The 70972-nt window shown below is 40.8% G+C and overlaps 4 protein-coding genes across 14 annotated transcripts in view; 1 reads left to right on the top strand and 3 right to left on the bottom strand.

Annotated features, from left to right (window-relative positions):
• The window catches only part of LOC106081073 (spondin-1), an 8784-nt gene extending 958 nt beyond the window's left edge, over nucleotides 1-7826 (bottom strand). The window contains exons 1-7 of the mRNA XM_013242787.2: nucleotides 7545-7826; nucleotides 6886-7274; nucleotides 6612-6824; nucleotides 1361-1618; nucleotides 588-753; nucleotides 142-527; nucleotides 1-82 (exon numbers count right to left, since the gene is read on the bottom strand). The exon at nucleotides 1-82 is cut by the window's left edge and continues 958 nt beyond it. Coding sequence (XP_013098241.2) covers nucleotides 1-82; nucleotides 142-527; nucleotides 588-753; nucleotides 1361-1618; nucleotides 6612-6824; nucleotides 6886-7274; nucleotides 7545-7725 — 1675 coding nt within the window. The 5' untranslated portion in view covers nucleotides 7726-7826. The remainder of the gene's footprint in view (nucleotides 83-141; nucleotides 528-587; nucleotides 754-1360; nucleotides 1619-6611; nucleotides 6825-6885; nucleotides 7275-7544) is intronic.
• A 6909-nt stretch (nucleotides 7827-14735) lies between these two features.
• LOC131998033 (spondin-1-like) lies at nucleotides 14736-27159 on the bottom strand. 2 transcript variants are annotated; one of them, XM_059369997.1, is made up of 7 exons: nucleotides 27036-27159; nucleotides 20172-20395; nucleotides 19513-20105; nucleotides 19197-19451; nucleotides 18929-19100; nucleotides 18513-18862; nucleotides 14736-15966 (listed from the first exon to the last, which is right to left on the bottom strand). In XM_059369997.1, exons 2-7 carry the CDS (start codon nucleotides 20338-20340, stop codon nucleotides 14866-14868), a joined length of 2640 nt encoding a protein of 879 aa, XP_059225980.1. In that variant the 5' UTR covers nucleotides 20341-20395; nucleotides 27036-27159; the 3' UTR covers nucleotides 14736-14865. The 2 variants fall into 2 exon arrangements, with proteins under 2 accessions (XP_059225980.1, XP_059225981.1); XM_059369998.1 differs by having other exon boundaries at nucleotides 27049-27154.
• A 4054-nt stretch (nucleotides 27160-31213) lies between these two features.
• Nucleotides 31214-62761, top strand: LOC106081054 (interaptin). Of its 4 annotated transcripts, XM_059369605.1 has the most exons (19): nucleotides 31214-31358; nucleotides 31417-31577; nucleotides 42880-42927; nucleotides 42994-43246; nucleotides 47378-47668; nucleotides 47726-47853; nucleotides 47925-48035; nucleotides 52610-52753; nucleotides 52820-52947; nucleotides 53015-53261; nucleotides 53390-53533; nucleotides 55173-55276; nucleotides 55344-55611; nucleotides 59239-59297; nucleotides 59371-59434; nucleotides 61564-61803; nucleotides 61862-62085; nucleotides 62153-62256; nucleotides 62412-62500. In XM_059369605.1, exons 1-18 carry the CDS (start codon nucleotides 31331-31333, stop codon nucleotides 62226-62228), a joined length of 2718 nt encoding a protein of 905 aa, XP_059225588.1. In that variant the 5' UTR covers nucleotides 31214-31330; the 3' UTR covers nucleotides 62229-62256; nucleotides 62412-62500. The 4 variants fall into 4 exon arrangements, with proteins under 4 accessions (XP_059225588.1, XP_059225587.1, XP_059225586.1 ...); XM_059369604.1 differs by lacking the exon at nucleotides 62153-62256 and having other exon boundaries at nucleotides 61913-62085; nucleotides 62412-62761; XM_059369603.1 differs by lacking the exon at nucleotides 62153-62256 and having other exon boundaries at nucleotides 61883-62085; nucleotides 62412-62761.
• On the bottom strand, nucleotides 33499-42791 carry LOC131997838 (uncharacterized). 7 transcript variants are annotated; one of them, XM_059369607.1, is made up of 4 exons: nucleotides 41821-41987; nucleotides 41429-41550; nucleotides 40763-40882; nucleotides 33499-34906 (listed from the first exon to the last, which is right to left on the bottom strand). In XM_059369607.1, the coding sequence occupies exons 2-4, from the start codon at nucleotides 41465-41467 to the stop codon at nucleotides 33965-33967; spliced, it is 1101 nt and encodes a 366-aa protein (XP_059225590.1). In that variant the 5' UTR covers nucleotides 41468-41550; nucleotides 41821-41987; the 3' UTR covers nucleotides 33499-33964. The 7 variants fall into 7 exon arrangements, with proteins under 7 accessions (XP_059225590.1, XP_059225592.1, XP_059225593.1 ...); XM_059369609.1 differs by lacking the exons at nucleotides 41429-41550; nucleotides 41821-41987 and adding an exon at nucleotides 42498-42791; XM_059369610.1 differs by lacking the exons at nucleotides 41429-41550; nucleotides 41821-41987 and adding an exon at nucleotides 42518-42791.
• Nucleotides 62762-70972: the final 8211 nt, after the last annotated feature.

Genomic DNA, 70972 nt, shown 5'->3' with positions numbered 1-70972 from the left:
AGGGGGAACCTGGAATATTACCCCCACAGTAGGTGCCTTCACAGGGTTCGGTGTGGGTCAGTTCATAGGGCAGACCAGCGCTCTAAATACATAGCTGGTCAAAATTTAAAATTCTCTATATCTGCTGCCAAAAAAACCTACCTGACATTTCTCTCGGTTATAGGGATTCACATAGTTTCTGGTCTTTGTTTTAACACCTGCCCCACATCTGTTGGAACATTCAGAAAATGCCGACCATTGGCTTAGCTCACATTCAGCACCGCCATAACGTGTTGTGGGTTGTGGTCCCAAAGACGGAACGAAAGACGGTACGAAAGGCGGAGCTATAGCAGCAACGGTATCAGAACAAGGGCCATTGCATTCTTGATTTTGCCTTAGAGGTTCTTGGCAATTCTTTTTCTTGGCCACCTCGGGATCTTTGTAATCTCTGAGGCGATATTGGGTTCCGGGGCCACATTTTACATTGCATTCACTCCACTCCGTCCAGGGATGAGTGTCACACTCTAGGGGTAACTCGTTTTGGGAATCTGCAAATCAAAAAGGTTTTAAAAATCATGAACGTCCCGTTTTTTTGGAATCCCAAATACCTTCATCAAAGCATCGGCCATAGGTGCGTTTTCTAGTTACACGCAAAGTTCCCAAAGGTTTCATGGGAGCACCCGTTTTGTCATAGAATGGCGAATGATCATCACTGGGAAATGAGGAGGTTATACGTCTCACTACATCCGGTGGTATTTGGGGTTGATCGGGGGACTTTGAGAAGAAGCGAAAAATAAAATATAAAAATTTTAATTCAAATAAAAAACAACGGGACATTTTTGGTTTGACAGAGTTGGTCACATGCCCTAATCCGAGTCACCCGAATAAGTGTATTACTCACTTTAATGACAGTTTTCCCATCATGGAATCAAATGATTTTTAACACACAAACGAACGAAACTCCTTATTTTACGTGACACAGATTGAGAGTAAAGGCTGTTCTTACTCTAGAAGTACGCGAACAGACTTTTGAATCAAAATAATAGAAGGAAAACAGCTGATTTGGTTGAATCATGCGAACGACACCTGCACGTTCGAGTGACACAGCCTTAGTGGATTTGGCTGTAAGCGAAGCATCATATGCCAACACAAGGTAGCGGATGTTAACAGCTGACAAAAATTGTTTGGCAGTATACGCCATTAATGTAGTCTACTTGTGCTTGGTTTACGTTCATTATATTTGTTTACGTTTTCTCTTAGATATGACAATTCTTATAGGCATAATTGGGCAAAGTGTTCATGGGTATTTTCCATTTTTGTTTTCAATAAGCTTTGCTACCTTTTATTGAGGGACTCTGTGAGCTAATGTTTCTTTACATACCATATATGACGCTCCCGAATCTGTTCCCACATCCCAGGGATATAAATTAAGGACTTTGCCTTCAATCCAGCGGCAGTTTTCCGTGCATAGTTCCATAGAAGCCACACCCAATATCCAATCGGGTGAGGGATTTATTTTCGAAACTAACGATATCATATGATGTTTGGGTCCAACACGCACTGTAGCTAAGGTCTTGCCTTGGAAATTGGATCGGTATTTGATACCAGGAGCTTTGATGATAGTCCGAATGCTGCCACTCTGAAAGAAAAAAGTGAATTTGTTAGTGTAAAATATAAGAAAAATCCAACATCTGTTTATTGACTCTTGGGAACCTTTACACTTTGTGATTTACGAATTCTATTGGATCACATTTCTATACATATAGGTCAGTGCTGAGCACTTTGAGACATGAGCTCACTCTTTCCAAGCTCATGGGCTTATGTTTTTATAAACGTACATAGTAAAACCACGTTACACTTATCATTAAAACTTTTTAATGATTCAATCACCTGTTTTCCCTTTATAAAATCAGCTGACAAGAGCCTTAAATCGGGTTTTAAAGAGCAGTGTAAACTGTGTTTAATGTGGAATACATAGTATTTATGTGTTTATTTTGTCACCACTGATGTAGGGGTATATACTAACTGCCAAGGGGGTTGAAAGTCGGCAAGAGGGTTTACAAGGTCTCTTTTCAAACTCCATTTTGTATTTATCAGATAATGTGCAGACTTTTAGGGCCCCAGAAAGCTTACGGGTCTGTTGGTAAGCCCTCAGTTGGTCATGTCGGCCTCTGACCGGATAATCAAACTACTGCACCATTTGTGCCATATTTCAAGGTGGATTACTGTCAAGCGTAATATCGTTGTTCTGTTTTATTTGTCTTGTACAACTGCAGCATCTTGGAGGATGCCATTGAGGAATTCGTAGAACTCCTCTGGTTTTCCGCTTTCACCTATCACAAGGAGTACTGTGTCCGTTTTCGACTTTTGGATAGATTAAAGCACTTCTACGCAGCCATGCTCTACCGTCCGCTTAATGATCACGGCATTCGGTTGGTGCGTCTTAGGTACCTTCCAAGCTTGCTCTTTACTCTCGGAAGCTTTCCTGCATCTTACCGCATTTACATTCTTTTTTTACTAGTCGTCAAATTAGTTCGGTGAACGGAGGATATCCTGGGTGATTAATTCGTTTCAGCACTAACGGACCGGTTGGGATATTACCTGCCATGCTGCAAAGGGTGGGCCGCATGAGGCTTCTGGTAGGTGTTTTTTAGGGCTTGCGTGTTGCTTGTCTTTGTGCCGACTGCGTGGAGGGAGGTTAGGGTCGTTTTCATTCATTTTTCATCATTGGGGAAAACGGGTTACTTCCATCCCAAGGACTTAAGGCCTATCAGCTTGTCATCTTAAAGGCACTTGAGAGACTGTTGGATGCGTACATCAGGGATCTTCTTGAGCCTCCGCTTGTGGCTCTGAAATTCTCAGCTCCTTAGAGGAGGAAGGAGTGAAAGTGGTTGCCAATGCTTATGACGTCCTTATATTGAGTGGCGGTCGCTTTCTCTCTACTGTGACGGATATCCTTCAGGACGCGCTGAGGAAGCTGTCCAGATGGGCGAGGCCCAATCGGCTTGGCATTAACTCCAGGAAGACGAAGCTGGTGTTGTTCACGAGAAGAAGTATATACGGCGAGTTCATGATGAAGTGAAGCTGCCGCTTTCGCCGGAAGCTTAATACATGGACGTTATTCTTGACCAGAAATTCAACTGGAGAAGGAACGCTGAGAAGAGAATCAAACGGGGGCTGAATGAGTTCTTGTCATGTCGCAACTCGGTGGGCAGGAGTTAGGGACTCAGGCCGAGTACGGTCCATCGAATTTAGACAGCTGTGGTTCGGAAGATCCTCACCTATGGGTGACTGGTGTGGTACCGGGCTCACGAGAGGGTAAAGTTGTCTTCCCTGGTAGGAAGCATTGGACTGGGGATGTCACACCCTTATTGGGTCTTTCTCTCTACACCGACGGGTCCAAGCTGGATAGGGATACCGGAGTAGTGGTTTTTGCTGAATTCCTTGCGATTAGGGTCACAAAGACTTTTGGATGGGTGCTGTGTCTTTCAGACAGAGATTTTCGCGATTCTCAATGTCTGCGAGTGAATGGGTTGAAGGAAGGACCAGATCGTAAAATCATCGAATTAAATCTAGGGAAACTGCAGAAGTTTTGGAATGAATATCTGAGACGACAATTGAAGACATGTTTGAAACACGAGTGTCCATTTTACAGGAATGGGCAGAAGGATCCCTAGCACAAATGCCATCAGTTAGCTGCTGCTACATGAATGTGTCGAACTGGAGGGATAAAACGGGTAGGAGTAATGATAAGTAAAGGGCTTTGCTTAAGGTTCCCTAAAACCTGCACTCTTTCCCTCTCTCAATCTTTGGCGACAACTCAACGACGATCTCCAGGCGGAGTTTCGATGGACTAATGAAAGCTGAAACTTTGTAACAACTGAATTCGGGCTAAGAACATGGAAATGGCAGATGAAAGTGACACGTCCGAACGTAGAGGCTGTCGGAAGAACATCAAAAACCTAATGGGAAATCCTGGCTAGAATAAGAAGAGGTAGATACTGAGGAAGAAGAGGAAGGAGATCTGTATGACTTTCGGTGTTTACACTGGTCACATTGGACTACACCTATACATGATAGATGGCTGTGTGCAAGACATGTCGAAAGAAAGGCAAGATATTGCAGCATATTCTATACATAGCTTTCACTAGGCAAAGGTTTCACTATTTGGGATCGGATGTTATACCAGACTTGAATCAATTCTGGTGCATAGTTAGTTTGGAGGGCAAGCGAATAGCAACCTCGATTACTTGCCGCTTGACTTGGGAACCTTAGGTCCATTGAGTTTCCCCTAGGAAAGGTAGGAGAAAAAAAGACGGAGAAAAGCAGATTGAGATACGCAATATCAGAAATTAAAACAAGAATAAAAACAATTAAAAAGCATTAAATTTGGCCGGGCGGAACTTTGGATACCCACCTCTTCGGGTATATATGTAAACCACCGTTCGTCATAAAAATGTAAAATTTATGCTCCCATAAACATTGGGTGGTCTAATAAATACAAATCACTGTTCAATTTTGTAGAACAAAATATTGGTCTTTTTAGGAGCTATCTCCAAATATACACCGATCTGAACCATATAGGACACAGATGTCGAAAAGCCTAACGTAAGTCACTGTGTCAAATTTCCGTGAAATCGGATAATAAATGCACCTTTTATGGGCCCAAGATCTTAAATCGGCAGATTGTTATATATTGCAGCTATATCCAAATTTGGACCAATCTGAACCAAATTGAAAAATGATGTCGAATGCCTTAACACAATTCACTGTCCCAAATTTCGGCGAAATCGGTCAATAATACGCCTATTATAGACCCAAGACCTTAAATCGAAAGATCGCTCTATATGGAAGCTATATCCAATCTGGATCAAATTGAAGAAGGATTGGTAGGGCCTAAAACAACTCATTGTCCCAAATTTAGGCGAAATCGGACAATAAATGCGCATTTTATGGGCCCAAGACCTTAAATCTAAAGATCGGTCTATATGGCAGCTATATCCAAATCTGAACCGATCTTGGACCATATTGAAGAAGGATAATGAGTGACATAACTTAACTCACTATCGCAAATTTCAGCAAAATCGGGTAACAAATGTGGCTTCTCTGGGACTAAGACCTTTTATAGGCGGATCGGTCTATATGGGGGCTATATCAATATAGAGTCCGAAATAGCCCATCATCAAACTTAACCTTCCTATAGGCAAAAAAAATCTGTGCAAAATTTCATCTCAATTACTCTATTTCTATCGACTGTAGCGTGATTTCGCCAGTCAGACGGACGGACATGTCAAGATCGTCATAGATTTTTAGGACGATCAAAAATATATATACTTTATAGGGTCGAAAATGGATATTTCGATGTGATGCAAACTGAATGGCGAAATGAATTCAACTCCATCCTTCGGTGGCGGGCATAAAAATTATACCAAGCAAAATCAAAAACAAGTAAAAGCGTGCTAAGTTCGGCCGGTACGAATCTTGGAAAGCCACCACCATGGATTCTGCTAAAATATGGGGCTATATCTGGTAATAGACCGATTTGGATTCAGCACAGTTGTTGGAAGTCATAACAGAACACCGCATGCAAAATTTCAGCTAAATGTGACAAAAATTGCGGCTTTCAAGATGTCAAATCGGGAGATCGGTTTATATGGGAGCTATATCTAAATCTGAACCGATATGGCCCATTTGCGACCTATATCAATATTAAATATCTGTGCTAAATTTCTATCTTTACGCGTTCAACCGCTATCGCGATTTCGACAGACGGGCGGACGGACATGGCTAGATCGACTCAGAACGGCTAGATTGACTCAGAACGGATATTACGAATATTTCGAGGTATTACAGTCGGAATGACTAGATTAGTATACCCCCATCCTATGGTGGTGGGTATAAAAAGTAGGGAGCCAGGCGGACCGTGAATGTTTTTCTCACCGCGGAGAGTATGGTCCAGTCAGCCAATTCTGGCTCAATAGTACTCCAGAATAACAAGCGAATTGATGACTGAATGAATTCTTGGCATAAAAAGAGTGTTCAACCATTACCTAGGGTCTTTCGCTCGCAATTGGGGGCAGTGACATAAAAGATGTCCTACAGATGTCCTCCTCTCCCATTCGTCCAGCGTGACATCAAGGACTTAAAGTTGCAATGGGCAGTCAAGACTTTTATCAGCAGTGCAAAGTCATGCTTTCTTAGCACCAATATAAGCCAAGTCTTGTACTCGGCCGTAGGTACCTCGCGCCATGCAATCTACAAGCTCAGTCCACCCCTCGTTTGAGCGGTCATTGTAGAAGGCGCTCAAACCTTCCAAGAAACTGGCTCAGGGGAGGGCTTACTGATCTCGTAGCACGATCTGCGCTAATCCAGAGCCTGACAGCTCTTGCCATGATTCAAAGAAACTCCTTCACAACAACGCCAGAGCCTTATATTCAGGGGCGTAGAAGAGAAGGAATTTCAACAAAATGTAAATGTGCTGAAATACGCTTTTCGTGGTTTCTGGTTAAAGTTGTTGAGTGCGCACAGCAAGCCGCTTAACAACTAAGAAGGATGCCCATAAAGTCATGGGACGGCTTTAATCATACACCCTCTTATTCAACCTAACCAAAGCTTCATAAAATCGCACTCACCTCTGTATGATTTTTTATTTCCATTTCAAGCGATGAGCTGGAACCATGTTCGGCCAACTCTCTTAAGCCCTGGCTGGCTGCAGAACCATAACTCCAGAATGTATAATCCACACTATGTGAGGCACCAATCATGGTGCCAAAACTAGTACGCCAAGCCTCGAAAGGGAAATCTTTGGGATGGGTATTCCTGGTCCAGTTTCGTTCCAAAACAATCTACAAAAAAAAACTTTGCATTAGAAGTTTACCTGTGCTATGAAACTCTTGTTGAACTTACCTCATATTTAGCTTCATCACAAGCGCAGCATGGATCCACTGGTGGCAGTTGACTCTGTATCTCATCGACATGTTCGCGACACAACTTCTTCGTTAAATAGCCATCATCCATAAACCATACAGTTCGCTGCTGCAATACGGCTGCCTTGAAGAGCACACAATCACTGTCTCCATGATCGGGCGCCACCCAGGATACACTAATGCGATGCTTGAGATTTGTATTGCTACTCTCAATCATATTCTCACAAAGGTTACTGAATTTCGTCTCAGCCGAATTGATAATTTCAAATTTTCCCAATAACTCGCTGCGACTATTCATTTCTGGATTTTCGGCTTCCACCAGCAAAGTGAAACTCATAAATTTCAATGTTTCCGGACAGGCAAGGGAGACTTGTAGGTGAAGAAGAGAAGTAGGAGACAAGGTTTAATTAAGAAAAACATTATGATGGAAAGGATTGGTCACATATCCCTGAGCGCGGATTCAAGTTTAAGTTCAATGATACGATTCTTCGCTTAAGTTTCATGTGTACAGTCAAGAACAGGAACCTTCATCTAGATTAAATAAAAATTGTGTGTGTGTCTCTCTCACACAACTAATTGACTTGATTCCAAAAGATGTAGAAAGAGCATTAAATAAAACAATTCTATTAAAAAGCTTACTATTATACACCCTTCCTGGATGATACGTGGATGGATTGCCATCAATTAAGATTTGATAATTCTCATCGACTGGTGAACGATCTCCATTAGCTGCTTGAGGTATACGATAGCAAGCCGTTGAGCAATGATGCACCAAGGCCAGCAAACTCACAAACCCAAATGTTAAACGAAAAGGACTCATTTTAAATCCATAAGAGTATAGAGGAAGTCCTTGAAGTCTGTGCAAACACTACTATTTAACCAGATTGAGGAAGCTTTTTAAAGAATAACCTAACCGTTTGGTGTCTCGAGGGCAACTAAATTCATTATTGCCCATATTCAATAGTGTTTGGTTTGATGCTGGAAGATACTCTGCTCCATTGATTTAATTAATTGAAAACTATGTCATCTTCATTTAAAGCATCTCACTCATTCACTCGTAGACCACAATTTAATGCTCTCAGCATATTTGTTTAGTGTGTCTGCGACCAGCAGCCATCCATCCATAACCACATACTCGAGCTTAATTCTATTGTTTTGACACTTTTCAATTAATGAAGACAAATTGAATGACTTGCTTGGAGATTTGGATGGTGCTGGATTTTTTCTCGCAAGACACTGTGTGGGAAAGACATTTGAAATGAGTTTTCCTACATTGGAGGCACGCGCTACAATTGGAATTGTGTCGCAATTAATTTTGGTTTATGACTCTCTGGGGGGTGTTTGAGTAGAATTGTTCTTAGGTCCATGTAGAAACCAAATATGAGCTTTGAGTGAAGAGAGAGGTTGAATGAACCTCTGGGTGAGTAAACAATTTACTTGAAATCACATAAACAAATCATTTAAAATTAAAATGCATCCACATACAAAAGTTTATTGACTGATTTGCTGCCTAGACAATTGAAAATTAAGATGAAACCGTAAAGAGGAAACTGCTTTCGTTGGGATAGGCCATGTGGGAGTAGAAGGTTATGACCTTCTGAAATATTTCTTGCTTGCTGAAATATTTCTTGCTTGCTGAAATATTTCTTGCTAAGTTCGGCCGGGCCGAATCTTATTTACCCTCCACCATGGATCGCAATTGTCGAGTTTTTTTCCCGGCATCTCTTCTTAGGCAAAAAAAAGGATATAAGAAAAGATTGCTATTAGAGCGATATCAAGATATGGTCCGGTTTGGACCACAATTAAATTATATGTTGGAGACCTGTGTAAAATGTCAGCCAATTCGAATAAGAATTGCGCCCTTTGGGGGCTCAAGAAGTAAAATAGAGAGATCGATTTATATGGGAGCTGTATCGGGCTATAGACCGACTCAGACCATAATAAACACGTATGCTGATGGTCATGAGAGAATCCGTCGTACAAAATTTCAGGCAAATCGGTTAATAATTGCGACCCCTAGAGGCTCAAGAAGTCAAGACCCAAGATCGGTTTATATGGCAGCTATATCAGGTTATGAATCGATATGAACCTTATTTGACACAGTTGTTGAAAGTGAGAATAAAATACGTCATGCAAAATTTCAGCCAAATCGGATAAGAATTACGCACTCTAGAGGCTCAAGAAATCAAGACCCAAGATCGGTTTATATGGTAACTATATCAGGTTATGGACCGATTTGAACCATACTTGGTACAGTAGTTGGATATTATAACAAAACACGTCGTGCTAAATTTCATTTCAATCGGAATAGAATTGCGCACTCTAGAGGCTCAAGAAGTCAAGACCCGAGATCGGTTTATATGGCAGCTATATCAAAACATGGATCGATATGGCCCATTTACAATATATAAATAAGAAGTATTTGTGCAAAATTTCAAGCGGCTAGCTTTACTCCTTCGGAAGTTAGCGTGCTTTCGACAGACAGACGGACGGACGGATGGACGGACAGACGGACGGACATGGCTAGATCGACATAAAATGTCGCGACGATCAAGAATATATATACTTTATGGGGTCTCAGACGAATATTTCGAGTAGTTACAAACAGAATGACGAAATTAGTATAACCCCATCCTATGGTGGAGGGTATAAAAAGAGAATCGAACGATGCTATTGAATGTTGCCAATTGCCTACTCATCCACCCACACAGAGTTAATTTATAGATAATTGTTATTTGAGTAGTTTAGTATTTTATGCTGCACGCTGGTATTCATTGAAAGTGGACCCCTTGGGTTCGAAACAAAGGTTAAAGCCATATTAGGACACATATAACGACTTCTAGCGGGATCCCATTAACTGAACCGAAACACCTGTAGATAACCGAACTATGACGATTTAAAAGCAGAAAAAACTTGAGTTCGCCTATTCTCGGCTTCCACCTGGGATAGCTCCCGCAGAAAAAGATATATCTATACACTTTCACACTGACACTATGTTGACCAGCAGCGCGACTCGGCAGTAGATCATATAAAATTTGAAGTTAATATAAGAAAAAGCAACAGAAAAGTGCGGGAGGATAGAGCAATATCAGCAGTCTAGCCTATAATGGAATCTCTGAGCCGGAGGAACTCCAGGACCATGTAGGAATCTTAAAGAAAAACTAGGAAAAAAACGAGATGGTAGGATTGACCATTAAGGCACTAAAACAACACTTTCCCTTGAGAAATAGCACTGAAACAAGGGTTTGCCTAAAAAGACTTCTAAAATTACAATTACCCTCGGGAAAGTGTACAAACGGTACCATTTTCCCAGAGAAAGTGTACTAAAATTTACTATTTCCCTTGAGAAAGGGACCCCAAAAAGTAAACGGGTACTTTCAGTAGGGATCTACATTTTCCATTGGGAAATGGTAATAAAGCTTTATTTTCACTTAGGCAAGGGTAGCTTCATTCGGGAATTACATTTTTCCTTGGAGAAGAGTTCTAAAAATACTTATTCACTGCGAAATGGTACCAAAAATACAGTTTCACTTAAGAAAAGGTAGTAAAACTAAGCTTTCCTTGAGAAAGTGTACTAAAAGTAAACTTTCCTTGAGAAAGCGTACTAAAAGTAAACTTTCAAAAAAGGTACTAAAATACAGTTTCCCTTCAGAAAAGGGAAAGGGAACTAAAAGTACTCTTCCTTTTGGGAAAGGGTACTAAAAGTACTCTTCCTTTTGGGAAAAGGCACTAAAATTACCCTTCCTTTTAGGAAAGGGTACTAAAATGGCCCTTCCTTTTGGAAAGGGTACTCAACGTACCTTTCTTTTGGGAAAAGGTACTCAAAGTTCCCTATCCTTTTGGGAAAGGGTATTAAAACTACTTCTTCCCTAGAGAAAGGGTAGTGAAATTTCCTTTTCTCAAGGGAAAGGGTACTAAAACTTACTTTTTTCAAGAGAAAGGGTAATAAAAATTCGCTTTCTCATGAGGGAGGGTATTAAAACTACCTATTCCCAAGAGAAATGGTGCTAAAACTATCATTCCTTTTGGAGAAAGGGTACAACAACAATCCTTTCTTTCATCAAATGATACTAAAACTACCCTTCCCTTTACCAAAGAATACTAAAAATGTCCTTCCATTTATCAAAGGATACTAAAACTGCCTTCCTTTTATCAAAGGATACTAAATCTACCCTTCCTTTTGGGAAAGGGTACTAAAACTACCCTTCTTTTGGGAAAGGGTACTAAAGCAACACTTACTTTTTTGGGAAGGCGTACTAAAACTATCTTTCGTTTTGTGGAAACGGTGCTTAAACTACACTTTCCCTTGGAGAAGGGTACTAAAGCTGCGCTTTGTCTTGGGGAAGGATACTCCAGCCACATGTTTTCCTTGAGAAAGAGTACTAAAAGTAGACTCTCTTATGAGAAATGCTATTAAAAGTACACTTCCTTTTGAGAAAGTGTACTAAAACTGTCCTTCCTTTTGGAAAGGGGACTAAAATTACTCTTCCTTTTGGAAAACGGTACAAAAACTATCCTTCTTTTTGGTATACGGTACTAAAACTACCATTCCTTTTGGGAAAGGTTACTAAAACTACCCTTTCTTTTTGACAAAGGTTACTGAAATTTCTCTTTCTTTTGGAGAAAGGTACTTAAACTCTCCTTCCTTTTGGGTAAGGGTGCTAAAATTTCACTTTCTTTTGGAAATCGGTACTAAAACTACCATTCCTTTTGGTAAGCGGCATTAAATCTAAACTTCCTTTTGAGAAAGGGTACTAAAACAACATTTCCTTTTTGAGAAAGAGTACTGAAACCTCCCTTACTTTTGGAGAACGGTTCTAAAACTGTCCTTCCTTTTGGGGAAGCGTACTAAAACTACCCTTTCTTTTGGAAAACGGCACTAAAACTACCCTTCCTTTGGGGAAAGGGTGCTAAAACTACGCTTCATTTTTAGGAAAGTGTACTGAAACTTCCCTTCCTTTTGGAGAACGGTACTAAAACTGTCCTTCCTTTTGGAGAAGGGTACACTAAATTACCCTTCCTTTTGGTAAACGGTACTAAAACTACCCTTCCTTTTGGGAGAGGGTACTAAAACTACCTTTATTTTATGGGAAAGGGCTCTGAAACATTCCTTTCTTTTGGAGAATGGTACTAAAATATACTTAACCTACTTTTTCCTTTGGGAAAAATTACTAAACCTACTCCTTCCCTTGGGAAAGGATAAAAAACTACGATTCCTTCTAAAAATGGTACAAACATTACGTTTTCTTCCTGGAAATGGTACTACAACTGAGCACTCCTTCGAGAAATGGTCCCAAAATTAACCTTTCTGTTTGAAAACTGTACTAAAAGTGCGCTCTTTCATGGGAAATTGTACTAAAACTATGCCATTTGTCAGGAAATGGAAAAAAGTTATGCTTTCTTTGGGAAATGGTTCTAACCTTTCTCTTACCGAAGGTTGCAAAAACTAAGCTTTCATATGGGAAATGGTGTTAAAAATATGTTTTCTTTTGAGAAAGGGTACAAAAATTAACGCTTTTGCTTGGGCAGGGGTGCTGGAACTACGGTTATGCTTAGGAAAGATCACTTAAACTACGATTTCCCTTGCAAAGAACTTAAATTGCCCTTTCCTTTAGGACAAGGTACTAAAATAATACTTTCATTTGGGAAAGGGCACGAAAACTACACTTCCTTTGGGGAAAGGTACAAAACTTACCTTTTCCGATAAGGAAGTGTACTAAAACTGCTTTTTTTTAAAAGAAAGGGTACTAAAACTACCCTTTCCCAAAAGAAATGGTAATAAAACTACCTTTTCCCAAGATAAAGGGTACTAAAACTACCCTTTTCTTTGGGAGAAGGGTACTTAACCTATCCTTTAATTTGGGGAAGAGTAGCGAATTCTAAAACTTGGGTTTGCTTTGGGAAAGGTTATTAAAGGGTTCTTCGAGAAAGGGTACTAAATAAAAAACACCCAGCTAGTCATTCAGCTCTACTGAAAGCGCAAATTTTCTCATGAACATTCCAATAGGGAACAGGGGCAAACTTCTCACATATCAATGAGTGCTGTTCGATTCAAGTTTAAGCTCAGTGATAAATGAGTCCGAAAGACGTGCCGCTGTGGGACACGTTTGAGGGGAATAGTTTTAACATGGCATTGTACCTCACAAATGTAGACAGCATAAGGAAGGAATAATTCCCGCAGAAATTTTTTTCTGGTGTTCTCGCCAGGATTTGAACCCATACGTTCAGCATCATAGGCGGACATACTAAACTCTGCATTTCGTTGGCCTCCATCTTTCACCTCAGCACTACTGGTGAACTAAATTCACTGGTGTTATTATAAGGTAATGTATTAAAGCTAATTGCTCCAATCGATATTCGACCGATATTTTAGACACATCATCTTCTTCGGAATTTCGGTCAGTTTGATTCGGCTGGACAGTGTCTTCCTGCGGTTGTCGAAGGATGCGAGGTACCTAGGCATAGTCCTCGATTCGAAACTGTCCTAGAAGAGGAACACCGAGGAACGAAGCCGTAAGGCACTGTGCGATTTTTACTCCTGCTGTAGGTTGTTCAGTAGGAATACCCCTAAGATGATTTCTTGTATATATACGACCATCGTGAGGCCAGTACTGACCTATGGAACAATGGTATGGTGGAATGCCTAGAGAAGAGGACGCGTGCGAGGGAGTTCGAGAAGGTACAGAAACTGGCCTGCCTCGGGGTCACAGTGGCACTGAGATCGGCACCGCAGGCAGGCCTGGAGGCGATGCTGGATATGCAGCCCATTGAGAATTAATGGAGGGCGAATGCTGTACTTGCTGAGATCTCAATCTACACTGATGGCTTCAAGATGGAGTCAGGTACTGTCTTTCAGGCAGAGGTCTGTGCCATTGTAGTGGCCGCTAGGGAATTTTACCGCCCTCAAAACTCTGAATCTATGTGGACAGTATGGCGGCGCTCAAGGCCTTGTGATTGAGGATGGTGAGGTCGATATGCGTGGCTGATTGTTTGGAGTCCCTGGATATGCTCCGGGCCTGCGATGTGACGCTGACATGGGTTCGTGGGTATGAGGAATTCCAGGAAATGAGAGAGCGACGCGCCAGGCGGACTAGTCAACGATCTTGCCTACGTGCCATTTGTCGAGCTACTGAACACAGTAGAGGGGATGGCCAGGGCGGCGTCGGGGGCGAGATGGACCTTGGTGGATGGTTGCCGTACTGCAAAGGCGCTCTGGTCTGTCATCGACAGGAGGACGACGAGGAAGTTGCTGGCGTTCGATAAGAGGTCGATGAGTACCTTGACAAAGGTTATACCCAGCCACTGTGGCATAGGCCGCAAGGCGTCGAGCATGGGAATACCGCACAATGTTTTTCTGTATAAATTGCCTCGATGAGGATGAAGAGGATACTATTGAGCACTTGCTGTGTCCATGTCCGGGTCTGATGGAACGTAGGCTCTCCTATCTGGGCAGTCGTTTCTTCTGTGATCTGTGTGAACTTGCGAATGTACCTCTGGTAGGTCTCTTGAGGTTTGTTGAAGGAACAGGATGGTTCTGACGGGGGGTGCCATAAGCTCCGGCGTAGGTACATCCCTGCTTGCGTGGGGATGGCCGTTTCTGAGGTCTCACATCTATTTTCTCTTTCCTTTCTTTCTGGTGCCACAATGCGCCAGATTGGCCTCCGAGTGAACTCACCTTTGGTGGGCAACCAACTTAACTTAACCTAACCTTGGGTAGGCTGTCTTTTAAAAGATAATATGGAATTAGATGCTCTCAAAGAACGGTTTGGCTATGGCTAAATTTAACTTTTATTTTTTCTTTCTTGAAAAGCGTATTTCCTGTAATAAATATTAAATTGTTATAGATTCGATTATTTTATTTTGCATTTCGCTGTATATAGATATCAATAAATAAAAATAATGTCATAATACAAAAATGAACTTTATGATTCATTCTCTTTCTAGCTTTCAGTATGCTCGACTATCCCTCGAATTCATCGTTGGCTTCCAGCAGACAGGGCATCATTTTGCATTTCTCCACAATTACACGATCCTTGCACTTATAGCTCATCTCGATGTTGAGTAGAGTTCGTGTGCGCTGACGATATGAACTATCGCCACAACTGGCTGTGCACGGCGTCCACACTGACCATTCCGAGTAGCGGCATTCATCCTTTCCCTCGATCTGTGGCGGCTCGAGCTTCACATGATTCGCGGGGCGTCTGCGATCCTCATAGTTTTGGGGTACATAGCCACCCACTGAGTAGATGTCGTCACAACGCTGATAACATTTCTCAATGCGCACCAAATGTTTGGGACAAGGTTTGCCACCATATTTCGGGGAACGCAAGACTTTGCGTGTTTTTATCTGAGCGCCCTCGCCACAGGTCACATTGCAGGCATGACTTACCCAATGGCTGACCATGCAATCGATGGGCTCCACATTTAGGCTTTCGCGCTGCAGTTCCATCTTCTTGCGGGGCAGGCGACAGGTCTCCTCGCATTGTTCTTTGGAATTGAATTTATTGCGATTCTTGTCACATTTATCAGCCCAGAAAATGGAACACTGATCACTCATGTGGTCATAGAACCAATAATTGACCACATCGCTATCACGGCAATGGCTGGGCTTTAGGTCTTCGTAGCATAGCGGTGGCACAATGGCATCACAATTCAGGGTGTTGCAGCTAACCACCTCTCGTCGTTTAATATGACGGCAGGGATCGAGAGTCGAATCATGACCTGGTTTCTTGACACCATAAACTTGGTCTTTATTCCATACAACTCGCTGCCGCTCACTGGTACCCTTGTCGCCACAGGGACCCAGGCATGGAGAAAAATCCGACCAATGGGATACACCACATTCGGGAGGTATATAGTCGTCCAGTTGGTGACTAAAGCTTTCCAAATCGCGATAACGTACATTGTCGTCAATGTTGCCAAAAAGAGATCTGCTGCCTTCGACTTCATTATCTTGGCCATCTTGATTGTCACTGTCAGCCCCTTGACCATTGCCAATGTCGCCGCCACAGGCAGAGGCATGACATATCCGCTTCTCTTCCAATATCAGGCGAAGAATGGGCTGAAAGAAATTCCAAGAATTTTATGAAAAAAGTTTTTTTTCGGGCAGTTGACATATTTGTATACCCTCCACCATAGGCTGGGGCTATTCTAACTTCGCTATTCCGTTTGTAACACCTCGAAATATTGATCGTAGACCCCATAAAGTATATATATTCTTGATCGTCTTGACATTTTAAGTCGATCTAGTCATGTCCGTCTGTCCGTCTATCTGTCTGTCTGTGGAAAGCACGCTACATTTCGAAGGAGTAAAGCTAGGCGCTTGAAATTTTGCACAAATACTTCCTATTACGAAGGCCACCGTTGCGCAGATGTTAGCATGTCCGCCTATGACGCTGAACGCCTGGGTTCAAATTCTGGCGGTAGCATCAGAAAAAATTTTCAGCGGTGGGTTTCTCCTCCTAATTCTGGCAACATTTGTGATTTACTATGCCACGTAAAACTTCTCTCCAAAGAGGTGTCGCACTGCGGCGGGCCGTTCGGACTCGGTTATAAAAAGGAGGCCCCTTATCATTGAGTTTAGACTTGAATCGGGCAACACTCATTGATATATGAGAAGTTGACCCCTGTGCCTTAGTGGAATGTTCATGGGCAAAATTCGTATTTACTTCCCATTAGTGTCCACATCGGTCCATATTTAGATATAGCTCCCATATGAACCGATCCCTACATTTTACTTCTTGAGCATTAGAGGGCGATGTTCTTATCCGACTTTGTTGATATTTAGTACAATAAGTTTTCCAATGACCTCCAACTTGCGTGCTAAGTGTGTTTCAAATCGTCCCAAAAGCTGTTATAGCTCCCATATAAACCGACCTCCCAATTTGACTTCTTGAGCCTCTAGAGAGGGGATTCTTATCGGATTTGGCTAAAATTTTGTACTATGACGTCTTCTATGACATTTAATAGATGTATGGTTCGAATCGGTCTTAAACCTGCTATAGCTCTCATATAAACCGATCTCCCGATTTTACTTCTTGAGACTCTAGAGGGTGTATTTCCTAACCGATTTAGTTGAAATTTTGCACAGTGACATCTATGCCCTCGAATATACGTGACAAATATGATTTGAATCGGTCCATAACCTGATATAGCTCCCATGCAAATCGATCTCCCATTTTACTTCTTAAGTCCCTTTAGGGAGCAATTCTGGTTGAAATTTTGCGCAATGCGATCTACTTTTGACTTCAACATCCAAACTTGGTACGGCCAGATAAACTTTTTGATAAAAAGTGCTGTACCACTATTCCTGATAGAACCGATTGGAACTAAGATATTCCTGGTAACAGAAGTTACATAGACTTCTGTTCTGTACGGATGGTTCCAAACCAAACGACCAGGTGGGCTTTGGGGTGTACTCTAAAGATCTAGAACTGGTCATATCGAAACGGTTACCCGACCACTACAGTGTGTATCAAGTGGAGATCCTTGCAATTAATGAAGTGGTGGAACGGCTAAGATATAATGTCATTACGATGCTTGGCATAAATATCTTCTCAGACAGTCAGGCAGCCATTAAATCCCTGGAGAACATATTTCTGAACACAAAAACCGCCCTCGACTCTCGCAGATCTCTCAACAAGATGGCTGACCAGTTCAAAATTCACCTGTTCTGGGTGCCGGGCCACAGAGATATCCCAGGGATTTGTAGAGCAAACGAGCTTGCGAGACTAGGAACTACCTTACACACTTCAGGGACACTGGAATCTGTGGGCATGCCTCTAGCGACATATAAGCTAAGTTTTCTGGACCAGGCCCGAAGGACAATGAATGATAGATGGTCACAAAGTGGGGGCTGTGAGCATTTCAAAACTATGTAGCCTCATCTAGACTTAAAGGGTCCACTGCTTTGCTGTCATTAGTTAGAATAGACGTCTCAGCCATTGTGTCCGTCATGTCGGGTCACTGTCTAATCGGAAAAAATGCTGACAGACTGAAGGCTGCCAGCAACGACTTTTGCAGAAGCTGTAGAGACATCGAGAAAGAAGAGACATCGGGAAAGAAGAGAGCTCCACTTTAGATTCTCATTTCTTTGAGAACCTCTCTGATTTAGCGGATGTGAACATTCGCAAGTTATTGGACTTTTTAAAGCGATCTGGGTGGTTCAACGATAGGAACTAGAAGGCATCATCCTTCTTCTTTTCCTGTGGTATCACAATGGACGAAAACGTCTAAGTGAGTCTGACGGCAGACTGCCACTTTAACCTAACCTAACCTAGAGAATGTGAACATTTGCAATTTATTGGGTTTTTAAAGCGATCTGGATGGTTCAACGGTAGGAACCAGAAGACATCTTCCTTCTTCTGTTCCTGTGGTATCACAATGGACCAAAACGTCTAAGTGAGTCTGATGCCAGACTGCCACTTAAACCTAACCTATGGCCCGAATAGGTTTATAACCCGACACAGCTCCAATAGCATAGCAATTCTAATCCATTATCTTCTGTTTGCCTATAAAGAGAACTTGACAAATGCAGTCCATGGTGGAGGGTTTATAAGATTCGGCCCGGCCGAACTTAGCACGCTTGTACTTATTCTATTTACAAACCTGACATTTTTTCTTGGCTCCCCTGGTCACATAACGTCTCTTTCTTGTCTCCAAGCCCTGGCCACAGGAAACCGAACATGAGGACCATTCACCCCAATCGGTTACAGCACACTCTGGCATATCGGGAGCTCCACCATAGACAGTGTCTTCAACTACCAAATTGTCGGTTTCACAGGCGCTTCCCATGCATGCTTGCTCCTGACGCAGACTGGTGCGACAACGCGCACGTTGGGCTGCTGCATGATTTTTGAACTCTCTGGTACGATACTGGGTACCAGGGCCACATTTTGCCGAACACTCATCCCAAGGTGACCAATGGTGAGTGGCACACTCCAAGGGTTCATTTTCAGCTGAAAGGAAAAATAGAGAAATTTTAGTATTTTTGCAGTTGTTTATACTGCAGATTGCCTGTTTACATTCGGTGTTATCACAAGTCTTCTCATATAATCTGCGGCGATTTAGATAGACGGTAGCCAAGGGTTTCATTGGAGCCCCTGTGGCATCATAAAATGGCGAGCGAGGATCATTGGGTGAATTCGATTTGATGCGACGCACAACATCGGGGGGAACTTGAGGCTGATCAGCGGACTACAAGAAAAAGCCGAAGAGAAGAAAGTGAACAGTTAATAGAAATAAGGGAAGATAACCATAATTGGGATATTTTTTCGGGATTTTTTTTCTTACCATATAGGAAGGCCCCATATCCGTGCCCACATCCCAGGGATATAAATTGTAGATTTTGGTCTCCACCCAAGAACAATTGGACAAACACAACTCCAAACCCGAAACGCCAACAATCCAATCGGGTGAAGGATCAATGCGGGAAACAAATGAAATCACATGATGCTGGGAGTCCACACGAAAGACGGCATGAGTTTTGCCCGTAACATCGGGATAAGAAATGCCACGGGCTTTGATAATAGTGCGAATTTGGTCACTCTGTAAACCACAACAATAACCTACAAAATCTGTTCCTTTAATATTTTAAGCTATTTGTTACCTTGTCCTTAAGTTCCGTTTCCAAAGTTTTGGTAGAGCCATGTTCGGCAATTTCTCTAACACCTTCGCTGGCCAGCTCACCATATTGCCAGAAACGATAGTCCACAGTATGGGAGGCCCCTATGATATCACTAAACCTTGTACGCCAACTGTTGGCGGGAAAATCCTTGGGATGGGTATGCCTGGACCATTTACCCTCAAATGTCAACTCATATTTGGCCTCATCACAGGCACAACAAGGATCTACTATGGTAGGCTGACTATCTATGTCATCGATTTCTTCCTCACACAATTTCTTAGTCAAGAAACCATCATCCATAAACCAAACATCACGATGTTGCAGCACAGTAGCACGCAAGAGAACACAACCCATGCCAGTGGCTGCAGGAGCCACCCATACCATATCAACACGATGTTTGACATTGGTGTTGGTATTCTCCACCAAATTGGCACAGCGTGGACTAAAACGGGTCTCAGCCAAATCGATGATCTCAAAGGTTCCCACCACATCCATGGCATCCACACCGCCATTTTCGGATTCCACTCCCAGCAGGAAGCTTATAAAGGTTTGATCATTGGAGGCTATTAAGGAAACTAGGAACAAAAGGGGTTTTTCTTAGCCTATATGGGGGTTAAGTTTGTTGTGTTTTGTGTGCCTACCATTGTATTTTTGTCCCGGTATATAAGTCTGAGGATTGCCCACTATCGATATGGCATAACTTTCATCTGCTGGCGATTTGGCTGCTGTTGTGCCATATGGCACCCGATTGCAAGCCAACGCTATATTGAGAGTCGCTGATATAGAAATGGCCAAAGTCAGCCAATTCATATTTGCTTCGCGCGGCACTGGCCTACACAAAAGCCAAAACCAACTTGAAACCTAACTGAAAAATCATATGAATATCGTTAGTTGTTGAGTGCAGAGTGGGGTGGTGGAAAATGGGATGGGGAGGCTAAAATAATTTATTTTGGTTTGAAATTAATATTTGCCGCAATTGGCAAGCATGTGGCATTGGTGAGTGTCAATTTAATGGCAATTTTAGTGTAGGTAATTCAATATTTTCACCCAAAACAACTTTAACACAACAAAAAACCGGCAGAGGAACAAAACGGTGGCGTCGAAAATAAAATTTTTTAATGGAAACAGATGGAACCAAGAAAACTAAATTTTCAAAGATCTTGGAAAAGGATGGAAACCTTCTATCTTTATAAGCAAGGGGAACAACACAACTCACTGTCCCAAATTTCGGCGAAATCGGATAATAAATGCTCATTTTATGGCCCCAAAACTTTAAATCGATAGATCGGTCTATATGGTAGCTATATCCAAATCTGGACCGATCTAAGCCAAATTGAAGAAGAATGTCAAAGGGCCCAACACAACTCCCAGTCCCAAATTTCGACGACATCGGACAATAAATGCGCCTTTTATTTGCCAAAAACCTTAAATCAATAGATCGGTCTATATGGCAGCTAAAGCCAAATCTGAACCGATCTGGTCCAAATTGAAGAAGGATGTCGAAGAGCCTAACACAACTCACTGACCCAAATTTTGGCAAAATCGGACAATAAATGCGCCTTTTATGGGCCCAAAGCCTTAAATCTAGAGATCGGTCTATATAGCAGCTACAGCCAAATCTGAACCGATCTGGTCAAAATTAAAGAAGGATGTCGAAGGGCCTAACACAACTCATTGACCAAAATTTTTGGCAAAATCGGACAATAAATGCGCCTTTTATGGGCCCAAAGCCTTAAATCGAGAGATCGGTCTATATGGCATATATATCTAAATCTGGACCGATCTAGGCCAAATTGAAAAAAGATGTCGAGTGGCCTAACTCAACGCACTGTGCCAAATTTCAGCAAAATCGGATAATAAAATGGGCCTAAGACCCTAAATCGGTGGATCGGTCTATATGGGGGCTATATGAAGTAATAGTCCGATATAGCCCATGCTCGGACTCAACCTGCTTTTGGACAAAAAAAAAAAAAGAATCTGTGCAAAGTTTCAGCTCAATATCTCCATTTTTAAAGACTGTATCGTTTTTTCAACAGACAGATGGACGGATATGGCTAGATCGTTTTAGATTTTTACGACGATCAAGAATATATATTCTATATAGGGTCGGAAATGGATACATCGATGTGTTGCAAACGTAAGGACAAAATGAATAATCCCCCATCCTTTGGTGGTGGGTATAAAAATTCGAGGAGAATGGTGAGGTAGCGTTGTCCAATTACGGTAACGTGACGATTGGCATAGTCGACGGCGCACAGTGCAGCTTTTAAGTACTCTAGAGCTCTAAAATTTCGCACAGGGGTATATTTGTAATATAGAAAAAAGTGGAATATGGTCCAAATCGATCTATAACCTGGTATGGCTCCCATATAAAACGTTCTCCCGATTTAACTTCTTGAGCCTCGAGAGGTCACAATTATTATCCGATTTGTCTGAAATTTTGCAAAATGTCATCTGTTAAGAGTTTAAACAACAACCACAAGTATGATCCAAATCGATCTATAAGCTGATATAGTTCCCACATAAACCGAACTCCCGCTTTTATATCTTGAGCCTCCAGAGGGAGCAAGAAGTTTCCAATTTGGCTGAAATTTTGCACAATGACTTCTGCTATGACTCAAAACCCCCATCTCAAGTATAGGCCTAATCGGTATATAACCTGATATAGCTCCCATATAAACCAATCTCTTGATTTGAGTTCTTAAGCCTATAGAAGGCGTTTACTTTAACCTACGACTTTATTCCTGAATTGTATTTTCTGTTTTACTGATTTCTGGTGTTTAGGTTAAGTTTTTGGGTTTGGTGTCTTTAGGGGACTATAGTAGAATTTTCCGGCGAACATTTTTGTAGAATATTTTGATATGCTAGAATCCCAGCTAACGTCTTCACCGCACATATAAGCCACGACCTGAACCACAATCCTTTATCAGCCGGTTTTACGTACCGGATTGATCCGATGTATCCCTTTATAGGCAAGGGCTGTCGCCTCAGTGTACAACACACTGCTACAACAACAATAACGACCTGAACCAAACGAATGTGAACAAACCGTTGTAGTGGCCCTTGACTTTTCAAAAGCATTTAATGCGGTCAGTTTCACCACACTCTTTAATGACATTATATAGTCTGATCTCCCGAACTCGACGAGAAGGTGGAGTGTAAACTTGATGTGCGGTCGCCAATCCTACATAGAGGGAATGTTCTCTTCCCGATGTTTTTTAACCTATACCTTTCTAAGCTCTATTCTGGTGAAGGGGAATAATATTGATGAGTATGAATAAACATCGATCTCCAAGACCTTGCCGAAGTTTTCAGAAGTCACAAATTGATAATCTCCCCCACGTAATCATTAGCCACTCTTTTCGCCATTTAGACAAATAAGATCTTAATAGAGCTTGAAGTCATAGTCGATTGAAAAAGAATTCCAACAGTAAATCAACCGAATATCCTAGGGGTGATCCTCGACAACCTCTTTTCGTCGTCAGGCCATGCTACTACAGTCTGCGATAAGGCTGGCAGCACTTGGGGTACGGAATAGTGAATAGTGTAGCGCCAATGTGAAGAAAGCAGGAGTGAGCAACACGCATTCTGTTTGTAACTACTCGAAATATTCGTCTGAGACCCCATAAAGTATATATATTCTTGATCGTCGCGACATTTTATGTCGATCTAGCCATGTCCGTCCGTCCGTCTGTCTGTCGAAAGCACGCTATCTTCCGAAGGAGTAAAGCTAGCCGCTTGAAATTTTGCACAAATACTTCTTATTAGTGTAGGTCGGTTGGTATTGTAAATGGGCCATATCGGTCTATGTTTTTATATAGCTGCCATATAAACCGATCTTGAGTCTTGACTTCTTGTCTCTAGAGGGGGCAATTCTTATCCGATTGGAATGAAATTTTGCACGACGTATTTTGTTTTGATATCCAATAACTGTGCCAAGTATGGTTCAAATCGGTCCATAACCTGATATAGCTGTCATATAAACCGATGTTAGGTCTTGACTTCTTGAGCCTCTAGAGTGCGCAATTCTTATCCGATTGGAATGAAATTTTGCACGACGTGTTTTATTATGATATCCAATAACTGTGCCAAATCGGTTCATAACCTGATATAGCTGCCATATAAACCGATCTGGGATCTTGACTTCTTGAGCCTCTAGAGGTCGCAATTATTATCCGATTTGCCTGAAATTTTGATCCTCTCATGACCATCAATTACGTGTTTATTATGATCTGAATCGGTTTATAGCCCAATACAACTTCCATATAAATCGATCTCTGTATTTTACTTCTTGTTTAAAGTAAACTTTAACAGATTTTCTTAAAATATTGCACAATATCTCCTAATTTGACTTTTACTATGTGTACCGATTTTGGTCAAGATCGATTCAGATTTAGGTCCAGCTCAGGTCCCATTTATGTTTTTGTTCGGTTTTGACTAATACTGCGAAATTTTGGTGATTTGTAAGCAAAACTCACAAAAACTTGGCACGAAAGATTTTCTTATGATTCCGGAGATCACAGGTGGATTTCTTAGAAATCGGTTCAGATTAAGATATAACTCCCATATATACGATTCGCCCGATTGTCACATTTAGGCTCATTTTGCAATCACATACATCCGCCATCTTTTCAAAACTTTGCACAGCGATTTCTGATAAAGGGTATGAAAAAAGGACGGCTTTGGCCGATTTTAGCCCAAACTTTTTTTTCTATTAACCAACACGCGGGGGATGTCCCCTATGAGTGCAGTGCATTGCGTTGGCGAAAGGAATTTAGAATTGGAGGGGGAAAAGGATGAAGTGCTTATTGACATTTGTCTTAAATATCTGGAGGTCAAAGTGGGTGGGAAAAACTTTAGCCGGAAGTCGATTTCACATACGAACGGTTCGGGCGAAATAATAATTCTCTATATAATACATTGTGCGGCCAATCAATTACAAACGGGTGTGAGTTCCTGGAATGTCTAGTATCCCTGACAGACATCCTTACATCAGAATAAGAAGACGAATATCAGACGAACACACACCATGAAAGTACCGATAGAACAGCGCCAAACAACCCACATTGCGACGATGATGAAGGGAGGCAATAAAGTTGGATACCCCACTGTCCCCAATCAACGCCATCGCTCTTCTCTGTACACGGTCCAGTAGTTTCAGGGATGATTTTGAAGCTCCAGCCCATACATGTGAGTTGTACCCCATTTTCGGCCTTATGAAAGTGGTGTAGATGTTAAGAAGATCAGACGAAGTGAAGTAATTTCATGCCCAGAATATCAAGAGCTTCTGATTGCTCAACATCTATACCGTTGATAGACAAAGATGATCGTTATGGGTCAGCAAATCGTTTGTGTGACAACATGCAGTACTGAGTCTTTCGTGCAGCAAATCATGGCATAGTGTATCATCCATAACCCGCCTAAATCTCTCGAAGACTCGGCATATGGTCAAATGAGTACGAATGACAGAGAGTACTGTCATCCACAAATGAGTAGATCGTATTCGATATCTGACCCAACAGATCGTTGATGAAAATAAGAAAAAGAACGGAGAAAGAACAGAGCCCTGGGGTACACCTGCGGTCAAATTGTGCTCATTGGATGAGAACCCATCTATAACGACTCGAATAGTAAGCTCGAAATAAAGCGAACGAAGCCATTACCGACACCAAATGCGACTAGCTTTGATAGTAGTGCACCGTGCCAGACCCCATCAAATGCCTTGGAGATATCCAGAGCTACAATCTTACTCTCACCAAACTGGTGGCTTGTGCGACTCCAACGTTCCGACAGAAGTGTCATGAGGTCGCCCGTAGAGCGATTTCTGCGGAACCCATACTGTTGGTCGCTAAGAAGGCAATTCGACTCTAAATACCTTACAAGATGGTGATTAACCATGCTCTCCATAACCTTGGAGAGAGCGGAGCATATCGCAATTGGCCGATAATTCGCAGGGTTGTTTGCCTCACTCTTCTTGGGTATTGGCTTAACGTTCGCAACCTTCTAACGCACTGGGAAGACTCGCGCACGGTAGGCAAGCTTGAAAAGGTTGCATAATGGACGAGCAAGCGTCGAAGAACACTTGCGCAAGCCATCCGGACCTGGGGACCTATTTACGTCTAGATTCTTAAAAGGCCTTTTAACTCCAAGAGTTCGAAAAAATATCTGGGGCATGACGCCAGATACATTTTCGATTGATGGGAGTGGTTGATTGCTATCTGGCAGAGAAGAGTTCCCTGCAAATATATTAGCCAACAGGTTAGCCTTATCAACTGGGTCAGTGAACGTTTGATCATCCTTAACAAGAGTTGGAATAGATGAAGAACTACCCTTACCCTTACCCTTTCCACGCACGAATTGGATTTTGACTTCTTGAGCCTCTAGTGGTCGCAATTCTCGCCCGATTTGACTAAAATTTTGCACTTGGTGTTTTGTATCACTTCCAACAACTGTGCTAAGTATTGTCAAAATCGGCGCATAACCTGATATAGCTGCCATATAAACCTATCATAGGTCTTGACTTCTTCAGCTTTTAGAGGACGCAATTTTTATCCGATTTGGCTGTAATATTGTACGAGGTGTTTTGTTATGACTTTTAACAGTTGTGCTGATCATGGTTCAAATCGGTTTATAACCTGGTATAGCTGCCATATATATCGATCTTGGATCTTGACTTCTTGAGCCGCTAGAGGGCGCAACCCTCATCCGATTTGGCTGAAATTTTGCATAAGAGTTTTTGTTATGTCTGTCAAGAACTGTGCATGACTTAGCATGACGCAAATTGGTACATAACCTGATATAGCTGCCATATAAACCGATCATGGGTCTGGACTTCTTCAGCTTTTAGAGGGCGCAATTCATATCCGATTTGGCTGAAACTTTGCATGAGGTGTTTTGTTATAACTTCCAACAACTGTGCTTAGTATGGTTCAAATCGGTTCATAACCTGGTATAGCTGCCATATTAACCGATCTGGGATCTTGAATTCTTGAGCCTCTAGGGGGCGCAATTCTCATGGTGGAGGATATATAAGATTCGGCCCTGCCGAACTTAGCACGCTCTGAATTCTTTTAACTTTTTATTTGCACTTTTCAATATTTCATTGCATTCACATTCATTCACAATAGACAGATTTATGGTTAGCAAAAGAAATAGCGTCACTTTCCATAGTTGTTAAGGGCTTTTCCCTACACCTCTAACCAATAAAATCCCTATATACAAAGAGCAATGATGCATAGGGGGGTTATCACTAACGATTGCGTTTCAATACTCAATTAGCAGTGTCACATTCATATGGATTCTGGAATTTCCTTTCAAAATTCTATAACAGCTATCGATTCAATTTAAATAATTTTGTACTTTTAAGGCTTAGATTAAATAATCTTAATACGTTTCAATTGAATTAATTAATATGTAGATAGTTTTTTTTTGATGTGTTGCGGGATCAAATCTTCTACACTAGAATTAACAGCACTAAACAAACTCACACAGGCACACCCACTTACACTCGATGTCCACAGTGGATTACACCCAATTGTCAACGTTGGAGTGTCACGTTGTCTGTATGCCAAACAATTTTCGCTTTCGCCGCTTTCCGGTGTACGATGTTCAGTAGTTAACGGTCAACTGAAACTGCAATGCATTTCAAATGGCTCAGGCTTAAGTATGAGAGTCTAATTTAGTTTAAGCTAAGCTCTTTGGGGAGATTGTCAGGCAAAATATCTCTATTCTAAACTAGAGAGAGAGAGAGAGAGAGAGAGAGAGAGCAAAAATGCCATAGTGCAATTACTCAATTGTCATTGTCTCTGTTGGCAGATGCAAATGCACTCTTTCAACAGTCTTTGGGTTTCACATAATTGGTTTTGTCGGACAGCCTTGCTTGCTGGCTGCTTGCTCATCCGGTTGACATGGTGTAAGTTCCGGCATTTACTTTCGTTTTGGATTTTATTTACACTCTCATATTCATAACAATAGAACAGAAGTGACAGCTCACCGAAAGCTTAGTGTGGGCATTGATGAGTGAACACTGGAATTGTTTACATTGTGTAATAAAATTAAATTTTTCAATATTTGCATGAAAAATTGAGTGAATTACACTATTCAACAAAATTAAAAGGGGGGGTTTCCTCTGATGTTTTCAGTGTTACTATCTCAAATTGGCTATAGGTCCCTTAATGACAGGGGGATTTGACGTGATTCTTATCAAGGAACCATGGGTGTGTGGAGGCATGGTTCGTGGATTAAGAATTCCGGGATTTAACTTACTCAAGGTTACGGGGAATGGGAGACACAGAGCCTGCATTCGTACAAAGAGTAGTATAAATGTTTTTCTTCTTCCGTCGCTAAGCACTGAGGATTCAGTAGTAGCCAGCCTTGAAATAAATAAGTCTCATTACTGGCTGGCTTGCCTATATATATGGCACATGATTCAGAGATGCCGCTTTCAAACCTGATTGAAGCCGCTTCTACAGGGAGAAAGAGCCTCATGGTAGGAAGTGATGCTAATGCACATCACCAGGTATGGGGTGTCAACGAAAGGGGTGAGCTGCTTATTGAATGTATTATGAGTTGCAATCTGGCGATTTGTAATAAAGGTGATAAACCGACCTTTATTACCAGGAACAGGCAGGAGGTACTAGATATCACCTTTGTATCGGAAGATATAAGTGGAAGAATATGCGACTTGGAAGTGTTGGATGACCACAGCTTCTCTGATCATCGTTATATTAGTTTCAACCTTGGAGAAAAAACTGCAGATATGGTCCCTCGGTTAAACAAAAGAAAGGCGGATCGGAATTAATTTCGATACAATTTCAGCACATCTATCCCTTCTAGACCAGAAAAGGAAGTGGCAACTGCGCATGATATAGACATAATGGTCAAGCGGATTACGAAGGCCCAGAATGACTTGCTTGTGTCAGCATGTCCTAGTGCCAAGCTAAGGGGCAAACAGCGACTGCCATGGTGGACCCCAGAACTGGTGGGTCTAAGCAAGGTCTGCAGAGAGCACTACACGATTGGGACATCTATAAGGCTGAGCTAAGAAAATGTAAGGGCGAGCTGAGAAAGGTTCAGAACAAAACCTGGGTAGAATTCTGCAGCTTCGTGGAGTATAGATCTGAGGCCTCTAAGCTAAGGAAGATTCTATCCTCGAGACCTATTACGGTGGGATATATTCATAAGTCAGAGAATGCATGGACAATGTCAAGTGAGTAAACACTAGAACTATTCGTTGATACACATTTTCCAGGAAATTCTCCAATGGATAATGTGGCGTCAGAAGAGGTTGTCACTGGTATGCATTTGTCGGAGGTTATTGGGGAAACTGTGTCTGGGCCGAAAATCCATTGGGCGATAAGAAGTTTCGATTGCTTTAAGGCGCCAGGCCCTGACGATGTATAACCGGTTGAATTATAAGCTTCGTCTGATAGACTGGTTCCTTGGCTTAGTGAGATATACTCTGCTTGTATCAGCATATCATATATATCTGTGGGTTGGAGGGACACAAAGGTCATTTTCATTCCGAAAGCAGGAAAAGCCTACCACACGAAGGCGAAAGATTTTCGCCCTATTAGGCTGTCATTCTTTATGCTGAAGACTCATGAAAGGTTGATGGGAACATATCTTAGGACAAAGATCCCTGGAGATTGCTTGTCACGGCAGCAGCATGCATATAGTTAAGGCAAGTCCACTGAAACAGCCCTGCAACGGCTAGTAGCCTACATAGAGGGTTCCCTCTCTGTCAAGGAATATACAATGGTAGCATTTCTTGGCGTTGAAAGTGCTTTCAATAATGTAAAACCGACGTCAATCATGAAGGAGTTGGAGTTTCTAGGCATCAACTTTGCCGTAAGAAAGTTGTTAAATAACTTACTTACTAAAAGACGCATTACGGCAGGCTTGGGATCTGTGGATCTAAAAAGATGGGTCAGCAGAGGAATACCTCAAGGAGGTGTACTGTCTCCTCTTCTTTGGAATATAGCCGTTAACAATATATTATTGTAGTCGCGTATGCTGATGACGAGGCAAATGCGGTTATGGGAAAGTTTCCCAGCACTCTTAGAGATATACTTCAGGATGCTCTATGTGCAACAGCGAAGTGGGATACCGAAAGTGGTCTAGGTGTTAATCCATTCAAGACAGAAGAAGTTCTTTTCAGCAGGAGATGCAAGTTGCCTACAGCTGTACCTGTCTCCTTGGGAGCAGAGAATGTTCCATTTAGTGAAAGCGCAAAATTCGGGTGTTTTGCTGGATAGGAAATTGAACTCAAATCCATCATTTTGGAAAGGACAAGAAAGGCAACTCTTGCCCTATACACCTGCAAGAGAGCCATTGGCAAAAGTTGGGGATTTAGACCACGCGTCATGCTTTAGGTGTATACTGCAGTTGTTAGACCTATAATGCTATATGGTGCTGTGGTCTGGTGGACGGCGCTTCAAAAGTCCTCCTACTATTCAATACACAACTGGATGGCTGGTTTGTCCTCACAGCCGCACTGGCCACACCTGATGCACTGTATTTAATGCTACATCTAATGCCTCTGGACATTGTGGCTAGACAAATTGCAGCGACCACTGCCGTGAGGCTAAGGCAGCTTTCTCTTTGGTCATGTGGCAGCTATGGACACTGTGTTATCGTTGATACAATGTCCGATGTTCCAGTCAGTGTAATAGAAGTTACATAGACTTCTATTAGAGTGGTTTCAAAATAGACGGCCAGGCGGGCTTTGGGGTGTACTCTAAAGATCTAGAACTGGCAATATCGAAAATGTTACCAGAAATCCAGGCAACCATAAAATCCCTGGAAAACGTATTTCTGAACACAAAAACCGCCTTCCAGTGTCGCAGATCTCTCAACGAGATGACTGAACAGCTCAAAATTCACCTGTTCTGGTTGCTGGACCACAGATGTATCCCAGAGAATTGTAAGGCGGACGAGCTTGCGAGAGTAGACAATATGTGGGTATGCCTCTAGCGACATGTAAGCTAAGTTTTTAGGATCAGGCTCGAAGGGCAATTGAAGATAGATGGTCACAAAGATGGGGTTGTGAGCATTCCAAAACTATGTGGCCTAATCTAGACTTGAAGAGGTCTACCGCTTTGCTGTCACTGGCTTGAACAGATGTTTCAGTCCCTGTCTGATCCGAAAACATGCTGACAAACTGAATGTTGCCAGTAACGAATGTTGCCTTGTAGAGATCTACCGCTTTATTGTCGCTGGCTAGAGCAGACGTTTCAGTCTTTGTGTATGCCATGGCAGGCCACTGTCTGATCGGTAAACATGGTGACTAACGACTTCTGCAGAAACTGTGAGAACATCGAAGAGGAGGAGACTATAAAACATCTGCTGTGTGTGTGTTCCGCACTGACAATCAGGAATATTTCCACTTCAGGTTCTCATTTCTTTAAAAACTTGTCTGATTTAGCCGGCGTGAACATTCGCAAGCTGTTGGGCTTTTTAGAGCGATCTGGATGGTTCGTCGTTAAGAACTAGAAGGCATCTTCCTACTTCTGTTGCTGTGGTATTACAATGGACGAAAACGTCCGAATTAGTCTGAGTGCAGACTGCCAACACTTTGTTTTTGATTTTTTTTGGTGTAGTAAAGTTTTGCTTTCAATTGACATTTCCCAGCATTGCCATAGCTGTCATATGGAAAACAGATACTTTTTTTTAAATTATTTAATAATATTGTAGAAGATAGAGAAATTAGTTTTCCCTTGTTAACAACGCAAAGAAAGATTTGAGGAATAGTTTACTTAGTTCAATTATAAAACGATCCAAATTTAGTGCAAACTTAAGTATGGAACAAACGGTCAATGAGGATTTAGGTAACATAATACAGAAAAAAAGTAAATGTTCATGAATTTAATGGTTTTGATGTTCAAGGTACTGCGGTTGTCTCAGACAGTGAAAGCCTAGAGCTGGCCAGCATTGGAGAAAGTTCGGAAGTTGCTATTAAATCCATATGTGCCAGTAAGGACCATTCGCTCAAGGCTACTGAGTCTAATACGAAGAAGACTGGCTCAAATATACCACAACGAAAAAATGTAAGTATGAAAAAAATTCAAAAAATGTTCGAAGGGAAGTTCTAAAAGCCAGCGAATTCAAAGCAAAATCTTTAGTTTTCCAGAGATATTTAGATCTGTAAAGAAGGTGGCAGGCGCATGTAGCAAATCCTATGCATACACGTTTTTTTGTGTGAACTCCTTGGGGTTATGATTTTTGCCGCTGCTTACCCACATGAAATAAATGACGCAGTGTGTGTCTGCTGTGTTAGTTTGTTAGAAAAAGAGAGAGAGAGAGTGGGAGAAAGAGGGAGCGAGAGAGATAAAGTAAGGGAGAGAAAGGTAGAGAGAGATTGGGAGAGAGTCTGAGGCAAAAATTTATAGAGCGTACCTCCGATTTCGCTGAAATTTTGGTAGATGTGGGTTGATCCCAGGAACAAGAATCTGAAGTCCTTTTTTTTGGGGCAAAGGCCGTGGAGCCACACAGGGGTGAAAAACTCCCGCTTTATGAGAAGTGCTCTAATCTAGACAATATGCATATCAACTGTTTGGTGTGGTTTGCATGCCGGCTGAGTCAATGGGCCATACTTCTTCGTCGACAATGCCAATCGTCACGTTACCGTCAATGGACAAAGCTACCGCACCATGCTCACTGATTATTTTTGGCCTGAATGGGATGATATGGACCTGGTCGACATGTGGTTTCATCAGGATAGTGCCACAAGCCACATAACACACATTACAATCAATTTATTAAAGGGTACGTTGGATGAGCGTGTTATCTCACGAAATGGCCCAGTCGATTGGCCACCTCTTTCATGCGATTTGACGCCTTTAGACTATTTTCATTGGGGCTACGTCAAGTCAATGGTCTATGACCAAGTCGATGACGCACAGTAAGAGAAAATATTTGGCAGCCCGAACAATTTTTCGAAATACCGAGGTGGCCAACTTTAGGGTCCTGTCAAAAGGAGCCCGGACAACCTATGGCCTTCAAATTTTGAAATCAGAATCGATTTGGAGTAAACTTCCCAGATGTTGTGTTAATCGTCGAGGAAAGCGTTGTGCAAAATGTTGACAAGCGCAATAAATGCGCTTGCTGTGACTTTAGAAGTTAAAATCGGGCGACTCATATATATGAGAGCTATATCTAAATCTGAACCGATTTCCATAGAATCATAAGAAAGTCCTTCTCGCCAAATTTCGAGCGAATCGGTTAACAAATAATAATTTTATTGCATTATTACTGCAAATCGGACGAATATATATATGGAAGCTATATCCAAATCTGAACCGATTTTTTCCAATTTCAATGGGCTTCGTCTTTTGGCCGATAAACATGCCTGTACTAAATTTGAAAATGATCGGACGGAAACTGCGACCTGTACTTTGTACACAAATTAACATGGACAGACAGACAAATGGCCGGACAGACAGACGGAGAGACAGACGGACAGACAGACGGACACAGCCAATCGTATCAGAAAGTGATTCTGAGTCGATCGGTGTACTTATCAATGGGCCTATCCTTCTCTTTCTTCTGGGAGTTACAAACAAATGCACTAAGTTATAATACCCTGTACCACAGTAGTGGTGTAGGGTATAATGATACATAGTGTTTGGGGTCAAACTAAGGGTTTTGCCTTTCGAAATAAAAAATCAGAGGGAGAATTAGGTTTAAAATTCAATGCTGTTGTAATGGTTTATTGTGTTTGTTGCTCATTTCATTATTTATAAGTAGTAAATCGAATTCAGTCTTTTGTTGTAGGTAAATTTAGATAGACAATTGTACATGTCGCATTAAGTAGTTAATTTCTTTTAGGATGAAGTAGCACAATTTATTCTTAGTTTAAGTAGCGAATTTTACTTTTAGTTTTGGATAGGAAATTTTAACTTTAGCTTTAAGTAGGAAAATTTAATTTTAGAGGGTAAGTAGGTTATTTCACATTTTGATTTTGGGTCTTCTTGTGGGTTTATGTTGTATCTTAGTGTCTTCTTCACGTCTGAAAATTGAGTTTGTTAATTTTTGTTTCACTGTTTGTAATGTTCTTTTCTTTAACGATTGTTTATATGTATATATGTAAGATCACTTTTTTGCTTTTCACTTCACTTGGGTTCACTTTGAGGGGGAGAGAATACGATGCGCGGGTTTGAGATTTAAAAGCGAGACTGATCTTTTTTTGGTTGTTGCTTGTCACTTGGACCCCGCGAAAACGGTCAACTTTCCAAGCTACAAGCAACAATTCCAGGTAAACAAATATGAAGTCAAGGCGGAATCAGCGATTAAGAACTTACTTCAATGTACCGTTATGCACAGTGGGTCATGTGCATACGTGAACGCATGTCTGCACATGGGTGCACATGATTTCATGTTCAAACGTACTTTGAACATTCTCCCCCTCCAAGTGACGAAGTGACATCTTACCTTTTTAATTTTGGTTTCTCGCCTGTGAGGTGACTGGGCCGACGAACACGTATCCCCAATCTGTCTCCTGGGCGAAGACGGCTCCCAATCCGGGTTGTACAACACCACTCCTCCGGAGGTGGGCGTAGGCATCGGCCCCTACCTCTACATCGATTGGTTCGTTGCCCCTAGGGTCAGCATCTGCCAAAGAAAGGGATCTTAGGCTGCTTGTGGGGTCGGGAATGATGGGATCTGAATAGGGTCGTCGCGGCAAATCCCGGGTCACCACCGCCCGGATGGTATACATGGTCCTCCTCGACGCATGCCTTGACCGAAGTCTTATTGTTGCCAGACGGTGCCCTCTGCGCTCTCTCGTTGGTATCCCCAGGCGAGTTACTGTGGCTGCCGCGATTCGGGTGATGGTCGATGCCTGGCACAAAAGTACCCGTACCCCAGCCCAATCGTCCTGCTCCTCGGGTGCCAATTCCACCATCGCCGTGGGTACAAAAACAGTGGCCCGGCTGTAAGGTATCTCGACCGGGGGAGGGCCTTGGACGATGGGCATCTGGTTGGCTGGTTCGATTGCAAGTTGCCGTGGGTTGGCAATCTCCATTGGGGGCGGGCTGTAGCTGCCATATGTCTCCCTAAGCTGTGGGGCTCCATGCAGCATTGTGTGATGGCGGTAGTCGCATGTTCGGCAGGCAGTGACCACGGGGCAGTCTGGGGCCAGATGGCTGCGCGCCAGACAGTTCCGACAGTAACTCCGTCTCTCAACTGTCTCGTATCTCTGATACGGTGTCATTTGCCGGAACCGCGGGCATGACCGTATGGCGTGGTCCTCCTGGCAGAGGCCACAGGCATACTGCCAAGATGCGGGGCGATACCTGGGTTCCCGTGGGTCGAAGCGAGGGCGTGTGGGTCTGGCGGGTCGTGGGGACTCTGGGCGAGGTAAATATCCGGCCATTATCTGTAACCAAAATCTCGTGAGTACCGTGTTTTGATGTGATTATGAATTGCTAGGGGTGTCTGAGAATAATTTGACAATCTTAGTTATGGGTCGACTGACTATGCCATTGGAAGTTCGAATATCTACAACTCGAGTGTTCTGATCAACACCGGGGTATGTTTTAAAAACTCGTCCTAACTTCCACTCGGTGGGATATCTCTCATCCCTGATGACAACTAAATCATTGACCTGTATGTTATCTTGCTGATACTTCCATTTGTATCTACGGTGAAGCTCATTTAAGTACTCTGACTTCCACCTCTGACAAAAGTTTTGGGATATAATCTTTAATCTCTTCCACCGATTTGCAAGCGTTATGTCCTCCTCTGAGATGTCTGGTTCAGCCGGGGTCAAAAGGGAAGAGCCTATAAGAAAGTGAGCTGGGGTCAAGGGTGCTAAATCGTTAGGGTCTTCAGAAGCTGGACTAAGGGGTCGTGAATTGAGGCAGGCCTCGATACGTGCCAATATGGTTGACAGTTCTTCGAACGTGAAGTTCATTTTGGGCATAGACTTCTTAAGGTGTATCTTGAATGATTTAACTCCTGCCTCCCACAATCCCCCCATATGGGGAGCTCCTGGAGGAATAAATTTCCACTCTAAATTCTGATGAGCATGTTGCTGAATGGCGCTGCTCTGTAAACTTTTCATAAACTCTTTCTGATCTTTCTTGAGCATTTCTGCTGCGCCTATAAAATTCTTTCCATTGTCGGAATATATCTTTTCTGGGCACCCTCTCCTTCCTATGAAACGAGCTAATGCCGCCAGAAATGATTGAGTCGATAAATCACTTGTTGCTTCTAAGTGGATGGCTTTTGTCGCAAAACAAACAAATATGCAGATATAACCCTTGGTTATTAAACACGCTCGTGCTGTTAAGCTTTTGATTCCGAAGGGTCCTGCAAAATCTACCCCTGTATTCGTAAAGGGTCTGGATAAGGTAGTACGCTCGGGTGGAAGAGATGACATAATTTGGGTCTGAGTCTTTAATCGATATAGGGTACAAACTCTGCAATTGTGTATAACTTTCTTGATCAACTGTTTCAATCTGAATATCCAAAACTCCGTACGGATGAGCCGGGTCATAAGTTGATTGCCTCCGTGCATTGAGACTTTATGAACAAATTCCACTAGAAGGAGTGCAAATCGCGAATCATATGGGATTAAGATTGGATGACGTTCGCTGTACGTCAAAGCTGGCGATTGAACTAAACGACCATTGGATCTAATTACTCCTTTTCTATCTATGAAGGGGTTGAATGGTAAAAGACTACTTCTAGGTGAAAGCCTTTTCTTTTGGGTCAAAGAACTGTATTCCTCAACGAAGTAATGTTTCTGAGTTGCCACTATAAGACGCATCTTTGTGTCTATGAGCTCTGGGCTGGTTATTTCTTGCGATGAAATTTTAAGTGAGGATCTAGTTGAACCTGTGTTACGCCAGAACCTAACTGCGTAAGACAAAACACGATATGCTCTAGCTAAAGACGAAAATCGAGTCAAAGGGTCATCAAAAGTGCCTGTTGCGAATACTTTAACTTGTTTTGCTTCAAGATTAGTGTCTGTATTAACTCGGTCTTGCGGCCACTGATCATGCGGCAATTTGAGCCACTGGGGTCCCGTCCACCATAAATTATGAGATATTAAGTCGTCAGGAGAACAGCCACGACTTGCTACATCTGCAGGATTATATTCTGAGTCAACATGTTTCCAATGCTCACCACCGACGTTCTCTAATATCTCTGAAACCCTGTTACCAACGAAAGCGCTCCATGAGCATGGTGGCTTTTGTAGCCAGGCTAGAACGATTGTAGAGTCGGTCCAGAAATGGGTCGTAAACTTTGATAATCGAAGCTTAGGCACAATGGCATTTGCTAACCTTGACAACATAACTGCACCGCATAATTCTAACCTTGGCAGAGAGATTTTCTTAACTGGGGCTACTCGGGTCTTGGCTGCTAGAAGAAAAGTGTCTACAGTTTTATCGATGTGTTCAACGCGTATATAAATTGTGGCTGCATATGCGCTTTCTGACGCGTCGCAGAATCCATGTATCTCCACAATACTAGCAGGTGTAAACCGAACCCATCTTGGTATCGATACAGTGTCTATAGAATGGCTGCCTCTCACAAAGTTATTCCAGTTCATTTGAGTCACTGGCTTCAACGAGTCATCCCATTCTACCTTATCTAGCCAAACCTGCTGCATGATTAACTTGGCTACAACAATTACTGGCGCTAACCATCCACATGGGTCGAAAAACCTTGCTATCGTTGATAATACTTCTCGCTTGGTGCTCATTTGCTTTTCTTCAACTGTAGGGGCCGTAAAAGTGAAATTATCACCTGATATATTCCAACGAATTCCTAGGGTCTTTGTCGAAGAAGCTTCGGAAATATTTAACCAATCTATTGGAAGAAGCATGTCTTCATTTAAATCCTTTAACAAACGTGTGTCATTTGACGCCCATTTTCTTAGCCTGAAACCAGCTGATTCTAATGCGGAGGCTAATTCTTTCCTAGCTGCTGTAGCTTCTTCTATGGAGTGTCCGCCCGCTAATACATCATCGACATATAAATTTTCTTTAATAATTCTTGATCCTAACGGATGAGAATCTTTCACGTCTTCTGCTAACTGGAGAAGGGTCCTAATCGCTAAAAATGGGGCGCAATTTATGCCGAAGGTAACAGTTAAGAGTTCGTAATCCTCAATTGGGTGGTTTTCTGATTTGCGAAAGAGGATCCTTTGAAATGCTGTTTGATTGGGGTCTACTAAGATCTGACGATACATCTTTGTCACGTCTGCATTGAAGACGTACTTAAAAAATCTCCAGTTCAACACTTGTACGACAAGGTCTTGCTGAAGTATGGGTCCTGTATGTAAGATATCATTAAGACTTTTCTTGTTTGATGTTGGGCTAGATGCGTTAAAAACCACTCTAAGTTTTGTGGTAACCCTATCTGGTTTGATAACTGCATGGTGAGGTAAGTAGTAGTGAGGGGTCTTGTATACGCTGTTTGGGTCTACCTTCCTCATGTGTCCTAATTCCAAATACTCTAATATGGCTGCATCATAATGTGCTTTAATATCTGGGGTCTTAGACAACTTTTTCTCCATTCTATGAAACTGTGCCAATGCGATGTTCCTAGATGAACCGATCTCTGAACAGCTTTTAAAAGGTAAAGTTACGATATATCTCCCCGCCTCATTACGTCGTGTTGTATTTTTGTAATTATTTTCGCAATAAATATCTTCTGCTGACCTCAAAACCTTTTTTGGGGTCTCTTCCACCTCCCAAAAGCGAGTGATTATCTTTTCCAATGATGATGCACTATAAAGTGTGATTTGTCTGTCGGATTTAGGGTCTTCCGTAATGGGTCCTCCTATGATCCACCCAAAAACGGTGTCCTGCGCTAAAAGTGATCCACAGGATTTCATAGTACCGCCTTTTGTGTATATAAGGGGTCCAATATCTAATCCGATTAACATGTCCACGGGTCGACTTTCAAAGAATCGAGGGTCCGCGAGACTAAGGTGTGCAAAATCTCCAAATTGATTTTGCCTTAAATCGTGTGTTGGTAAATGAGAAGGTAGGGTCTTTAAGACTGGTGCCCAAACCTCCAGCTCAAAACTAGGATTTACTCGTGAGCAAAGATTGAAGACGCAAGCTTTTGTCGATGTTTCAGAAACTGCGTCGCTTAAACCTGTGACGTGAATTAAATTCTTAACTGTTGGAAGTTGTAGTTTGTTTCTAATTTTCTCTGAAATGAAAGTTGATTGTGACCCAGGATCGATGATTGCCCTGGCATCATATCTATGTCCTCTAGATTTGATTTGAACTATTGCTGTGAACAAAAGTGTCTCTTTGGGTTGCGGAGTGGGTCTGATTTCCTGAAGTGTCAAAGTCGTTGAACAAGGTGCTTCTAAACAAGGTGTGGACTGTATATTTGGCGATACCGATGGTTGTACTAGGGTGGTTAAAGCGGCAGCACTGGTACTAGGGCGTGCGTATTCACTAACCGGTTGAGCTAGGGTGGTAGGATCAGTAGCACTGGTGCTAGGTCGTGCTTCCTGTCTACCGGGTTGAACTAAAGTGTTGAGAGCGGCAGCACTTGTGCTGGGTCGTGCTCCGTCTCGTTGGAGTGTGCCTGTTGTAGGGTACTGGGTCTGGTTGCCTTTATGTATCAAACTGTGGTGTCGTTGACTACATTCCCTACAACTAAAACGACTTTTACACTCCCTGACTCCATGATCCGAAGAAAGGCAGTTATAGCAAAGATGACTGGTCTTAACAATGTTTATTCGATCGTTGATCGACCTTTCTAGAAATTGAGGACATTCTCGCAAAGAATGATGGGATTTACAAAGTTGACAAACCGGTTTGTTATTCTGAGCATTATAGTGTGATTGTGTGTTGTTGCTGGGTCTTGAGCCCGTGTTCTTGAAATTGGGATTTACATTTGTTTGAAAACTATTAACTCGCTTTTCCCGCTTATCGTACTCCGATCTGGGTTGATTATATCTCGAATATTGTGGCTTGATATTGCCGACTGATTCTAGGGTCTTGAATTTATGGGTCAAAAATACATCTAGTTGATTCCACGATGGAAGAGACGAACAATCTGCTAGGCTGCTTTCGAATTCTTCTAAAAATATTCTTGGTAGTTTGGTTGACACAAGATAAACTAAGATTGGGTCCCATCCCCCCGTTTCTACTTCAAGGGTCTGTAAAGTTTGGGTACAACTACCTATAGTGCGCTGTAATTTCTGGATTGTTGACGCGCTATCAACGGAAACCGAAGGTAAATTAAAAAGAGCTCGCAATTGCTCATTTACCTGCATGCGTTTATTTTCGTACCTATGAACGAGATTTCTCCACGCTATGTCGAAACCCTCATGGGTCAGTGGAACATTGGAAATTATTTCGCGGGCTTCTCCTGCTGTTTTCTGGGTTAAGTGAAACAACTTCTCGACTTTACTTAATTTTGAATTGTTAATGTAAATTGCTGAAAATAAATCCCTAAAGGTAGGCCATTCGCGATATCCCCCTTTAAAAACATCTGTGTCACAGGGCGGCAATCTTAGAGCTGGTGAAAAATCATTAGTGTCTCGCTGTTGGGTCATCGATATTCTCTCCTGTTTTTCTTGATCTTGTTGCTCGTTAAGGGCCAAAATTTCTCCGTTAAGAGAGCTTAAACACCGTTTATAAGTTTCTAGTGCCTGTTTGTAGCTATTTCGAAGCTTAGTTTTATCTATAGGTGTCTCATCCTTTTCCGGAATGCGATCCCTACAATCTAAGTATGCCTTCTTGATTTGATCCCATAAAGAATTGAGTTCTACCCGCGTGATTTCTAACGAATGTATATTATCATCCGACTTAGCCGCGGAGTAAACGGTCTCAAAATCCACTAAATCATCCACACAGTTTACAAATCTTTCGCGTAAATTCTTATCCATTTTGTAATTGGCTTGTATATGTTTTAAATAGGGTCAAAAAACCATAAAACCAAGGAAAATTTTACAACAAAATGTCCTAAAAAAAAAAACTGGTTATTTGTAGAAATCAAATCTATTTCAAAAAAAAACCTAATGCGAGAAAAAAAAAAAATGTGTGTCTTGATGATGGGTCAAATATCTAAGGGTCAAAATTAATTGGGTCAAAATTTATCAGACAACCGAATTAGCGATTCATAATCAGAAAACGATCAAAAACAATATTAAAGTACGCTGGGTAAATGTATGAACTTTTCCTTTTTTGAAAAAAAGGTTATGTATGACGTAATACCCAAGCGCACTTTAATAGAAAAACAAAATGGTACTCACTTTGAAGCTTCTTTTTTGATGTGTGTGTATGTGTGTGTGTGTGTAGGTGGGCGCTTGGCTTGGGTCCAGAATTGTGTGTTGGCGCCTTTTGCAATTTTTGTAGCTTTGTGTCGTTAGAGTCTTGGATTTTGTTGTTTTAGTGTTTTTGATTTGATGAAGTTTTGGGAATTTAACCGTTGTAGCGGGTTTTTCCGTTTTTATCCCAGAGCGTAGATTTTTTGTTTTTGTGTTTTTACACGGAACGCACGAATTTGATTTTGTTGGGGTTTTTTGAAAATGCACAATATTTTATGTGTGATAGAAAAAGAAAGAATTAGTTTGGGATAAAATTTACAAATTTATCGAGCAACCCATAATTCTGTTTTAACACTCTAATTTGTTTTTTAAGTTAAAATACTGAAAAATTTATGATTTTTAGAGAAAAAAAAATTTTTCAAAATATGTAGAAAAAATTAACATAAATTTTGGGTTGGACGATAAATTGTTAAATTTTTCAATTTTTTAGCTCTTTTTTTTCAATTTAACACAAAGAAACTTCTTTAAACAATTTAAAAATTTTTGATTTTTATAATTTTTTTTGAAATTCCACTTTTTTCCACTTCTGTTCCACTGTGCGGGTCACTTTACGTTTTTTGGGTCTTTTGCACACTTCTTTTTTTGATTTACCACAACTTCTAATGATTTTGGGGTCAATTTTTTGCACATTAAAATTTAATTAATTATTTTTATTTTTACACGGGTCACCCTGTTAATTTAATTAGTTTTTGTTTTATTTGAGTCTTTATGTACTTTAATTGTCACTTTGCAATTTGGTTATTATTTTCTTTTGTTATTTCGTTTTGATCTTCATTTGGTTGGAATATTTTATCAAATTTTCAATAAAATAAATGCCACAACCAAACGAAGAACACTGAGAGCCGCTATATATTTTTTAATTTGTGATTTGTGTATTATTTTGTTTTTAATAAATTGCCAAAACTGATCTTTTATGTGTTTTGATATTTTTGTGTTGGCCGTCCGTCCATACGTGTATGTATGTACGGTTGTGTGTAACCAACCCTTTTTTCGCACTTTTCTCTATTTCATTTGCTTTTAATTGTTGGGTCACTGCACTTTTGTTGTTGCGAATTTTTTTGTGTTTCGGTCACTGGGTCTTTTGAAATGAAAATGAATTATTTTTGGGCACAAAACAGAAAAATTTTTTTGATTTTTGGTTTTTTAATTATTTAAAAAAACCACTTATCCGGCTCGAAGGACCAAATGTTTGGGGTCAAACTAAGGGTTTTGCCTTTCGAAATAAAAAATCAGAGGGAGAATTAGGTTTAAAATTCAATGCTGTTGTAATGGTTTATTGTGTTTGTTGCTCATTTCATTATTTATAAGTAGTAAATCGAATTCAGTCTTTTGTTGTAGGTAAATTTAGATAGACAATTGTACATGTCGCATTAAGTAGTTAATTTCTTTTAGGATGAAGTAGCACAATTTATTCTTAGTTTAAGTAGCGAATTTTACTTTTAGTTTTGGATAGGAAATTTTAACTTTAGCTTTAAGTAGGAAAATTTAATTTTAGAGGGTAAGTAGGTTATTTCACATTTTGATTTTGGGTCTTCTTGTGGGTTTATGTTGTATCTTAGTGTCTTCTTCACGTCTGAAAATTGAGTTTGTTAATTTTTGTTTCACTGTTTGTAATGTTCTTTTCTTTAACGATTGTTTATATGTATATATGTAAGATCACTTTTTTGCTTTTCACTTCACTTGGGTTCACTTTGAGGGGGAGAGAATACGATGCGCGGGTTTGAGATTTAAAAGCGAGACTGATCTTTTTTTGGTTGTTGCTTGTCACTTGGACCCCGCGAAAACGGTCAACTTTCCAAGCTACAAGCAACAATTCCAGGTAAACAAATATGAAGTCAAGGCGGAATCAGCGATTAAGAACTTACTTCAATGTACCGTTATGCACAGTGGGTCATGTGCATACGTGAACGCATGTCTGCACATGGGTGCACATGATTTCATGTTCAAACGTACTTTGAACACATAGAAAGTGTTTCCCTTGATTAGAAAAAATCCTAATGGTATTATATAGAATTTTGAAAACACTTTTATTTTTCCCATAGATCCCTGTAACAAATCCCGCCTCGAAAGCAACCGGAATTAAGAAAGTGGTAAGTTCAGAAGAAGCATTTTAAAGCAATCATTCTCTTATATCGCAAATTTCCTCTGCAACACAGTCTAATACCTTAAGCTTGAAAAAACCCAATACTTCCGACCAGACTTCGAAAGTATCTCCATCAAATACTTCGACACCGAGAAGTCCTAAACCTACTCGGAATTCAAACTCAACCAATCCGCCTGGGAAAAGGACCCATGGATCAATGTCTCAATCAAATATGCTGCAACAAAAGGCAAATCCAACGAAACCACCTGCAGCCGGAAATAATCGAGCAGCGAGTGTGAATCCAGCGAATGCCAATTATCGAATGGGTATGTTTTGGGACCAATTTTGCAAGAAAATCCCCCGAAATTTGGCACAGAAGTCAGGAGGAGCATAACAAAACTCGCTGTACCAAGAGAAATCGGGCAATAAATGCGTCTTTTAAAGGCCCAAGACCTGAGAATAGGGGTCGTTAAATATGGCAGTCATATTCAAATTTAGTCATTACCCGTAGGAATTTCGAGGGGCCTACTACATTTATATGTGCCAAACTTTAGCGATATCGGGTAAGAAATAAGGCTTTTATAGGCATAAAACCCAAAAATCGGCAGAGGGGTATATATGACAGCAATATCTTTATATGGTCTAATGTGAATCGTACTTGGTTCGAATATCGGAGGCCTAGTATAGGTTAGGTTGAAAGAGGAGGACGCCAAGATTAGTGCCTTAGCATCACGTGACCTATTGTAACTCCTTGTGAATTCTTCCTTTTGCGCCTGCGCCTCAAAAGCTCCATCCGCTTAGTCCAATTATAGTCCAATACTAGTCCAAAAAATAGTTGGATATCATCTCACGATAGCGCTCACCATTTACAGTTACGTTACGATTCGCATCATCTTTGAAGAAGTACGGTCCAATGATGCCCGCAGCCCATAAAACGCACTCAACTGTTACTTTTTATACCAACCACAATAGGATGGGGGTATACTAATCTAGTCATTCCGTTTGTAACACTTCGAAAAATTGATCAGAGACCCCATAAAGTATATACATTCTGGATCGTCTCGACAGCCATGTCCGTCCGTCTGTCGAAATCACGATAGCGGTCAAACGCGTATAGCTAGCCGCTTGAAATTTTGCACAGATACTTAGTATTGATACTTAATATTGATTGGTCGTTGAGGATTGCAAATAGGCAATATGGGTTCAGATTTAGATATCGCTCCCATACAAACCTATCTCCCGATTTGACATCTTGAGCCCCTGGAAGCCGCAATTTTTGTCCGATGGTGTTTTGTTATGACTTCCAACAATTGTGCCAAGTACTGTTCAAATTGGTTAAGAACCTGATATAGTTGCCTTATAAACCGATCTCCCAATTTGACTTCTTGAGCCCTTGAAAGTCTTAATTTTCATCCGATTGAGTTGAAATTTTGCACATAGTATTCTGTTATGAATCCCAACAACGGAGTCAAGTACGGTCTAAATCGGTTTATAACCTGATATAGCTTCCATATAAACCGATCTCCCGATTTGACTTCCTGAGCTCCTGGAAGCCCCAATTTTTGTCCGATGGTGTTTTGTTATGACTCCCAACAACTGTGCCAAGTACGATTAAAATTGGTCAAGAACATGATATAGCTCCCATATAAAGCGATCTCCTGATTTTACTTCTTGAGCCCTTACAAGACGCGATTTTTATCCGATTTGGCTTAAATTTTGTATATGGTGTTTTGGTATGACTCTTAACAAGTGCGCCAAGTACGGTCTAATTCGGTCTATAACTAGATATTGCTCCCACATTTCCCAAGATTAGCTCCGGCCGGAGTTATTTCTCTCTAGCATCATTAGTTTGAGCTCTAAGTTTCGTGCTTTGTCTATATATCCATTTGGAGGGTTTTGGGCGGCCACCCAAGGCACTAGTCACCAACAAACCATGTTGTTTTTTGGCGACTGTAAGAGCGCAAACAAAAATTTCGAACGAATCGCATCACCAATCACCGAGATCTTGTGTTTTTAAAAATTAGGGTGATGAGAAGTGCTTTTAGACTTAGGATGGCACCTCAGACATTTCGACTCAAATATGGATATAAAATTCGTGTTGCATTCCAAAATCCCTTTAATTTGAGCCCCATATTGCCATGGTCGGTAAATATGAACAACAGTTCATTTGAGGGGGGTTGAGGCGGCCAGCGTCACTTTGCCTAGAAAATAGCTATCAAATTCATTCTTTACTCCCAAATACCGTTAATTTGAGCTCCATATTGTCATAGTGGGAAATGAAGTTCAGTTTAGGCGGTGCTTTAGGGCGTACTCCCAAACACATGGCTCCAAAATTGGATATTTATTTCGTTTTCTACTCTCAATTACCTTTCATTTGAGTATCATATTGTTATAATGGGTCAATTAAGCCGCATTTTTAAAAGGAAAATCGCCCCATTAACATGAACGCAAATTTTAATGTCATATTCGTAATCTACTTTCAAATGCCTTTCATTTGAGTCCCATGCAGCCATGTCCATTTGTGGGTATTTGGGGATGGGGCGACCTACTATTATTTGGACCTAATTTTGTATGACATATTCCCTCTTCTACCGAATACTTTTCATTTGAGTCCCATATTGATATGAAACTCTAATATATCTGTTTAGACCCTATACTTCGATCTGATTTTCTATGCCAGATTCGTAACCTACTCCCGAATACCTTTCATTTAAGCCCCATATTGATATGAACGTCTAAGATGTTAGTTGGGGGGAGTTTTGTGATTGGGACGGTCCGATGGGTACTTAGACCCAAATTTTAATACCATATTCGTATTCTACTCTCCAACATCTTTTATTTGATACCCATATTGTGCCCATCGGTCGATTTTTGGTTTTGGGTGTCATTTTTGTGGAAAGGGGGAGAGTCCGCCCCCCTTCCGATATTGAAATATTATTTAGCCTATATTTCCTTCCAGACCAACCTTCATAATATTTGAAAACTTCGAGAAAATCGTTTCAGTCGTTTTTGAGTCCATACAGAACAAACGAACAAACCGAGTCCCATATAGCCGTGATTGGCTAATGTGCCCATTTTGGGCGTTTTGTGGGGGTGTAGTAACCCCCTATACTTCGACTTAAATTTGTATGCCAGATTCGTTATCTACTCCCGCATACTTTTCATTTGATATCCTTATCGGTTCACTTTTGGTTTTTGGGGGTGCTTTTGGGGCAACGGGGGAGGGTCCACCTCTTCCGATATCAACAAATTATAAAGCCTATTCATCCTTCCTGACCATATTCGTAATCTACTCCCGAATACCTTTCATTTGAGTCCAATATTTTCATGATCGTCAAATAAACCTATTTTAGAGGGTTTTAGAGCTGGGGCGGCCCCCCAGTTACTAAGACCCAATTTTTAGGATGCAATTCGTACTCTACTCCGGAATACCTTTCATTTGTCTCCACTATTGTCCCGATTGGTCCACTTTTATTTTTGGGTAGTTCTTTCCGATATCAAAAAATTATATAGCCTATGCTTCCTTCCAGACCAAACTTCATAATCTGAGAGAATTTCGAGGTAATCGGTAATAAACAAACCGACAAACAAACAAACACAAATTGACTTTTATACCCTTCACCATAGGATGGGGTATACTATTTAATTTCGTCATTCTGTTTGTAACTCCTCGAAATATTCGTCTAAGACCCCATAAAGTATCTATATTCTCGATCGTCATGACATTTTAAGTCTATCCATCTGTCTGTCGAAAGCTTAAGCCGCTTAAAATTTTGCAAAAATTCTCCTTATTAGTGTAGGTCGGGTTGGGATTGTAAATGGGTCCATGTTTAGATATAGCTACCATATAAACCGATCTTAGATCTTGATTCCTGAGCCACTAGAATGCACAATTCTTATCCGATTTGGCTGAAATTTGGCATGAGGTTTTTTATTATGACTTCCAACAGCTGTGCTGAGTATGGTTGAAATCGGTCCATAACCTGATATAGCTGTCATATAAACCTATCTGGGGTCTTGACTTCTTGAGCGTCTAGAGGGCACAATTCCCATCCGATTTGGCTGAAATTTTGCACGAAGTGTTCTGTTACGACTTCCAACAATTGTGCTAAGTATGGTTCAAATCGGTCCATAACCTGATATAGCTGCCATATAAACCGATTTTGAATCTTGACTTCTTGAACCACTAGAGGGCGTAATTCTTATCCGATTTGGCTGAAATTTTGCATGATGTATTTTGTTATGACTTCTAAGAACTATGTATGGTTCAAATCGATCCTTAACATGATACAGTTGCCATTTAAACCGATATGGGATTTTGACTTCTTGAGCCTCCAGAGTGCGTAATTATTATCCGATTTGGCTGAAATTTTGTGCAACGGCTTCCCCCGTGACTTTCTAAGAATACATTCTTTCACTTATCTAGCAGTTCTATTTTCCTCCTTATCACTTTCTAGCCACCACTACTATTCGCCCGAGTGTTACTGAAGCCAACAAAATCCCAGCGACCAAAACAAATTTGAAGAAAAATATCTCCACCGCAGGTGACAAAATTACCTTAGAGTCCTTGGAAGAACAATTAAAGGATCAACAAAACGAGTTTCTTAAAAAAATAGAAGCCCTGAAACACACTTCCCATGCCGCTCAATTGGAAGGTAAAGAATATCAACTCATGGGCTTGGTATTCAATAATGAATGCGAGCCTATGCTAAAAGATATGAAAATAGAAAAACTAACTGAAAAACTTGGTAAGTTTGTCCAATATTGAGGTAAGGACATTCTTCACAAACATTTCTCTTTGGTAGATGAAAATTCTGCTAATGCCTTGAAGGAGAAGTTAATTAAAAATATGAATGAAGGCTTTGCCAAACTCAAAGACAAACTAAATCGAGAAGGAGACTCGGGAGAGGATTTGAAATTAAAAGAGATACAGGTGAGGCTGTGGATATTTACTTTAGAAATGTTTAATAATTTTATTTTATTTTAATCTTTAATTTGAAAAAGGACTCAAATGTAAAGGCAATATTGGATCTAGTCGATGCTATTAGCAATTCTTACAAGGATGAAACAATGCAGGAGGTGACAAATATTGAGAAACTTAAGAAGGAATTAGAGGTACGTTTTTAACCTCTGTATTGATAAAAAACTATCCATCCCACAATAAAGAGGTCAGAGTTAGAAGGAATATTTGGGCTTCCACTAATTTTATAATACACAGTTAGTTTAGATGCATTAGGCATTTTTTCCCAAGGAAAAGGATAGTTTTGGTACTCTTTCCCAAGGGAAAGCTTACTTTTAGTACTCTTTCCCAAGAGAAAGCTTACTTTTAGTACTCTTTTCCAAGGGAAAGGGTAGTTTTAGTACTCTTTGCCAAGGGAAAGTGTAGTTTTGGTACTCTTCCCCAAGGGAAAGGGTTAGGTTAGGTTTAAGTGGCAGACTCACTTAGATATTTTCGTCTATTGTGATACCACAGGAACAGGAGAAGGAAGATGCCTCCTAGTTCCTACCGTTGTACCATCCAGATCGCTTTAAAAAGCCTAATAATTTGCGAATGTTCACATCCGCTAAATCAGACAGGTTCTCAAAGAAATGAGAACCTAAAGTGGAACTCCTTCCGACTGCTAGTGCGGGACACACACACACAGAAGGTGTTCTATAGTCTCTTCTTCTTCGATGTCCTCACAGCTTCTGCAAAAGTCGTTGCTGGCAACCTTCAATCTGTCAACATGTTTTCCGATTAGAAAGTAACATCTCATGGCGGACACAATGATTAAGACGTCTGTTCTAGCCAATAACAGCAAAGCGGTAGAACTCTTCAAGTCTAGATTAGGCCACAGTGTTGGAGTGCTCACAGCCCCCTCTTTGTGACCATCTATCATTCGTTGTCCTTCGGGCCTCATCCTGAAAACTTAGCTTACATGAAAACTTAGCTTACAGGCATAACCACAGATTCCAGTATCGCTGGAATGTGTAGGGTAGTTCCCAGTATCGCAAGCTCGTCCGCTTTACAATTCCCTGAGATATCTCCCGGCGCCCACAACAGGTGACCTCGTTGAGAGATCTGCGACAGTCGAGGGCGGGTTTTGTGTTCAGACATACGTTCTCCAGGGATTTAACGGCTGCCTGAGAAGATATTTGTGCCAATCGTCGTAATGACATTATATCGAAGCCATTCAACCACTTCCTTAATTGCAAGAATCTCCGCTTGATACACAATGCAGAGTAGTAAAACTACCCTTTCCCATGAGAAAGATTACTAAAACTACCCTTTCTCAAGATAAATAGTACTAAAGCTTCCAAGCGAAGGAGTACTAAAACTACCATTTCCCAAGGGAAAGAATACTAAAACTGCCCTTTCCCAAGGGAATGAGTGCTAATGCTAACCTTTCCCTAGGGAAGGGGTACTAAAACTACCCTTTCCCATGAGAAAGAGTTGTAAAATTACCTTTTTCCAAGAGAAAGAGTACTAAAACTACATTAGTCAAACTATCTTTTCCCAATGGAAAGAGTACTAAGCCCACACTTTTTCAAGGAAAATACTACTACAACTTCAGTTTCCTTATATAAGAGTTCTATGATTGAAGTTATCCTAGGGAAGAGTAATAAAACTATTGATTCCCATGGGAAGGAGTACTAAAACTACCCTTTCTCAGGAAAAGAGTACTAAAACTAGTGTTTCCGAAGGGAATGAATACATCCCAAGGGAAAGAGTACTAAAGCTACCCTTTTCCAAAGGAAGTGTACAACAACTACCCTTTTCAAGCCTTTTCCAAGAAAATAAGTATGACTATCCTTTTTCAAGGGAAAGAGTACTAAAACTAGCCTTTCTTACGGTTTCTCCAGGGGAAAGAGTACTAAAAACTGACCTCTCTTGAGGAAAAGTTTACAAAAACTATCCTTTACCAAGGAAAGTGTACTAAAACTACCCTTTCCCAAGTAAAGAGTACTAGATAGCATACTACTAAAACTAAGCTTTCTTAAGGAAAGGATATTAAACTAACCATTCCCACAGTACAAAAAATATACTTTTCTAGTGAAGTCCTAAGTAAGTTCTAGTGAACTTATCTTTAAATAGTCCTTCTCAAGAGAAGGGTAATAGAACTATTCTTTCCCTAGTGAAAGAAGGAAATCCTTCGCCAAGGAAAACAATAATAAAACTTTCCTTTCTTAAGGAAAAGAGTACTAAAACAATCCTTTCCCTATAGAATAAGCACTTAACCTATAGAATAAGCACTTACCAAGGGATAGAGTATTAAAAAACTACGCTTTCCTAGCGGAAATTTTAAGGAACACTATTACCAAGAGAAAGAGTTGTGCGATAACCCATTTACAAGAAAGTGTTATTAGAACTTCTCTTCCCCAAGGAAAGGAGTACTAGAACTACCCTTTTCTAAGGAAAAGAGTATTAGAATGACCTTCTGCAATGAATACAATATTAAAACCACACGTTGCCAGGGATGAGTAGTTAAACTACCCATTCCCAGGGAAAGAGTACTTAAACTGCCTTTCCCAGGGAAAGAGTACTTAAACTGCCCTTTCCCAGGGAAAGAGTAGCAAAACTACCCTTTCCCAGGTTAAGAATACCTAAACTACTCTTTTCCAAGGAAAGAGTACTTAAACTACTCTATCCCAAAGTAACGAACTAATCCTAAACTTTCCGAAGGGAAAATGCTTTTAAACAAACCTTTCCCGAGGAAGAATACCTAAACTACCTTTTCTCAGGAAAATAGTTTTAAGCTTCCCTTTTCTTATGAAAGTAGTACTTAAAATAGCCTTTCTCAAGGAAAAGAGCACTACGCTCCCACTTTTCCAAGGGAAATATCATAAAATTTCAGTTTCCTTATATAAGAGTTCTATGACTGAAGTTTTCCTAGGGAAGAGTACTGTAACCACATTTTTCTTAGGGAAGAGTACTAAATCAAAACTTTCTTTAAGGAAGAGTATTTAAACTACCCTTTCCCAAGGAAAAGTGTGCTAAACCCACACTTTTCCTAGTGAAAATGTACTTAATCCACACTTTTCTTAGTGTGGTAAAAGTTGCCTAGGCAAATAGTACTAAAAATACAAAAATACCCGTGTAGTTCTCATTCAGGAACCGCCGAATACTTCTATCATATCAACGTTTTTGTCAGTTAGTGTGGTCAGAAGGCGGTTAGTGTGGTCAAAAGGCGGGTAACCAGAGTAACACCCCAAGGAGGGGTGTTCTCGCCGATTCTATGGAACCTCGTGATTAATGAAATCCTGATGAATCTCGGTGGGGACGGCACGAGGACTATCGCTTATGCGGACGACGTTGTGCTTCCGGTCCGAGGCAGATTTCTGTCGACGATCAGCGAGATCATGGAATGGTCGCTGAGGAGGTTGTCGCGATGGGCTTCCAGAAATGAGTTGAGGACCAACCCAGGGAAGAAGGAACTGGTGCTCTTCGCGTGTAGATATAAGATACGGAGTTCAGACTGCTACCCTGCGGATGTCGAAGGAGGCAAAGTACATAGGCATAGCTCTCGATTCGAAACTGTCATGGAAGAGGAACACCGAGAAAAGAAACCATAAGGCAATGTGCGCTTTTTAGTGCTGCAAGAGGATGTTCGGTAGGAAGTGGGGGTAACTCCCAAGACGATTTGTTGAATGTATACGGCCATCGTGAGACCAGTACTGGCCTATGGAGCACTGGTATGGTGGAATGCCGTAGAGACGAGGACGGATATCAATATCTATACATCCTACATCAGGCCGAGGATGGAATATAATTCTCATATATGGGCAGGAGCTCGTCGGAATGTGGGTAGCGTGGTATTGCTCTATCGTTATTATTATTTTTATTTTCATGGCGTGTGTTCCAGAGATTTTCATCTTCTTATCCCTGACTTGCCAGGAACTCACACCCGTTTGTAATTGATTGGCCAGTCGACCGAACCATACATTAGCGAGAGTATTCATTTTTCGCCCTACCCTTTTGTATGTGGAATCGACTTGCGGCTAATGTCTTTCCCACCGACATTGACGTTCAGAAATTTAAAACGAATATCAATAAACACTACTCCCTCTTTCCCCCTCCAACCCTTAACTTTCCTAATTGCCAACGCAATGCACTGCATATATAGGGGATATCCCCTGCATGTTGGTTATGTGAAAAAAAAGTTTAAAGTTAATGAAGATCTAACAAATGGTGCCAGAAACTGTGGGGGTATAAGTGGTTCCTATGTCTAAGGGAAACCAGGCAAATTTCTGAATACTTCTATTATACAATCCTAAATATCCATGACTTGACTCCGTGACTATATTATTGCGAGCGAGGAATAATGTATTTAACGAGGTAGATGGTTGCTACTACAGTAATTGAGACATGACTGTTAAGTAACTACAAATCTTCACGCTCGTTAGATCAGCACGAACTAGCGAACTAGCAGTGGTCTTATGATCCTAATGACATTCTATAGAGATAAAGGGATGTTTTTCTATTCAACTATCAGTTTAATGTCACTCTGTTCCGGTTTGATATATCTATATTTTCATTGAAAGCTTTGTATCGAAACACATTCTGGTGGTAAGTGTTTATATCTCCAGGGAGATAAATCTTACCTTCCATAGCTTTGGATGTGACATGGAGTTTCAAATCTTAACTTCGTCTTTACCAATACTACTCTGCATACCTAGTTATCTGACTTCTTTCTATTTCATTTTCTTAGGATTATAAAAATTCTCTTAAAATTATGCAAGAAAATTATTCAGAGCTTTGTGGAAAGCATGCAATTGAGTTACTGGCGCTAGAAAAGGATATACAATCGAAATGCCTTGCAACGTTTGAACAAAAGGAGCAATTAATAAATGAGGTATGGCAAGTTATTTATGTAAAAGCCCAGTTTTTGACTTAAAATTTTGATTGTTTGATTATTCAGCTTCAAAAGAAACTTGAAAAAAGCGAAAAGCAAATCGTTGATCTACAATCTCATTGGGAGTACCAGAAAAACGAAGATTTCTGTCAAAAGAAGAATTTGGAAGAAGAACTACAAAATGCACAGGAAAGGTAGTTCATATTCTTCTTTAGTTTTAAGTGTTTTATATAGTTATGCATCATATTTTTCAATTCATAGATTTAAAGAATTTCAACTAAAATTTAAAGCCATCGAAAACGATCTAAGCCTTCAACACAAGCAAGTGGAGCAGAAGAATAATATAATTGAGAAACTGCAGACAGAGTTAAAGGACTTACAGGCCATCATACATGAACAAACTTTGAAACCGGAGAATGATATTGAAATCTCACAGTTGAAGCAAACAATTGAAACCCTACAAGAGGAGAAGTCTTCTTTGGAAGAACAAAATAAACATTTGATTGAGGTATGATACATTGCTATGTCTATATGGTGTATTGATCCTGAGATGGATCAAACATCATTCGCATATTGAATTGTCAAACTAATATATCTAATATATTTATTAAATTTTCAATTTTTTGATGTTTGCAGGATTACAATAACTCCCTCACTGAGGCAAAAGAATATTGCAGAGAGTTATGCAGTAAGCATAAAGACGAGTTACTAGCAGTTAATGAAGTCATCAAATCAGAATCTCTTGCGGTTCTTGAACAAAAAGAGGAAGAAATCAAAGAAGTAAAGAATTCAGATTTTTATAACCTCCACCATAGGATGGGAGTATACTAATTTCGTCATTCTGTTTGTAACACCTCGAAATATGCGTCTGATCCTCATGGCATTTTAAGTCGATTTAGACATGTCCGTTCGTCTATCCGTCCGTCTGTCGATCGAAAGCAACTTTCGAAGGAGTACAGCTAGCCGCTTGGAATTTTGCACAAATATTTTTTTTTAGTGTTGGTCGGTTGGGATTATAAATGGGCCAAATCGGTCCATGTTTTGATGTAGCTGCCATATAAATCGATCTTGGATCTTGACTTATTGAGCCTCTAGAGGGCGCAATTCTCGTCCGATTTGACAGAAATTTTGCGCGTGATTTTTTAGTATCTCTTCCAACAACTGCGCTAAATATGGTTCAAATCGGGTTGGGATTGTAAATGGGCAAAATCGGTCCATGTTTTGATATAGCTGCCATATAAACCGATCTTGGGTCTTGACTTATTGAGCCAATAGAGACTTATTGAGCCAATTCTCATCCGATTTGGCTAAAATTGTGCATGAAGTGTTTTGTTATGATTTCCCATAGCTGCGGTAAGTATGGCGCAAATCGGTACATAACCTAATATAGCTGTCATATAAACCGATATGGGATCTTGACTTCTTGAGCCTCTACAGGGCGCAATTCTCATCCGATTTGGCAGAAATTTTGAACAACGTTTCTCTCATGACCTTCAATATACGTGTCTGAATCGATCAATTGTTTGATACAGCGCTAAATATGCTTCAAATCGGTCCATGTTCTGATATGGCTGTCATATAAACCGATCTTGGGTCTTGACTTATTGAGCCTCTAGAGGGCCCAATTCTCGTCCGATTTGACTGAAATTTTGCACGTCGTGTTTTAGTATCACTTCCAATAACTGCGCTAAATATGGTCCAAATCGGTCCATGTTTTGATATAGCTGTCATATAAACCGATTTTGGGTCTTGACTTCTTGAGCCTCTAGAGTGCGCAATTCTTACCCGATTTTGCTGAAAGTTTGTACGAAGTGTTTTGGTATTATTTCCAACAACTGTGTTAAGTATGATTCAAAGCGGTTCATAATCTGGTATAGCTGTCATATAAACCGATCTTGGATCTTGACTTATTGAGTCAATAGAGCGCGAAATTCTCATCCGATTTGGCTGAAATTTTGTATGAGGTGTTTTCTTATGACTTCCCATATCTGTGGTAAGTATGGCGCAAATCGGTATATAACCTTATATAGCTGCCATATAAACCGATCTGGGATCTTGACTTCTTGAGCCTCTAGAGGGCGCAATTCTCATCCGATTTGGCTGAAATTTTATATTTAGCTTCTTGAGTCCCTAAAAGGAGCAATTCTTATCCGAATGAACTGAAATATGACACAATGACTTCTACAATGTTCGGCATTCATTTAAGCTCCGAATCGGACTATAACGTGATATAGCTCCAATAGCATAACAATTTTTATTCAATATTCTTCGTTTGCCTAAAAGGAGATACTGCGCATAGAACTCGACAAATGCGATCCATGGTGGAGGCTATATAAGATTCGGCCCGGCCGCACTTAGCAGGCTCTCACTTGTTTTTTTTTTGTTATGACCTTTGAAAATCAATTTTCCCAAATTTTAGCTACAAAAGTTACTTAAAATCAATGAAGGAAAAATTGCAGAACTCCAATCAACTTTGGCTGAAAACGAGAATATAACCAACGAGCTTAAAAACAACAATGAAAAGTAAAATGTTCCATAATTTTTAAGTGTTTCTTAAACTAACTTAGGAAACTTTATTTGGCATACACAGATTTCAGAAACTTGAAGACAATTTTAAAGCCCTGGAGAAAGACCTAAGTCTTCGATCTCAAGAGGTCAACCAGAAGAATGGCATGATTCAAAAGTTGCAGAAGGAATTGAAGGTCTTACAAAGCAGCATGGAACAACAAACTTTGAAATATGAAAACGATAAAGAAACTCCCAAATTTTTAAAGAAAATCACCACAATGAATCAACAAATTCAAAAGTTAATGGAGGAAAATTCTGTGTTGGAGAAGAAGAATCAGGAATTGGTTGAGGTATGTATGGAACTGCTTTAGCATTAACTAACGAGGGCTATGCCACTCAAACAATGGATCGCTACATTGTTGGATTTATCCAAATCAGATGTTGTCTCTCCGTAAATTCAGAGGTTTCTCTCTAGGTTAGGTTGAAAAAAGGTCCAGATATCAATCCGCTATGCCATTATGGACACACACCTAAGCCACTAATCGGCTTGTTGTGCGCTCTAAAAACTAAAGAGTAACCTCGGAAAAGAAAATTTTTTTTAAAGATTCCATGCTACGTACAAAATCCTTAATTTTTTTCCATACCACTCCTCTAAGTTGGTTCATGTCTGGTATCGCGTTCTTACCTAAGTACCGGTGTCTGTTAGCCGCGGAAGCTGGGCAATGTCATAGGAAATGCTCCAACGTCTCATCATCTTCCCCGCATGCCCTACACATGCTATTACTTGCCGCACCGATTTTGCATAAGTGAGCGATTTTGCAGTCCTATGTGTCCCGTTATGACACCAAAAGCTGTACTGACCCCTTTCTTACTGCCTTTCAGTAAAAGCCTCGTCCTCTAACGCGTTTGTCGCGCATGACCTTAAATCGGACTTCATCAACCCGAAAGACTTCGGGTTACCCAAGTTTATTGATGGCAGTTCTCTGGCCTTAACTGCCAAATCGTCTGCCCTTTCATTCCCCCTTACTTCGTTATGGCCCGGCACCCAAACGATGGGGATCGTGCTATCTTCAGAGAAGGCGTTAATCTCCTTCTTACACTGCCCTTCCATTCGGGTTTCCTACCGTCGCCTCGATTATACCGCGATAGTATGAGCTGCTCACATCCTTAATCCATTCTCCCATCGCCTTAAGTCTCATAGCCGCAGTGGCTGCCTCACACTTAATCTGTATGCCAATCCGTCGGATGTCTAGAATAATCTTCACGAGCCCTAGTGGGCGTGGCCCTTATCGCTCCTCCTATGCCTAGACAAAATGTTCTCTGAACTTGTTGTATGGTCCTTATGTTGCAATGCTCCCATCCTTAATCCATTCTCCCATTACCTTGAGTTTCATAGCCGCAGTGGCTGCCTCACACTTAATCTGTATGTCAATGGGTCAGATATCTAGAATAGTCTCCAGTGCCCTAGTGGGCGTGCTCCTCATCGCTCCGCCTATGCCAAGACAACATGTTCTCTGAACTTGTTGTATGGTCCTTATGTTGCAATTTTTCTCCATAGCAGTCCACTAAACTACTGAGTATTGGTCTAATAACGCTCCTGTAGAGCCAGTGGATTATCCTCGGATTCAGGCCTTATTTTGAGCCTCAGCCCGCCTACATAGAGTCCAACTTATGTGCGCCTACTTAGTACGCTCCTGAATGTGACACTTGCAATTAAGTTTCCTATCCAAGATCACTCCTAAGTGTTTGACCTTGTCAGATATCGAAATCGTTTTGTTGAGAAAACGTGGCGCGTCAAATTGTCCCATCTTCGTCTTCCTCGTGTACATGCATATTTCAGTGTGTTAACATTGAGACTTCTGGGTCTAGCCCAGTCATATGCCATATGCAAGACCTTTTCGGCCCTTCTGCATGGCTTGTTCGGATCCTTACCCCTAAGAAATATTTTAATTTCGTCTGCATAGCAGTAATAAGACTTTCTAGGCTGGCTACTACTGAATCTTTACTGATTAGCGACGGAAGAGGAAAAACATTTAGAGCACTCTTTGCAAGAATACAGGCTCTATGTCTTCCATTTCCTATACCCTTGAGTAGTTATATCCAGAAATTCTTAGTCTACATACCATTCCTCGATTAACCCATGGTTCTTGGATAAGAACAAAGACAAATCCTCCTGCCGTCAGAAGGACCTTGAGTGCCCTCGAAGTGGCCTTACAAGGGTAAATATTAATTTGCAGCAACCGGACCATTGTCCATAGGCTTCACAGTGGACTGTGTTAGCTTCGTCTTCTGTGTCCACCAGGATTTCATCGTCACAAGATTCGTTCGATTTCGTCATGATGAGTTTCCTAAGGCATTCAGGGGCAGTTGCGAAAGCCGTAAAACCACTCTTCCTCAGGTGTGGACGTTTCCTCCTTAGATGCTTCACTAGCTGCTTCTGTCGAAGTACCTTTCGATTCCCGTCCTTCCCCACTGCCGAATACCTTGAGCACAATCAAACCGGATGGCCCGCCCACACAGAACTTTTTGGCTTCTGTTTCGACCCCCTTATTCAGTCTCATGCAACTCACCAGACTTAGCGATCTGGTCGATAGTTTCTCATGCAAGTATTCAAGAACAACTGTTGAGTCGTGACACAACTCTTTAGGACTTGTTGAGGTCTGTGAGACGGCCTGAGTTTAGTGCGAATACTGCATGCGTCCGTTCGCCATCTGCCTTATCCCATCTACCAATCTTCCAGTCGATAGTTCAAAGAATGGGATTAGGTTAGAATAGGTTAAAAAGTCGCTGCTTGTATCAGCAGATTGGAACAGACGTTTTCGCCCATTGTGATACCACAGGAAAGGAAGATTAAAAATGCCTTCTAGTTCGTGCCGTTGAACCATCCAGATCGGTTTATAAAGCCCAACAACTTGCGAATGTTTAAATCAGTTAAATAAGACAGGATCTCAAAGAAATGAGAACCCAAAGTTGAACTCCTTCTGATTGCCAGTGTGGGACACACACACAGAAGGTGTTGTATAGTCTCCTCATCTTCGATATCGTCACAGCTTCTGCAAAAGTCGTTATTGGCTATCTTCAGTCTGTCAGCATATTTTCCGATTATATTGTAACTTGTCATGACGGACACAATGACTGGGACTTCTGTTCTAGCCAGTGACAGCAAAACGATACAACTTTTCAAGTCTAAATTAGGCCATAGATATTGGAATGCTCACAGTCCCTTCTTTGTGACCATCTATCATTCGTTATTCTTCGGGTCTGGTCCTGAAAACTTAGCTTACATGTCGTTTAAGGCTTATCCACAGATTCCAGTATCCCTGGAATATGTAGGGTAGATCCTAGTCTCGCAAGCTCGTCCGATTTACAATTCCCTGGGATATCTTTGTGGCCCGGCATCCAGAACAAGTGAATTTTGAACTGTTCAGCCATCTGCGACAGTCGAGGGCGGTTTTTGTGTTCAGAAATACGTTCTCCATACGATTTAATGGCTGCCTGGCCTGGTCTGAGAAGATATTTATGCCAATCGTCGTTATGACATATCTTAGCCATTCCACCACTTCCTTAATTGCTTGATACACACTGGGATTACCGTCCGTTAATCTTTCAAGGTGGAGGAGACTAACAGAGCGCAGGGGTTAGCGTGTCCGCTTATGACGCTGAACGCCTGGGTTCGAATCCTGGCGAAACTATCAGAACAAACAATTGTCAGCGGTGGTTTTCCCCTCTCTTGGGGAAGCGGAATCAATGTCGTTGTCCTTCAGTGTGCTTTGCTTAAAGTCAACCGTTTGTTGTGTTTTTGTCTTCATTCCCATCACACAAAAATTTACTTAAATCCGAAAGTTGTAATTGATGGCGAAATTGGCTAACTAAGTTGTGATGCAACTAAGGTTAATCCTTAAAATCCTTGTTCAAGTGACACACCCCTGATGGTTTTAAAAAAAGTGAAATATTTTTAATCGTTAAAATATTTTTAGGATATATCTAAAAACAAGGATTTAACACTCAAACTGGAAACTGCACAAAATCGCCTTAAGTAAGTACGAGTTTACTTTAAAATAAAACAACAGAAACATTTTATTTTTTTTTCTTGAATATTTCTTCCTAAGGGGCTTGCAGCAGGAGTTAAATGACATCAAAAAATTAAATGAATCCAAAGATAATAAAATTGAGGTAAGTGAATGCAAGAATATTTTATATTCGAACGTTGGGTTTCCAACACCATGCATTGGGAATAGAGTACAAATCTTGCATATGGGTTAGGTTAGGTTAAACGAGAGAAGAAGAAAAAAGTAGTTGAGAGTCCCAAATCAAATCTGGAAACGAGAAAAAGAAAGGGATGAATAGTAGGATACAAGGCGTTAAGTTCGGCCGGGCCGAACTTTGGATACCCACCACCTCGGGTATTTTGTCATAATCGGGTGAAAAATGCATAACTTATGCTCCTATAACAGATTTATCGAAATATGGCCCGATTTGGACCAAATTCGTCACGGATATTGAGAGGTCTAATAAGCATAAATCACTGTTCAATTTTATAGAACAAAATATTGGTCTTTTTGGTAGCCATATCCAAATATAGACCGGTCTGAACCATATACGATACGGATGTCAAAAAGCCTAACATAAGTCACTGTGTCAAATGTGCCTTTCATGGGGCCAAGACTTTAAATCGAGAGATTGGTCTATATGACAGCTATATCCAAATCTGGACTGATCTAGGCCAAATTGAAGAGGGATGTCGAAGGATCTAACACAACTCGCTGTCCCAAATTTCAGTAAAATCGGATAATAAATGTGGCTTTTATGAGCTTAAGACCCTAAATCGACCTATATGGAGGCTATATCAAGATATAGTCCGATATAGCCCATCTTAGAACTTAACCTGCTTATAAACAAAAAAAGGGGGTGTCTGTGAAAGTTTCAGCTCAATATCTCTATTTTTAAAGACTGTAGCGTGATTTCAACAGACAGGCGGACGGACATGGCTAGATCGTTTTAGATTTGTACGCTGATCAAGAATATATATAATTTATGGGGTCGAAAATGGATATTTCGACGTGTTGCAAACGAGGTGACAAAATGACTTTACCCCCATCCTTCGGTGGTGGGTATAAACATTAAATTGTTGCGCTTTGTGTGTTTGTCTGTTCCGTATAGACTCAAAAATGGCTGAACCGATTTTCATGAACATTTATTTAAGCCTCGGTGTAAATAGAGTACTCAATTTTTTTATATCCGAAGGGGGGCGGACCCTCCTCCATACCCCAATTTTTTAAAACGCCAGATTTCGGAGACGCGTGCACCGAAATTTTGTATGCCACCTTATGGCAACCCAAAAACACGAAATTGGTATAAAATGTTTGCGTCAAATAAACTGGGGGGACGCCCCATCCCATAACCCACCCGGACGGATATGTTACCGATTGAGACAACATGGGTATCAAATGAAAGGTATTTAAGAGTAGAGTGCGAACTTGGTATACTCCCCAAACCCAAAGCCCAAAAGCAGGACATGTGTATCGCAACAATAATGGACTGAAATAAATTGTCTTTTGGGTCTTAGGGATAGACACAGGAGGACCTACTGATCTGTAAAAATGTGGCATCACAAGTAGTAGCTTTGAAATATGATTTTGAATGTTGATAACCTTTGAATATTAATAGCCACCTTCAAAATGCTTCACATTATGCGGCTAAAAAAATCATGCTCTAGCACTATGCTGATATTATTTCAGGGTCCGCTCCTTAAACTCCCATCATACCGGCCATGTTTGCCTACTATGGCTCAAATGATAGGTATTTGAAAGTAGAAAAATAATTTCATATCCAATTTTGAGGCTATGTGTTTGGGAATCGTCTCACCCCATAATCCCCTCCTAAACCAATGACAATTGAGGCTCAAATAAAATGAATTTAAGAGAAGAGCACGATGATGATATTTTTTTTGGGCTAAGTGCGTGGGTGGTCGCTCCATCCTACATACCCCTCAAACTGTACTTATTTGTGGATTATGGCAAAAAGGGGCTCAATTCTGGTATCTGTTTTATGGCCAAGTGTTTCAGGGACGTCTTATCTCATAAACTCCACCTAAACCAGACATATATACCGACTATATCATTATGTAGCTTAAATGTGGTTTTTGGGAGTAGAGTATGAATCTGATATCCACTTTAGGGGCAAAGGGTGTGGCAACTCTAATCCACCACCACAACGATGAGAACGATGTGCCGTATAAACTACCTATTACAGGTCTTTCTTCCCTTCTCTCTCTCTTTGTTTATTTTTTTCCCATAACATAGCTAACAAAACTACGCCAATCAGAGAATGAAAAGGATCGCCATATAGCAAAACTCAATGCTCAGCTATCCAAATCCCTTGCCAAAATATATGAATTGGAGATGCAATTGCAGCGCAATCAACAGCTGCTGGAAGTTCGCAGCCAATTAATTGACTCGCTGCAAGAAAACGAGGCCAATCATCGCTTGCACATGGGCGAAAAGATAGTGGAAATGGGTGAGAAGAATAACACCATTGCCGAGGTATGTCTTTGTATTATGATTCTATGGATTTGAAATGGGTGTGTCATTGACGCTCTAGTCCTCGATTTCATTCAATCAGCTGACCCAAGAATTGTGTTCCTGTTCACAGGAGGTACATACTCTCAATGAGAAAATCTATGCCAAACAATTGGAGTTCACCGAGCAACAGCATATCATCAAATTGTTAGAGGAGAACAACAAACGTAGCCAAATCATGCGCATTAAGCAAGAGGAGAAAATGTCACGCATGACAGAGGATATTGCCCATTTGCAGAAGATCATGTAAGTTAGGCTTGAAAAGGAGAAAAGAAAAACAAATTTTACAAAAGATCTTTAAATTACAATACAGCAAAGTAATGAGAAACTTTATAAAAATGAATATTGGTTGCCCTACAACATATCTAAATGGAAACGGAAAACTTTAGTAACGCACCTATATATTTTATAAGAAAAGTAAGTTTTTTTGTATTTAACTTTCTTAAGGTGAATTCAATGGAAAGCTTTCTTTTCGAATGATTTGCTAAAGTTTTCCGTTAAATGTGGCCTTAAACTAAACCAAAAACATAAATTTCACCCCCCCTCTCTATCTTGCACTTGTTCATTTTCAGTGAAATTTATCAAGCCAACCTTTTGAATGCCAATACCAATTTAATTTTGAAACAACAGGCCCTTATGCCCCCTAACAATCGGATGGAGATGGAAACCTATGACATTAATGAGAACTTTTACCATTACACGGACCAACGTAAACGCAAACGTCAAATCGCTATAAATGTCAAAACATATGAAGCTTAAAACGCTGTCAAATTCTACAATTCTCCAGTCAAGTGTCATGATGTCAGCATATGAGCCTTCAAAATTGACAATGTTTGAATGTGTGTCAGTTTTCTTTGTAAAATAAAACTATTTGCATGTTGCCTTCATAAATTGTCTACAGAAAAAAGCGCTGATATGTGTATATTCATGGTATAAATTATTCTTCCGACAAGCCAATGCACAGTGGTATTGTAAGGGTCTGCGCACTAATGTGTGTGTGTGTGTGTGTGCGTGTTGGTGTAAATAGGTCTGTCTTTTTGTGGTTGGCGGCGCTTAAAAACGCCACTGCCAGAAAAAGGGTTTTTGATTGCAGGCCCATAGGCTTGCCACGTTCTCAAAGCATGAAATCGAAAAACTATTGGGTTGCCCAAAAGTAATTGCGGATTTTTCATAAAGTCGGCGTTGACAAATTTTTTCACAGCTTGTGACTCTGTAAATGCGTTCTTTCTTTTGTCAGTTGTCAGCTGTTGCTTTTAGCTTGCTTTAGAAAAAAAGTATAAAAAAAGTATATTTGATTAAAGTTCATTCTAAGTTTTATTAAAAATGCATTTACTTTCTTTTAAAAAATCCGCAATTACTTTTTGGGCAACCCAATATATTACAAATCGGGATTCTCTAAAAACCCTAGACTAAGTCAAAACTTAGTTTTTATTTGAAAAAAAAAGTGAAAAGGCGCCCACCACTCACCTCAGGTATATATGTAAACTACCTTCCATCAAAATCCGGTGAAAAATTCATAATTTATGCCTCCATAGTAGCCATATCGACATATGGTCCGATTTCGATCAAATTCGACACGGATATTGAGTCGTCTAATAAGTACAAGTCATTGTTCAATTTTGTAGAACAAAATATTCGTCTTTTTTGGTAGCCATATCAAAATAAAAACCGATCTGAACCTTATACGACACGGATGTCGAAAAGTCACTGTGTTAAATTTCAGAGAAATCGGGGCCAAGACTTTAAATTGCGAGATCGGTCTATATGGCAGCTATATCCAAATCTGAACCGATCTGGGCTAAACTGAAGATCGATGTCGAAGGGCCCAGAACAACTCACTGTCCCAAATTTCGGCGACATCGGACAATAAATGCGCCTTTTATGGGTCCAAAATCCTAAAACGAGAGATCGGTCTATATGGCAGCTATATCCAAATCTGAAGCGATCTGGGACAAATTGAAGAAGGATGTCGAAGGACCTAACACAACTCACTGTCCCAAATTATGGCAAAATCGGACAATAAATGCACCTTTTATGGGCGCAAAACTTCAAATCGAGAGATCGATCTATATGGCAGCTATATCCAAATCTGAACCGATCTGGGTCAAATTGTAGAGGGATTTCGAGTGGTCTAATACAACTCGCTGTCTGAAATTTCAGCAAAATCGGATAATAAATGTGGCTTTTATGGGTCTAAGACCCTAAATCGGCAGATCGGACTATACTATAGCAATATCCAAATCTGAACCGATCTGAGCCAAATTGAAAAAGGATGTCAAAGGGCCTTACATAACTCACTGTCTTGAATTTCAGCAAAATCGGATAATAAATGTGGCTTTTATGGGCGCAAGACCTTAAATCAAGGTATCGGTGGATGTGGCTGCTATATCCAAATCTGGACCGATCTGGGCCAAATTAAAGAAAGATATCGAGTTGCCTAACACAACTCACTGTCTCAAGTTTCAGCAAAATCGGGCAATAAATGTGGCTTTTATGGGCTTAAGACCCTAAATCGGCGGATCGGACTATATGATAGCTATATCCAAATCTTGACCGATCTGGGCCAAATAAGAGAAGGATGTCGAAGGGCTTAACATAACTCACTGTCCCAAATTTCAGCAAAATCGGATGATAAATGTGGCTTTTATGGATCTAAGACCCAAAATCGGAGGATCGGTCTATATGGCAGCTATATCCAAATCTGAACCGACCTGGGCCAAATTGAAGAAGGATGTCGAAGGGTTTAACACAACTCCCTGTCTTAAATTTTTGCAAAATCGTACAATAAATACGCCTTTTATGGGCGTAAAACTTCAAATCGAGAGATCGGTCTTTATGGCAGCTATATTCAAATCTGGACCGATCTGGGGCAAATTGTAGAGGGAGGTCGAGTGGTCTAATATAACTCAATGTCTGAAATTTCAGCAAAATCGTATAATAAATGTGGCTTTTATGGGCGTAAAACTTCAAATCGAGAGATCGGTCTATATGGGGGCTATATCAAGACATAGTCCGATATAGCCCATCTTCGAACTTAACCTGCTTATGGACGAAAAAAGAATCTGTGCAAAGTTTCAGCTCAATATCTCTATTTTTAAAGACGTGATTTCAACAGAGAGACGGACAGACTGACGTGCATGGCTAGATCGTCTTAGATTTTTACGTTGATCCAGAATAGACATACTTTATAGGGTCGGAAATGGATAATTCGATGTGTTGCAAACGGAATTACAAAATGATTATATCTCCTTCCTTCGGTGGTATAATAAACAATAATCGTATAGCTAAACATATGTTAATTACCGCTGATGTTTTTAGTAGAGTTCACATTAAACGATTGCTCTGAATTATAGCAGTTTATAATTATACCCTCCACAATAGGAAGGGGGATACTAAGCCAGTCATTCCATTTGTAACATCTCGAAATATTGATCTGTGACCCTATAGGATATATATATTCTGGATCGTCTCGACATTCTGAGTTTATCTAGTCATATCCGTCTGTCGAATTACGATAGTGGTTGAAAGCTTAAAGATACTTCTTATTGATACAAATGGGCCTTATCGGTTCAGATTTGGATATATTCCCTATATAAACTGATCCCCGGATTTGACTTCTTGAGCCAATAGAAGCCTCTATTCTCATCCAATTGGGCTGAAATTTGGAACAAAGACTTGAGTTATGACTTCCAACCTCTATGTCAAGTATGATCCGAATCGGTCTATAAACAGATACAGCCCCCATATAAACCGATCCCCGAATTTGTTTTCTTGAGCCATTAGAAGCCACATTTTCCAACCTTTTCGGCTGAAATTTGTTATAACATAACAACATGCAAGCTAAGTATGATTTGAATGGGTCTATAAACAGATATAGCCCTCATTTAAAGCGATCAAAGGATTTGCTTTCTGGAGCCCTTAGAAGCCTAAATTTTCACCTGGTGAATGAATTATAACTTCCAACATCCATGTTAAGTATTATCCTAATTGGTCTGTAAATAGATATAGCCACCATATAAACCGATCACCAGATTTGACTTCTTAGGCCCCTCAATTTTCATCCGATTTAGCTGAAATTTGGAACAAAGACTTAAGTTATGACTTCCAATATCTATTTCAAGTATTGTCCGAATCAGTCTATAAACAGATATAGCCCTCATATAAAACCGATCGCGGATTTGACTTCTTCAGCTCTTAGATGACTAAATGTTCACCTGATTTGGCTAAAATTTGGTCCAAAAACCTATCTTTAGACTTACAACATTAGTGCCAAATAAGTGTACATTTTTAGCAGAATTCATGGTGGGTATCGAAGATTCCGTCCAACCGAAATTAGCACGCTCTTATTTGCTTTTAATTCACTTGTTTATTTACTTTTCGTTTTGTTTTCAACTTTAGCAATGTTCAACCTTTGACAATTTTTCTTTCGATATTTACATAAATTCACTCTAGTGCCATAGTAAAGGTAAGTGGTTTAAAGATTTTACTGTTTTATAAAATTCACTTTTAGCAAATATCTCGGTTTTATGTAGGTAAACATATTGCTTTTAAGTAGGTACATATGACGGTTTTAACTAGGCAAGTATTTTAGGGTTATAAATTTTCTTCCATAGGCTTAAGTATTACAAGGTAAGTTTTAATGTCAATTTTTGGTACAAACAAGATGCAATATACAGTTAAGGCAAAAAGTCTACATATACCCCATGATTTCGGTCGAATTTCAATCGGTCGATCGAAATTTTGCACAGATGCATAATGTTGATGAAGGTCGTTGAGGATTACAAATGGGCTATATCGGTTTAGATATAGCTCTTGTATAAACCAATCTCCTCGGCTTGTTGTACGCTCTAAAAACTATAAATTAACCTCTAAAAAAAATGTAAGTGAGTAATTCCATGCTACTTTCAAAATCCTTAATTGTTTTCGATACCACTCCCCTAAGTTGGTTCATGTCCGGTATTGTGCTTCTACCTAAGTACCGGTATCTGGTAGACGCGAAAGCCGGGTAATGGCAAAAGAAATACTCCAAAGTCTCATCATCTTCTCCGCATGCGCTACAAATGTAATCACTTGCCACGCCGATTTTACACAGGTGAGCTCATAGTCCTGTGTCCCGTTATGATAGCAATAGCTATACTGACCACCTTCTGGCTTCCTTTCAGTAATAGCCTTGTCTTCTCACGATTTGGATGCCCCCATAGGATTTTCGCCGTCCTACCGACAGTTTCGTATTCCACAATGTTGTATTCGCATTCGTAGCCCACTCTCATAACTCGGACTGCATCGACCCGAAAGGCTTCGGGATAACCAAGATTATTGAAGGCAGTCCTTTGGCCTTCACCTCCAAGTCGTCTGCTCTTTCATTTCCGCTTACTCCGTTATGGAGTAAGCGGATGTGAAATTTGCCATCCTCGGAGAAGACGTTAATCTCCTTCTTACACTGCAAGACTGTTCGTGACCTAACCGTCCTGGTTGTTATTGCCCTTATGGCAATTTTACTGTCGGCAAAGATGTTCACACTCGACGTCCTCGCGTTAGTACCACACCACTTCACGCATTCCGTGAACGCACGGATCTCCGCCTGCAGGACGGTATAATGGTCAGACAGTCTAAAACAGATCTCAGTCCCTGGGTTCTGAATGTAGACCCCCAGGCCCACTCTGTCCTCTAGCTTTGATCCATCCGTGTAACATGATCTCCCAGATGGCAATACTAGGGTTCCGTCAATGCAAGGCTGTGCTGTGCTCCTATATAAACCGATCTTCCAACAATTGTGCTAAGTACGGCCGAAATCGGTCTATAACCTGAAAGAATTCTCATATAAACCAATCTCCCAATTTGACTTCTTGAGCCCCTACAAGCCGCAATTTTTATCTGATTTGGCTGAAATTGAGCATGCAGTGTTAATAATGACTTTCAACAACTGTGCCAAAAGCGGTCCAAATCGGTGTATAACCCGACATAGCTCCCATATAAACCGATCTCCCAATTTAACGTCTTGAGTCCTTACAAGCCGCAGTTTTTATCCGATTTGGCTGATAGTTTGCAAGCGGTGTTCTGTCATGCCTTCCAAATACAGTTCAAATTAGTCTATAGAGAAAGGCTATTGAGGAATTACAATTGGCAATATTGGGCCCAGGCGTATACTTATCATCCTCATTCAACCTAACCTTCAAACCTGCAAGCCCTTCTTTGTTTACGGCTTAAGCATGTGACACCGTCTTGTTGAAACCACATGTCGTGCAAGTTAAGTTGGACATCATCTCAAGATAGCGCTCACCATTTACAGTTATGGTACGATACGCACGACCACTGCCGCGAGGTTAAGGGAGCTTTGGGATGTACTCTAAAGGTCCAGAATTGGTCATATAGAAAAGGTTACCCGACCACTGCAGTGTGTTTCATGCGGAGATCCTTGCAATTAAGGAAGTGGTGGAACGGCTAAGATATAATGTCATTACGACGATTGGCATAAATATCTTCTCAGACAGCCAGGCAGCCGCTAAATCATTGGAGAACGTATTTCTGAACACAAAAACTGCCCTCGACTGTCGAAGATCTCTCAACGAGATGGCTGAACAGTTCAAAATTCACCTGTTCCGGGTGCCGGTCCACAGAGATATCCCTGGGAACTGTAAAGCGTTCGAGCTTGCGAGACTAGGAACTACCCTACACATTCCAGGGATACTGAAATCTGTGGGTATGCCTATAGCGACATGTAAGCTAAGTTTTCAAGACCAGGCCCGATGGACAACGAATGATACATGGTTACAAAGAGGGGGCTGTGAGCATTCCAAAACTATGTGGCCTAATCTATACTTAAAGAGGTCTACTGCTTTGCTGTCATTGGCTAGAACAGACGTCTCAGTCATTGTGTCCGCCATGACAGGTCACAGTTTGATCGGAAAACATGCTGACAGACTGAAGGTTGCCGCAACTACTTTTCCTATAGCTGTGAGGACATAGAAGTAGTAGAGACTATAGAACACCTTCTGTATGTGTGTCCCGCACTATCAGTCAGAAGGAGTTCCACTTTAGGTTCTCATTTCTTTGAGAACCTGTCTGATTTAGCGGATGCGAACATTCGCAAGTTATTGGGCTTTTTAAAGCGATTTGGATGGTTCAACGGTAAAAACTAGAAGGCATCTTCCTTCTTTTGTACCTGTGATGTCACAAAGGTCGAAAACGTCTAAGTGAGTCTGATGGCAGACTGCCACTTAAACCTAACCTAACCTACGATTCGCATCATATTTGAAGAAGTACGGTCCAATGATGCCACCAGCCCATAAACCACACCAGACTGTGACTTTTTCTAGATGCATTGGTAGCTCTTGCAATGCTTCTGCCTGATCTTAACTCCAAAATCGACAATTAAGGTTATTTACGTACACATTGAGCTAAAAATAAGCTTCGTCCAAAAAATGGAAGAAGCGCACGATGAACTTTCTTAACAGAGCACGCATTGTGATAATAAAATTCAATAATTTGCAATCATTGTTCGTTTTTACGACGATTCATGGTTAAATTATAATCTAAACTGAAGATGTTTGAGAGTGAAACCAGTGAATCAAAACTCGAAACGTGCGTTAGCTGTTTAAAGTTGAGTTGCCAAAAAAATAATAGCTAAAAAATCACCCTTTAGAACGATCTTGCCAATTTAGGGTCTTAAGCCCATAAAAGCAGTAGCTGATATATAAAACAGTGAGTTGATGTGGGCCTTCCGTCATTAGACCCGAATATACTCCAGATCGGATCATATTTAGATATAGCTGCCATATATAAAGATCTGCCGACTTAGGGTGTCAAACCTCTAAAAGCCTCTATTAATACCCTATTTCGCTGACATTTAGAACAGTGAATTGGACTATGTTTCCCGTTGTTTGAACCGGAAATAGTTCACATCACACCATATGTCGATTTATTTGCCATATAGACCGATCTGCCGACATTGGGTCTAAAATCCGTAAAACGCGCATTTATTATACGATTTAGCTGATATTTGAAACAGTGAGTTGTTTTTAGCCTTCCGTCATCTGACCTGGATATTGTCCAGATCGGAGCATATTTAAATATAATTGCCATATATAACTTTCTTCCATAAAAACAGATGTACTGTCCGATATCGCTGAAACTGTGACTTGTATAAGAGATCTCGGCACTTGAATCAAATATGATGCAGACCAGCTTAAATGGATATAACTATGGATATGGTAGTGGAGTTGTAATAAAATAAGATGATGAATATATCAATGGTGGTGGGTATTCAAAGTTCGGCACGGCCGAACTTGATATTTGTTATACCCTCCACCACAAGATAGGGGGTATACTAATTTCGTCATTCTGATTGTAACTACTCGAAATATTCGTCTGAGACCCCATAAAGTATATATATTCTTGATCGTCGTGAAATTTTATGTCGATCTAGCCATGTCCGTCCGTCTGTCCATCCGTCCGTCCGTCCGTCTGTCTGTCTGTCGAAAGCACGCTAACTTCCGAAGGAGTAAAGCTAGCCGCTTGAAATTTTGCACAAATACTTCTTATTAGTGTAGGTCGGTTGGTATTGTAAATGGGCCATATCGGTCCATGTTTTGATATAGCTGCTATATAAACCGATCTTGGGTCTTGATTTCTTGAGCCTCTAGAGTGCAATTCTTATCCGATTGGGATGAAATTTTGCACGGCGTGTTTTCTTAGGATATCCAACAACTGTGCCAAGTATGGTTCAAATCGGTCCATAACCTGATATAGCTGCCATATAAACCGATCTGGGGACTTGACTTCTTGAGCTTCCAGAGAGCGCAATTCTTATCCGATTGGAATGAAATTTTGCACGACGTGTTTTGTTATGATATCCACCAACTGTGCCAAGTATGGTTCAAATCGGTCCATAACCTGATATAGCTGTCATATAAACCGATCTTGGGTCTTGACTTCTTGAGCTTCTAGAGGGCGCAATTCTTATCCAATTTAAATGAGTTTTGGCACGTAGTATTTTGTTATGATATCCAACAACAGTGCCAAATATGGTTCAAATCGGTTCATTACCTGATATAGCTGTCATATAAACAGATCTGAGGACTTGACTTCTTGAGCCTCTAGAGGTCGCAATTATTATCCGATTTGCCTGAAATTT

Source organism: Stomoxys calcitrans, chromosome 5 (genome assembly GCF_963082655.1).
Source record: "Stomoxys calcitrans chromosome 5, idStoCalc2.1, whole genome shotgun sequence".
Lineage (NCBI taxonomy): Eukaryota > Metazoa > Arthropoda > Insecta > Diptera > Muscidae > Stomoxys > Stomoxys calcitrans.
This window is presented reverse-complemented; position numbering and strand designations above follow the sequence as displayed.

Excerpts from the sequence above, each read along its gene's own strand:
- LOC131997838 (XM_059369606.1), bottom strand. The coding sequence starts at position 41,467 with ATGTGCAAAAAATTGACCCCAAAATCATTAGAAGTTGTG. Across the intron at positions 40,883-41,428 it reads CAAAATCATTAGAAGTTGTG|ACTCTAACGACACAAAGCTA; the intron begins GTAAATCAAAAA and ends ACAAAATCCAAG. Across the intron at positions 34,907-40,762 it reads ATCAAAAAAGAAGCTTCAAA|ATAATGGCCGGATATTTACC; the intron begins GTGAGTACCATT and ends TTTTGGTTACAG.
- LOC131998033 (XM_059369997.1), bottom strand. The coding sequence starts at position 20,340 with ATGAATTGGCTGACTTTGGCCATTTCTATATCAGCGACTCTCAATATA. Across the intron at positions 19,452-19,512 it reads AAACGGAACTTAAGGACAAG|AGTGACCAAATTCGCACTAT; the intron begins GTAACAAATAGC and ends TGTGGTTTACAG. Across the intron at positions 15,967-18,512 it reads GAGCCAAGAAAAAATGTCAG|CCCATTCTTCGCCTGATATT; the intron begins GTTTGTAAATAG and ends AATTTCTTTCAG.
- LOC106081054 (XM_059369602.1), top strand. The coding sequence starts at position 31,331 with ATGGAACAAACGGTCAATGAGGATTTAG. Across the intron at positions 61,804-61,861 it reads AGAATAACACCATTGCCGAG|TCCTCGATTTCATTCAATCA; the intron begins GTATGTCTTTGT and ends TTGACGCTCTAG. Across the intron at positions 62,086-62,411 it reads GCCCATTTGCAGAAGATCAT|TGAAATTTATCAAGCCAACC; the intron begins GTAAGTTAGGCT and ends GTTCATTTTCAG.